This window comes from the organism of the source record quoted next, unplaced genomic scaffold (genome assembly GCF_019419815.1).
Source record: "Pyrus x bretschneideri cultivar Hongxiangsu unplaced genomic scaffold, Pyrus_bretschneideri_v1 Contig21, whole genome shotgun sequence".
In the NCBI taxonomy this organism is placed as follows: Eukaryota; Viridiplantae; Streptophyta; class Magnoliopsida; order Rosales; family Rosaceae; genus Pyrus; species Pyrus x bretschneideri.
In genome coordinates, this window is record NW_025999513.1 from 4,173,606 (window position 1) to 4,234,553 (window position 60,948).

Below are 60,948 nucleotides of genomic sequence, written 5' to 3' on the forward strand. Positions count from 1 at the left end.
TTATCAATTTTTATGTCATTTAGTTTACAAAATTTTATCTACAAATTTAGTTTCCCTAGCATTACCCTTTATTTTTATGGCTTGAGCACCAAGTTTTTGTAGTCTTGTATCTGTATTTGGGTATTAGCTAGGGTTGGTCTCGTTTGCTGTCGCTAGCAAGTGATATAAAAGCTTCTGTGTACAACTCAGAAACGCGTAGCCATGATTGAATGAGAGAGAGAGAGAGAGAGAGAGAGAGAGAGAGAGAGAGTTGATGCATTTTTAATATCAAGTTACTTATAATTGTCATTATTTATTGTTAGTGGGAAATTAAGATGATTGTCATTATTTGTTGTTATTGGAAAATTAAAATGTAATCTTTTAACCTTTCATTTTATGTATCTTTTGTAACTCTTTTATTGTTAATTTGTGTTTCTTACTCTATTCGCTAAGGTTGGTTTAAACCTATAATTAGTAGCATTTTTTTCATCAAATTTTTATTTATTATCCTACTACCTAATTTCTTCTACATCAATTATTCTCCTTTCTTCTGTCGTTTTGTTTTTACTTACTAGTCAAAGAAGAGTGTTCGTGTAGTGGAGCTTTGAACTCTTCCTTTTGTGCATAGTAGGTTTAAGTCACACAATGATTCAATTGTGTTGTTGTCTCTTGGAGGGGATGTCAAGTCAAATGATATACTCTTGCATCGATTCATGGATTTCTCAACTGCAGTGGGCCTGAATATCCTTCAAGAGAGCGAGATACATGCACCTCAACCTAATTGTCTATGTGCTTCTTAGAAGAATATCATAATTTCCTTGTAACTTTTTCTAACAGAGAGCAATAAAACACAGTTTTTGGCAAGGGTTGTCGGGATTTCTACTTGTGCTATAAATAAAAAATACTGAAAATATGAGTATACCCCTTGGAATTCAATTTTCATTAACTAAAACCCACAATTGTAAAAGTTTCTAATAAAAGCCCATTGACTAGGCACCAACTAAGCAATATCTATAATTAAGAATGACTTGGCAAAATGGGTATTTTTGTATGTCTAAATTACCCCTAATATCATTGACTTTGGGTCTATTACTTGTTATCTACATTTATTTTATATTATTTCATTCAATTAAACGTTTTGAAATGTTTATGCAGATTTGGAAAAGAAAAATTTTAGTGTCATGATTTCAACATATTAATAACAAAAGTTACATGATAATAGAGTTTTGATTCCTTATATAGTTGTTTCCACATTTATGTAAAAATGCGCATTTTTTTTCCTTTTCAAATAATTGTAACAGGTAAATTGGTATTTTTCACAAATATACAAATGTTATTTTATTCAAAATTACCAATATTTTACATATATAAAATAACAATATAAGTTTCAGGTAAAATAATACATGCAAAATAATTTACCTACAAAATAAAGGAATAAATAAATACTGTTTGATTCAAAAGTTAATTAAGCTTTTTGCATACGCATATATATTATAATATCAAAACGTGCCTAACATATGTAATAATACATGCAAAATAATTTACCTACATAATAAATGAATGTTGATTGATTGCAAAAAACACATAATAATAACAAATGTGCCTAGTATATGTAATAATACATGCAAAATTATTTACCTACAAAATAAAAGGACGTTTTAGCCAATTGATTCAAAGTTAACTAATTACCTATATTCTACTTAAAATATAGGTAATTTATTTCACATAGATATAATGATAATAACAAAATGTGTCTTATGTATACATGCAAAATAATTTACCTATAATGATTGTCAAACAAATATAAGAAATGGAACAGATGATGGTAAGACAAGTATAAAGTAGATACTTTTGTAATTTACCTACAAAGCATAAAGTATAAAGTATAAAGTAGACGATTACCCCCTACGACTGACCTATCTATTGATGCAGTCATAAAACACAATGTGTTATCTTTCATGGATGACATATGCTGGATATAATCAGATAAAAATGGCTAAAAAGGACATACAAATATTGCATTCAGGTGTCCTGGACACGTAGGGGCTTATGAATATGTAATATGTTGTGATGCCCTTTGGGTTGTAAAACGTGGGTGCTACATATCAAAGGGCAATGACTGCTATCTTTCATGACCTCATTTGGCATAACATGAATGTATACATTGATGACATTGTTGACACACCCCGACCGAGATCAGGGCATGCTGGCCGTCACGTGGAAGTGACGTAGCCATGTGCACAGTGCGGAAGCTAATAGAAGTAATATAAAAGTACGAATAATTTAAAAACTAGCATACATAATGTGATAAGACAAGTGCTAGCGTAAGTGAGACGCTGAATTCAGAGCATAAAGCCTATAGCAGTCCAAAAGAAATGATACAACCATAGTACACCCGAAGGTGACCCTACATCGGTGAGTGTCTGTCAGAAATGCCGGGACGTCCTCTGGGAAAACCACCGAACCAGCTAAGCTACTAGAACCTGGAGGGGCGCAAAACAAAAGCGTGAGTGGGCAAAAACAAAGCTCTTTGAAAACCATTTCATAAAATACATTCTAACCCCTCGCCGTAAAACCTGTATACTTCCCAGAAAATAAACGTATGTACGTATACATAGATATGCCAAGTCATGCTCAAGGGTATGTCAATCATGCTCACAGGTATGCCAATCATACTCACAGGTATGCCAATTATACTCACAGGTATGCCATGTCAAAGCCTCATAATGATATGCAAGTGTTCAGGTATAAACCGTATCAATAACATGTCACTGGCAGCCGGAGTCACCTAAAGTGACCTGTACGGCTGAATCTAGAGCTCAAATCTCAATCTCAATAACTAAACCTGCCCACAAGTCGGAACCACCTATAGTGGTCTGTACGACAGGCCTGGGTGTAATACATATAAACGCTCTAGTGCTACGATCACGTGAGGGCTGTGCGAATAATCGCGGGTCACCTACGAGTCGGAACCACGTAAAGTGGTCTGTACGACAAGACTGTGCACCTAACTTGGATCCAAGCTGAGCGTATGGTGCGGGAGGTGAACGACACGTGAGGGGCTGTGCCCTACTCTGGGCGGGAGCACTAACACCGGGGGTGCAGGTTATGAGCTCTCTAAGCATCTCTAATCACTATGTAAATGCATATATGAAATAACGCTACCTGGTACTTACCTGTGCTCCACAGCACCAATTATGCATACGTATATATATACGATTAATAAGCAACTAATGATGCATAAGGAACGATAATATAACACATGGCATATAACTAATAACATTTAATCAATTTCTGGGTAAATAATAGTATATAGGTATATACGGACAACCAAAGCCCACTCACTTTTTTGTGGAAGGGTCGTAGCCCCCTTGCCTCGAGTGGAGCACGCTCGTCCTCAGGATACATACACCTATATGCGAAACAACTATAAAAACGTAATTTTAAAGCACATACTTCCCTTCGAAATAACTTCTCATACATTGCTCAAAATGGACAAATGAATATACCAACGTGCTCTACACAACCTCAGGATCACAACCATATTTTTATAAATTTTTTTCTCTGCCGCACGCGCCGCCACGCGCCGGCCAAGGCACGGCCACACGCGTCGGCCACGCGCAGGCACGTGCGGTGCACACGGACGGCGTCAACTGACGCCGTTAGGAATATTCCGTCAGAATTCTGACGGAATATTCCGTCACCTTCTCTGGCGAGACTCCGGCGCCGTCGCCGGAAAACCTGTAATTCGCGTTTTCTCATTCGTTTTTCCACCATTTTTCATGATTCTTGCACCATTTTAACCCTTAGAACTAGTAGAACACGTCTATATAAGTTTTAAGGACTAAAACTCACGAAAACTCACCTGTCACCAATTACCAAAACCGGTCAAACTCGAACCAGGTTAATCCGACGTCCAATTCCGTCCAACGATGCACTCCCCAAGCTCCTTGGGACCTCACCAACACATCTACAAGCTTCAAAAGTCCAAAAACTAACTAGATTAATCTTGCATGAACAGTGACTAAAACGGACCTTGTGAAATCGACGTGAAAACGTCGAAGTTCTTACCTGATATTGGTATGATCTTGCTCCCCACGACCTCACGATCTCGATTGTGAGCTTAGATTGTTTGATCTGTGGTGAAATAGTGTAGGTGTGTGTGTGTCCGTACCAATTCAAAGGAAGAAGAAGAAGAAAGGGAAAGGGAAAGGAAACACGGGAGAGAGAGACAGGGAAAGGGACAGAGAGAGTGAGTGTGAGAGTGTGGGTGTGTGTGTGGCCCAACACATGCCCACACCACACGAAACAACCACTAAACGTAAACGAAACGTACTAGGGGCAAAGTTGTAATTTCACACGTACGTTAACATGAATTTTGGGACGGGATGTCACAACCTACCCTCCTTAATAGAATTTCGCCCCGAAATTCAAAACAACCAAAAACCACCCCTAGCAACCAAAGAACAATCTAGGATACAAATCCCCTCATCCGATCTTCTGTCTCCCACGTCGCTTCCTCGACCGAATGATTCCTCCACAAAACTTTCACTAAACTCACCGTCTTGTTCCTCAGAACCTTCTCCTTCCAATCGATGATCGTCACCGGTTCCTCCTCATACGTCAAATCTGGATTAATCTCCAAGGTTTGCGGAGGTATTACATGAGATGGGTCAGCAACATAATGTCGGAGCATAGACACGTGAAAAACGTTATGCACCCTGGCTAGCTCCGGAGGCAACTCCAACCTGTAAGCTACCTCACCAACTCGCTCTGTGACCATGTATGGTCCGATGTACCTGGGGCTCAACTTGCCTTTCTTCCCAAATCTCACTACCCCTCTCCACGGTGAAAGCTTCAGAAATACCCAATCTCCAACCTCGTACGTTCTATCCGTAGCATGCCGATCCGCTAAACTCTTCTTTCTGTCCTGGGCTGCTTTCAGGTTAGACTTGATTACCTGAACGTTCTGAGTAGTCTCCTCAACAATCTCCGGACCCACTAAGACTCTTTCTCCAACCTCTGACCAACACAACGGTGTGCGACAAGCTCTACCATACAATGCCTCAAATGGCGCCATGCCAATACTCGAGTGAAAACTATTATTATAGGCAAATTCCATTAAATCCAACCGCTGGTGCCAAGCATCACCAAATTGCAACACCGAAGTTCGCAACATATCCTCCAAAGTCTGAATAGTTCTCTCTGACTGTCCATCCGTCTGAGGATGATACGCCGTACTGTAAAGTAGTCTTGTACCCAAAGCTTCTTGAAAAGCCACCCAAAACTTAGATGTAAATCGTGGATCCCGATCCGAGACAATACTCACCGGAACACCATGATATTTCACAACCTTTGAGATGAACAACTCCGCTAAACGACTCAAAGAATACTTCTCTCTCACTGGAATAAAATGTGCGGACTTAGTGAGTCGATCAACGATCACCCAAATGCCATCAAAACCGTTATGTGTACGCGGAAGCTTGTACACGAAATCCATAGTGATATTTTCCCATTTCCACTCGGGAACGGGAAGCGGTTGCAACAACCCAAACGGCTTCTTCCTTTCTGCTTTAACCTGCTGACAAACAGCACATCTACTCACGTACTCAGCTATTTCCCTCTTTATGCCCGACCAATAATAGAATGGTCGAATGGTATGATACATTTTTGTAGCTCCTGGATGCATGGCGTAAGCCGAAATATGTGCTTCATCGAGAAATTTCCTTCTTTAAATCCACATTATTTGGCACGAACAATCTTCCCTCTTGCATCAACATGCCATTCGATTCACAGAAAATACTAAAACTGACAGAACTTCTGTCAGCATTTCTGTCGGATATAACCGACATAATTTATTAATAAGAATAAATAAAAGCCTTTTTGTCGGATAAAATCGACAGAAAATCTACTACTAATAAAAAAAATATAAACAACCACTTTTTGCATCATATCCCCTGCATTCATTGTATTTTCCATATTCACATCAAAATCAGACATAGCTTCATTAGGAAGCGACTTAGGACGCGTCATGCTAGCAATTGTTACAGCATCATTTGTTTCTACCTGCATACATTCACATTTCATTAGAATCACTCAATCACAGCAAGCATTGCTCATTCAAATGAATCTCTCCTCGAAATCGAAATACTTACAGTGTTGATGAGATCTATGATAACGGAGAGCTCTTGGTGCGCCAGCTGTAAGTTCTCCACTATGCTCTGCCATTGCCACTGTGTCACCGCGCTCTCTTTCAAGCTCTTCTTCTGCTTCTTGTTCTCGTCATTCTCCACAGCCCAAGCGAAATCGATTCTCCGAATCAAATTATGCCGCTTCTCGTCGTAGCCTACATCACTTTAATCGAAGAAATAAATAATTAGGAGAAAAGGGGGAAGGGAGGGGGGAGGGAGAAGGAAATGAGGAGAGAGCAGAAAAGAAGAGAAGAGATGTAAGATCCCACTCACCTTGATAATTCGAGCTTTGACAAGACAACCTATCTAAAAATCTCCATAACTTAAGCTTACATGCATACTAACTCATTTGCATGATAACAAACGAGAGCCTTTGCTCTTATTCATACTCTCGGCCTCTTTCCCTGCTTCTCTACGTTGCTTTCTATGCATGCAGATGAAATGAAAAAGTTTGAGGGAAAGAGAGATAAAATAAAGAAAGATTAAGTGGCTGAGAATGAGTAACGTGAGGGAGGGGAGAGTGCACAGGAAAGTGGGGTGTGTCAGAGAGAGAAAAAGATGTGAGGGAAGAGAACTGGCTGATGGGGAGAAAAAATAAAATAAAATTGGGAGGATGGGACATGAGAGAAGAAGTGATAGAGATTTAATAAAAAGTAATGATGGTGCTGTTGAAAAGACAAAAAGGTCATGATGATATTTGTAGAAAAGGAAAGAAGGTCGGCTGTTGGAAGTGGGGAAGGATCCCATTTTCTGATCTTAAAACTTCACAGAAACCTAACCAAAAATAGGTTTTCACAAGAGAAGTGAAGGAAATGCGAGGAGGAGAAAAGGGAGAAGGAAAGGAGAAGGGAGAAGGCATCGGCGCAAATGAAGAGATAAAGGGGTTTTAAGTTGGAAAATTTTTATTACTGTCGATTAAAACCGACATAAATATTTTTTAAAATATAAACCGATAGAAAATTTTCATTACTGTCGGTTATAACTGATAGAACAAAAAATGGCGGCAAAATCCCCCCAAAATTCTCTCCCAAAATTTTATTACGATTTTAAAAAATAAAATAATTACTGTTTGGTTTAATAAATAAATAAATAATATGTATTTGAATATAATGCATTTTTAAAAATTAAATAAATAATTGTTTGGTTTAACAGATAATAACCCATGTAAAATATGAAAGAAAGAAACAAAAAGATAATTGTACAATGAAAATGTCATCATACAAACTAAATATTATCTAATCAATACTTGAAAAACATAAATAAAATTTTAGCACAAATTACTTTTCTCACACTTCAAAATTTAGGCAAATTTAACGGAGATATGCATTTTACGAAACTAGTTTCAATGATCTGACCGTCAAACTTGTTTGTAGATACTACGAGATAGCATACGTAAAAAATTGCAAAAAAAAAAAAAAAAACATTAAGAGATTAGGTAACAGAACAAAAGTTTTCAACGGTTATAAACGAAAAATCACAATTTAACGGTTATTTTAGCTCCAATTTTGATTGATCACACTCCACGGCCCTATAAGAATGCAATGAACAAATTCGATCTTCAATTTAAAATATTTACACTAGTGGATACCACAAAATCTTATTTTATACTTAATGGAAGTATAATATTAATTGTAAGTGTTTGTTTAATTTACCGTTTTGACGTGATATGCATTCTACGAAACTTTTTTCAACGATCCAACTGTCAAACTTATTTGTACACACTCCGAGATTGCATACGTAAAAAATGGTAAAAAAGAAATATTCAGAGATTATGTAACGAAACAAAAGTTTTCGACGGTTATAAACGAAAAATCACAATTTAATGGTTATTTTAGCTCCGATTTTAATGATTTTTTACAGCTACACTCCTCGACCTTATAAGAATGCAATGAATAAATTTGATCTTCAATTTATTGCACTAGTGGATACCACAAAATCTTATTTTATATTTAATGGAAGTACGACATTAAATCTTAAATGTTTATTTAATCTATCGTTTTGACGAGATACACATTCTTCGAAACTTTTTTCAATGATCTAACCGTCAAACTTGATTGTACACACTCCAATATAACATATGTAAAAAATCACAAAAAACAAACTAGGTAACAAAACAAAAGTTTTTGATGGTTATAAACGAAAAATCATAATTTAACGGTTATTTTAGCTCCGATTTTGATGATTTTTACAGCTACACTCATCGACCCTATAAGAATGCATTGAATGAATTCAATCTTCAATTTAAAATATTTACACTAGTGGATACTACAAAATCTTATTTTATACTTGATGGGGAAGTGTAACACTAACTCTAAGTGTCGGTTTAATCTACCATTTTGATGCGATACGCATTCTACAAAACGTTTTTCAACGATCCAACCGTCAAACTTGTTTGTACACACTTTGAGATCGCATACGTAAAAAATCGCAAAAAGCAAACATTTAGAGATTAGGTAACAGAACAAAAGTTTTCAATAGTTATAAACGAAAAATCACAATTTAACAGTTATTTTAGCTCTGATTTTGATGATTTTTTGCAGCTACACTCCTCGATCCTATAAGAATGCAATGAATGAATTTGATCTTCAATTTAAAATATTTACACTAGTAGATAAATCTTATTTTATACTTAATGGAAGTATAACATTAACTCTTAAGTGTTTGTTAAATCTATCAATTTGATAGGATATGCATTCTACGAAACTAGTTTCAACGATCCAACAGTCAAATACATTTGTATAAACTCCGAGATAGGATGTGTTAAAAATCGCAAAAAAAAAAAAACATTCAAAGATTATTCTTGCGGTCATCCAAGATTTTGTTTTGTTCGTGTCGGTTATATCCTACCGGGCCATGAGTGAAAAAAAAAATATTTAAAACATGTGTTTATTTATTTATTTATTTTTAATCAATATAACATTTTAAAATAATAAAATCAAACATGATAGAGTACACTAGATGTTCATGTGTGTTTATGTACTAGACAATGTGCTTTGTGACGCATTGAAAAAAATTGTTTGAATTTCTTTGTATCTTGTTGCTTGCCTGTGAGGGAGCATAATCCTTATTACAAAAATGATAGCGCTTCAGATTGTAGTCTGTTGTTATTATTCTCTTAGAAAATTTATGGCTCGTGGGAATTGGGTTCATTAGACTTTAGGGTCATGAGTGAAAAAAAAAATATTTAAAATATGTGTTTATTTATTTATTTTTAATCAATATAACATTTTAAAATAATAAAATTTTCATTTTTGTCGGTTATAACCACCAGAATACTAAAATAATAACCACCAGAAAGTAAAATAATAAAAGAGTCAATTTCTGTAGGTTATAACCACCACCATTACCTTAAAAACCGCCAGAATCTGTCAAAAATATTTAAAAAAAAAAGATTAAAAAATATTGTCGGTTATAACCAACATTATTTTTTTGATATCTGCCACTAAATATCCGCCAGGATTTTATGTCGGATATAACCGACAGGATTTTGCTAATATCCACCACTAATTAAATGATGTGTCGGATATAATTTATCCGACATGATTTTTCTAATATCCACCACCTAAAGCTAATATTGTAGTAGTGAATGTTAAGTTCCTGAAGAAGTATCACCCAACTCTTTGGGATGTTAGAGACTGTTATATTGATGAAGTTGTCATAAAGTGGTTTTCCAGAGATTCCTTGCATATTTAAAAAAATAAAAAAAAAAAAATTTCTTTTGGGTAAAATGACAAGCAATTATAAATGAGCAAATAAAGTAGCAGAGCAATGGAAAGTCTTTTTATTTAATGATTGTGAAAATACAAAAGCTAAGATTTGTTTCACAAATTTACATCCTTGGCCAGAGCAGCTATTCTAGAATAATAAGTCTGCATTATGGTGAAGATGCAACTTGGCTCTTTTAGAGCTATGTTGCTGTTGGCTAATTAAGCTTCTAATTTTTCCATCTCCTGGTTCACTTTCTTCACCTCATTTATTTTCTTGTAAAGTTTGTTGAAGAGGGTTATTTGCTCATCCTTTAAAGCAAAAAGCTGTTCCTCCAATTTTTGAATTTCTTTTGCCACCACCATTATTCTATCATCCATAGCCGGGTGTCTTTTATAAGCTGCTGAAGGTTAGTGGAAGTCCGAGCATGCTTATCTTTGTAGTACCTCACTCGATTGCCCTGCCTCTCAGGCCTAAGATGATGATTCCTCAAAGCCCTCAGATTCTCAAAGAATTAGAGGAAGGACTCATATTGCACCTTGGTCATTTGCTTGGACTGATACAACTTAGTTAGAGCTTTCTCAGCATCTTGAAGTGTCCTAAGACTGAATGAGGCAGAAAATTCCATCTGCATCCATTTTCTGAAAATCTTGCACTGATCTTGAATGTTTTGAGACTTAGAATGGCGCATTGGGGATCTTAGCTTAGTCCTGATTTGCCCGAATTCTTTAACTAGTTTGGGCAATGAGGTTGTGGCTGGGAGAGAAGCCAATGGAGGGGCATGACGCCAGCACCACTTGAAGTAGCAGCAGCAGTAGTGGCAATATCATCAGCAGTAGTAGAGGAGAAAGAAGATTCGGTAGCAACCACCTTCCTAGGCCTAGGGATGGGAATCCCGGAAGCTCCAGTAGCCCGAGGAGGTCGAAGATGAACCACTTTGCTTATAGCGGGCTAAGAAAGCTTGCTCGAACCCTTGCCAGAGACATATTAGATGCAAAAGGAATACGTTAAAAGGCTAACCTTAAGCTGAAATAAAAAAAATAATGAGAGAAAGGGGACAAGTTGTCGAGTTAAGTATACCTTAGTAGAGCCTTGAGCCATGGTTGTAAGGTTTTCTAATGTAGTTGCTTTTAGATGAGATGGTTGATTTGATAGGGATAGGGCAGGGAAGGCACTAAGACTAGTCACCTCTGAGACGACTGGTATCTCAGGGACTATTGGTTCCTTAATAGTTGGTGTATGAGACTTGGTGGCTTCTGGAAAAGGTGAAGACTGACAAAGACAAAGTTTAAAGCACTAGGTCCAAAAAAAGAGATCTTAAAATGAAAAGCATCTAAAAGAAGAAAATTACAGAGGTGCTATCATCTTCTACAAAATGAAACAACTCTCTAGTTGTAGGGTTAAATTGAGAAGTGGGAGTCACTGCTATGGCTAAAGGAACTTGAGAGGGAGATGGAGTAGGTGTTTGCTGAGTTGTAGGTGTTGGAGTGCTTTTCCTTATCTAAAAATAGCAAAAGTTGGGTTAGAGATTGGATCTTAAGAATTTGAAAAGTAACAAGTTTTGAGAAAAAGAATGTACCTCTGAAGGCTTGACCTAAGGAGGAGAAACATGCACAGGTCGGGCTGGAGGTGAAGAGGGTTTTTCCTGGGAGATTCCTTTTGCCTTGGAAGCTTGCTTTTAATAAAATAAAATAAAAACAATTAGAGTTAGTATATGAGGGTTAAATATTGAAGAGGAAATAGATATTGAGTGTTCAAATAGTGATTACCTTCAGTTCCTCCAAAATCTTGGACAAAACTTCCTTGTCACTTTGCTGCCTTTCCTCACTGGCTTTCATTTTCTTAGGAGGAAAGTCAAGCTTCTTACTAACAGCAATCTTAATCATAAGGAAAAATGCAATGAGTTTGATATCTATGAGAAGTTAGCAGAGTGGGAAAATTTAAGGAATGAGTACTTATTGGTAGACTTTTGTTTCTTCCTGCCTACTTCAGCTGGAAGAGCAATAAGAGATTGAGCAGTTTGAGAAATCTGTGACCTTGTTCTTTTCCTGGTTGGAGTAGCTCTGGGGGCAGGAACATTATGCCTAGCCTTAGACCTCTTCTCGAGCTCTGAATCAGATGACTCAACCACTTTAGGATTGGCTCAACGAGATGTTCTAGTTTCTACCTCAGGTTCAGCCTTTATCTCAGATCCACTAAACATCTCATAGATGTTTTCAGCTTCTCCAAGAGTTTGGATCGGGCCTGCCCATTGCCTAGTAGCTTCAGCGGTGGCTTCTTATAAGATCAGGGCATCAGTAGCCTTTTCTTCCTCTTGCCCAAGATTGCTTCGTTAGGGTTGCCTTGAGCTACAAAATGAAGAAAACAAGATTAACATTGATAAAGATCATATAATCAAAGGAAGGGAGTAGAAAGATGAGTTACTTATCAACATAAGTTAGTTTTTTCTCGTTGATAGCCTCATTCCAACTATTAAATTCTTCATGTTTAGGGAAAGACTTGAAGAAAACTTGCCCGAATAACCTGTCATGGGCTTTTATGATGTCCCCATCATATTTGTTTTACCACTTGGCTTCCCACCAAGTGGTAAATAGAACAGTACACTCAAAGTTGATGGTGGTTCATCACTTCCAGGTTGCGCCTGCTTGCCCGAAACATGACCTCAGAAGAGGATCGAGGCAACAAGAAGTTCCACACTGAATCGAATCAAAGAAAGAAATTGAGATAAGCTACCTGAATCCCAGTTGTCTACCACAAAAGTTTAGGTGGTAGACCTCCACTCCTTACTCACCAGGCTAAATCTCTTTGTTGGATACAGCTCATGAACTTTTCCTTGCAGAATCTGCTGGCATCCGCCCCTAATGAATCTTGGAAAAAATTGTCTAAGAACCAATGATACCTCCTAAGCACAGAGGCACCCCATTCCAAGTCAGTTCTAGTTCTGCAGATCTTGAAGAAGTAGAGGCAAGAGAAAGTTGAGTGCCTGGTAGCTAGAGCTTCTGCCAGAATTCGAGCATGAGCTACTCCCTCAGGCAATTCCAGGTTTAAAGCTCGAAATTCGAGGAAGTACTGATAGATATTTTTACCACCTGCAAAAGTAGGATAAAAACACTTAAAAATACTTGCAAGAGAACAAGGTAGTTGTAGTACAAACAGCTCAATCAAGGTCGCTTTCTGCAAGGATTGAATGAATAATTTATGCAAAAACCAAATTCTTAGTTAATTAATTGAAAACAAAGATTGGAAAAGTTGATTTTGAAATTAAAAATAATAAAAACGAATTTAATTAAAATGATTAAAGAAATTAGCAAAATAAAGAAAACAAAATTGTAAAAACCTAGGGTTCCACCGTCCCCTTAACAATCCTATGTAGATTTATCAATTACTTATGAATTACCCATGCAACTTTGAAGGTTAGGTTTTCCTAATGCATATTCTACTCGTGGTATTCAAGCTAGAACGTATATCAAACATGCAATTCGTCTGTGGTATTCATATCAAATATAAATATGCATGACTCATTACGCTTCGTGAAAACCCTTTGAAAAACCATGCAACCCCTAAGACGTGGTATTCATCTTAGGTGAAATTATAACTATCAACCACAAGAAGCAATACTTAATCCCCTGGTGGTATTCCGATCGAATTGCATCCAATTACTTATCTAAACATCCTAATGGTAGCTAAGCATTAAGATATAGAGACAATTTAATGCACAGTGATTAATAATTCAAAGCATGCATGCATAATATCATAAGCAATTAAATAAAAACTATATATTCATGCTAAGGCTCAAGGCATTGCCCTAGGAAACGAAACTAGTTACGAACAACCATAAAACAAAATATTATTAAAATCATGGATTGAAAACACCTTGAATATAAACTTGAATCTTCAAAACCTAGCAAAGTATTGATGCGTGTGTTCTCCTTGCTCAATGTTGCGTAAAGAACCCTAATGGCTAACAAGCCTTCTTTATACTACTCTAATTAAAATCCTCCTAGTAAAAGGTCTTAGAATAAAACTAGGAAACCTAATTAAATGATAAAACAGAAAATAAAAGGTTTCCTATTTGAACTAGAATTCGGAGTTCTCAGAAAATCACACTTTTGACTGACCAAATCAACTCCGATTTGGTCCCAAAAGTTTCTTTTGAAATCTGAAGACGTCCCCTACAAATCCTCAGAAGGAATCTTCCTCAAAATATGCCATCTTGACCTCTAAAATACTCAAAACGTCCAGAAACATCAATCTAAGAAAGCTGCGCACTGGGCTTTAATTTCATTGCCATGGTCAAACGGCTTGGTAGAAAAATCTGGAATTTTGACACAGTCATTTTGAAAGGCAGATGAACATCCACCAATTAGAATCACTCCAAAATTCATTTGTTTGATCATGTTTTACTTCAGAGGAAGTCGAGTACCACTGGAGCCAAATTTGGACCATTCAGGTTGCTTCGTTGAGATTAGTCTTGAAGGGCTGTCTCTTGGTTATCTCATAGAGCAGATGATAGAGATGGATAAAGGGCTTTGTGGCCACATCATCAAAAGAGTGCAGGACTTCTACCAAAGGGATCCACTCCAACTTTACTCCCTTGGACTTGTTGGGGAACACATGTTTGTTCAACCAATAGATGAGGAAATGCATGTGTTCTTGGGCTTTGCCAGCAGAAGGGGATGGTGGGCATAAATTCTTCTTGGCAAAAGGGATTAAGCTTGGAAAGGAAAGTCTCATAACTTTTGAAGTTTATGGAATTATACTTCAAGCTCACAATGTCTTACGAGGCTTCAGAACTTCTAGTTGCTGGTTAAGAAGGGGAGGACCAATCAGGAGTAATGTCCACGCATCTGCCCGACGGCTTAAGCTCGAACACCTAAGCCATATCAAGAGCAGTTAGGGTCATTGGGCCCATTCTGAAGTCAAAAGTGTTCGTTTCATTGTTAAAGAAGATAATAGCAGTTGGTAGAAGCTCATGCTTGATGGGGATGATGATCTTGGACATCATGATTAGCTCATAAATACCATTTGCCATCCATTTCCCCTTCCAGATGGGTTTTATCTCGTTCACCCACTTTGACCAAGCTGCATCGGTCATGGAAGGAAAACCTCTTTTGAAATTCGACCATTTGGCAGCAGAAATGCCCTCCTTAGCTTCATAAGGACAACAGGTGAACCATTACTTGGAAGGTATGTTGCTTTCCACAGCAACAAGAACTCTAGTGGTTTAGGTCCTAGAGAGTGGGCCCTATCTTCAAGAAAGAAGATGGGGAGGTTAAGACTAGCCTGATGTCCGGTGAAGGTTGTTGAGATGACGATGAAAAATGACAATACCTTCTCTAGACTTGCATGCTGAGCGTGATTTGGGAGCCATTGTTGGATTCAAAGAAAAAAGATGAAGAAAGTCTCTAAAGATTGAGTTAGGGAAAGATTGAAAAATCAAGAGAATTTGGTAGTTTTGAGAATTAAGCTTGTTGAAGGTAATGGCCGAAAAGAGTAAAGTAGAAGTTATATAACAGGTATGTAGTTAACGTTGGAAGTCGTGGGTTAGTGCAAAGGTTTAGTTAAAACGATTAAGATAAAAGGCGCTAATACCCAATTGCGGTATGCATTTAATTTTAATCATTATCAAGGTCTTGATTAGCAGAATTAATAATGACTAAAGGGGGCACTTTTGGGTGGATATTTAATGTTGGGCTTAGTACAATTGAAAGCCCAGGAATGCGAAAAATAGAAAGGGGTTAGTCTCGGACAGTTGGTAGCCCAGGAGGAATTTAAAATCATTTTTTACAACGAATAGGCAACAAGCTTATGTGAGAAATGAAAAGTGACAGAGGATAGCTCACCCTCAACAAAAAACACTTTTCCGTGGCATGCGTAGGTAATTAACAAAAGTTGATAATGACTCATCGTGCTCTGGAAGCCATCACCAAAAGGGAAGGCTTGGACAATCGGCTAGAAAAGTCTACAAAAGCCATGAAGGGCACGAGAAAAAACGTTCTCTTAACCAATCAATCAAGCAACTCTCAATTCACTCAACAACAAAAACAAAAAAAGCTCTAGTTTGTTCATCCCTTGTCCCTTTCAAACCGCAAGGTCCACCGTATAAAGTTCTCTTTTGTCTACTATTAGAATCTATGCTACCATTCCCTTTGTTGTAGTATCGAATCCCTTTAGTAAACCTCATTTATATTTACTTTTCCAAGATTGCAATCACTGTCAAATACAATGAGAGGTGTCTGCAAGAAGACGAACCTTGGCCGACAAGGTTGTAATCTTGCTTGAATCTCCTTATTTGTATTTATGTAGAATAGATTTGTTATTTCTGTATCTTTAGTTTAAGCCTCATGTTATTTTTAACTAATTCCGTTCAAGTTTTAGTTACGATTAATCCTATTAAACTAATTACTCTTGTTTCCTTGCCATCCGCCTAAGCTAATAATTAAGGAATTAATGTAAATGACCTTGAACTTCTTTGTGAACGAACATCTGATGTTCTAAATGAAAGTCCTTGATCAAAAGGTAAGAAATCGATTAATTGAACAATCAAGTAAACAATCTGTTAGACAAAAGAACAATGGCATGCTTAGATCTATGTTAGTTTTGATTGTGAGCCTTAAGGCCTAATAAAGGCTCCACAAAGACACCATTCAAATAACAATAAATGTATATTGCAGAAGACTAAGCAACAAACCTTGCCCGACAGGCAAGACAATGGGAGTTATGTAAGGGACAGATCTAGCCCAAACAGTACCACGTACGTGTCTACATGAATTAAATTATGTTCGGTTTGTAAGAATCTCTCACAACTTCCCATGCGTGAGTGATGTACTCTCCTGTTAATTTTGAAATGTACCTTAGTGAAGCCTTTATTAGGCTCTTAGGCCATTTTACAAAGTTAATAAAATGTTAGGCGTGCCACTGTTGACCACAACATATTGTAGATGGAATTTAGATGTTTTATAGATCATTTGCTTGTGCCACAGGTTCATTGAGCCTCGTAATCAAAAGATTGTTAATGGAAGAGTTGAATCCATAATAAGTTCTTTTCTATGCCTTGAAGACACTGGACTTTAAATTTCTTTTATGTTAAATACCAAAAACACAATCACAAACTGATCATCAGTGATCCAAATCAGCTTACAATCATTTATGAAAAAGTAAGACAGAAAGTAAAACAAAGAAGATAATAAGCAAGAATTAAAGGTAAAAAGCTTGCAGATTCATAAGTGTTAATTAGAATGGCAATAAATTGGGTAGAAAGACAATAGCTTGAAAGTAAATGACAAATACAAATGATCGGAAAAAGTTTTAGCCTATTCAAGCAAACTTAGAGGCATGTCAGGCAAGCTGTTTGCAATTACAAGGTACAAACGTGGGAAAGGAAATTGAAAGCAAGAAAATCAATACTACAACAGGAAGGTAGCATAGCTAAAACTATAAAGGAAGTGTTTAAACTACTAAAGGAATGTATGAAAAGTTGCAAAGTTTTTAGAAGTCTTTTTGGTTGTTTCAGTTAAGCGTTCATTTTTCTAATTGTCCTGCAGCTTTTATTAGAGCTTTCTTCCTTATGAATTAAGCCTCTCGAGCTCGATACATTTCCTTTCATCCTATGATATGATTGTTGGCAAAGAATGAGTCCCCACTTGGGTACTTAAGCTTTGATCCGCTTGAATTTACGAGTTTTATCACTGAAAAGTGCTTTTTCCTGCTAAACGTCATTTCTAGTGTGAACAAAGGTGGTCTTGCTGCCCAAACTTGCCACTTCAAAAGTACTTTCAAATTTTAGATCGATTACTGTTTATTTATGTCAAAATTAAATTCCGACCAAAAAGTGAGGCTGTTTCAAAAGATTGGACTGTGACTGAGCCCTATGCCCAATTTCGGTCCAAACAAATTACATGCACAATTAAGAGAAAAATAAATACATGGGAAGTGCTTACTCCTTAGGATTTGCATATGTACATGGCTTAGGATCTGCTGTCCCGAATTTCATGTCTCTTATATGTCTCTTGTTTAGTTTTTTTGACACATATCTTTCAATTTAACTCCACAAAAACACTGTTAACTTTTTATAAAATTAATAAAAAATTAAAGAAATTAAAAACACTCCCGATACCCCACCCCAAGAAACTCTACCCGACAGCCACCCCTCCAACCACATCATCCCAAATTCTGTTTCAGCAATTTAGCATCTTCATTTCCAAATTCTGTTTTTTTTTTGTTTTCTTTAGGATGTCTTTTCATATTTCTTGAAAATTAAGTTGGATAGGATTGGATTGAATTACATGGAGGAAGATGGCTGTAAATTTTCAGTCGTGGATTCTGCGACGAGTTGGCTTCAGAAGTTCCAGCCAAGGGCGAAGAAGAAGGTGACGGCGGAGAATTCGAAGGACGATGATTCCGATGAGGCGTCGTCAGTAGTAGCCCAATTCACCTAGGGTCGACTCCTCCACTACCTTCTCAAGCAAACCCAAATCACTCTCTTTCAAATCCATTTCCCTAATCATTCCCAAACCCCTCCGCCGCCTCCCGCTCCTCCGCCTTCGCCCAATTCAATTTTCTCGTCCTCTCCCTAGTGTGCCCGACGATGAAATCCCACTCCCTCTCCTTCTCCCTCACGAAATCCTCCATCTCCGTCAACTTCTGCGCCCCGTCGATGAAATCACACTCCCTCTCCTGCGCCCCTCAATGAAATCACACGTCCTCTCTCAACCGTCGCTTCTGAACAGCAACCTCGTCACTGTGCTCTTGAATCAATGATTGGAGCGAGAGTAGAAGGGGAAAAGGGTCGAACTTTTGCTGCCGGCATTCTTTATCTTTTCTTTAATGTTTAATTTTTTTATTATTTAAATATATTGAAAGTTAACGGTGTTAGTTACTGGGTTAAGTAGTGGACACATGTCAATCAAATAAGAAGGGAGACATAAACGAGACATCAAAATCGGGACAGCAGATCTGCAGCCTGACATATGATGTTAATACTGGGTAATGTTTAATTTATTTTCCGCTGCTCATTGTATGTGAAAATAATATGAGATTAGAAGGGTCGGTAGTTTACGTGTTCGACGTGTCCTTGTTATAAACATTTAAGAAACTAACATGTACCATGTACGTGTCCAAATCTTTGTCATCACCTAACAATTGATAAACTTCAATTTTTGCGGTTTTGCTAACCATAAATTGTTAGGTGAATCCCAAATAGTTTAATCCCCCTTGAAGAGTACTCATTTTTCCAGTATTACTACTTTAATTTAAAGGTTAATTTCAGTTTACTATCCTAAAGTTTATGGGTTCGATCGGAGACCGAGAGGACAAAACTTGTGGGAAGGGAAAGCTTGCTTGTCTTGTTTTCTTTCTTTGTTTCTTTCCCATCGCAATTTCTTCAAATCGCCAAAACCCAGGAGGGAGAGAAAGCAAAAGAGGAGAGGAGACACAAAGCTCAATCACCGAAAGGTAAAATCATTTCCAATTTTTGGGTAAACAACCGGTTTTCTAGATCTGGGTCACCATGATTAATGCTCATTTCTTAAATTTTATCATTTTTTTCTTCTGGAATTTTCAATTCCATGGTTTTCTTCCCATTTTCTCTTTCTCCATTAATGCACAGCTAGCCCAATTTTTTATTTCTTCTATTCTTGGTGAATTTCAGGTGGGTTTTTGGTTTAGATTCAGAAATAATTTTTGTAATTTGAATTTGAATTCTCTTGAATCTTTGGCATGGTTAATTTCTCCATGGGCTTGGAATTTGCATGCCTTCACCATTGACTTTTAATCCATTTCCAAAATTCCCTCTTAACATCTGAATTTTCTTCCAAAGGTTAGTTTCTTCATTTTCCCTATCTTCCTCGTTTCTGTTTGGTTGCTGAGAAAATCACGGGCCAAAAAGAAAATAGGGGTTTTATTGTTTTGACGTTGCTCATAGAAAGTGGGGATCGGCGTGGGCTCTCATTTTTCTCTCTCGGCCTCTGATTGAGACCCATTTCCGGCGGTTCACGGGGTTGGGTTGGTGGGGAAGGGTTGGTGCTTGCTGAGTTCTCTCGGAAGAGGGAGATAGACAGAGACGAAGACAGACGAAGGAAAAAAAAATATTTTTTTAATTTTTTAAATCCAAGAAGGCTTATATTGAGCCGTGACATCTAATCATTATTTACGTGAACATCACGATTCACGTATCACTTAATCGAAGTTCTAACGGAAAAAATAATTATGTATCAAATAATATGTTAAGTGATCAAAAGATTTGATCAAATGATTATTAAAAACACAGAAATGTCACACTTATATTGAGACATAAGATTTGATCTCCTATTTTTACTCCACATACATTTTCAATTTTCTAATATTTATTTGTTTTTCTTCGAAAGCTCACTTGTATAAATAGGAGTTAAAAAGGTGAAAGCGTAAAAAGGTAGTAAATTAAAAAGAAGCTCAAAAAACCTTGTACTAAAAAGGTACAGAAAACCTGTTCTGTTCCCGATCATGGATTCTAGCAAATCAATATCCTCATATGATTCCACCACGTGTTCACTTCTATAAAGTACAAGAATTTTTTTCCAATGTAATCGTTCACATCATATATTAATATACAAATAATAAAATATGTACGTTAAAAAATTAATAACTTAAAAAATAAATTTTTCATAATCCCTGATAAAGTACGAACAGCCTCTCCCCTCGTCACACACTCACACTCAGATTCTATCGTTCTGAAAGACACACAGAGAGAGACACAAGAAGAAGAAGCAGCAGCAGCAGCGATGCATCCGATAAATGCGATCATGATGACTCGGATGCTGACTCGGAACTCGGGCCTCGCATCAGAGATTGGCGCCATCCCCTTCGGATCCGCCTGGTGGTTCATTTACGCTGGCCTCTCCTGTTTCTTTGTCATCTTCGCCGGTATCATGTCCGGCCTAACCCTCGGCCTCATGTCCCTCAGCCTCGTCGACCTCGAGATTCTGCAGCGCAGCGGCTCCCCGACCGAGAAGAAACAAGCAGGTTCGTCCACATCCATCTCGGTTCTCGCTGAGTCTTGTATTTCGGTTTCGTTTCGCTCGCAAATCGCCAATTTTTCGTATGTATCTGAAATTTTTTGTTTTTTGTTTCAGCTATTATATTGCCGGTGGTTCAGAAGCAGCACCAGCTGCTCGTCACTTTGCTTCTGTGTAATGCGGCTGCTATGGAGGTAAGTGGCACTCCATTATTATGATTTGGAGCGGTTTTCGTTCTCCATGCATTTGTTTTCGGATCGCATTTGGTTTTGCAAAAATTTAATTGAATCGAATCTTGTTCAAGAATGTCGATGTGATTCAATGCCGAATGTATTTAATTGAAAGCTAAAAGGTTGAATGTGTTATGATATCGTGTTTGTAGATTTGATATGAGCGTCTCATTAAGCATTTAAAGTTTGAACATGCTATGTCAGCTATTAACTTTGGTATTTGTTGCTCTGCAGGCTCTTCCCTTATATTTGGATAAACTTTTCAATCAATATGTTGCTATAATTCTCTCTGTGACTTTTGTCCTGTTTTTCGGGGAGGTATGTTGTATCCTAATTCTCCGATGATTTAGCACTTTAGTTTTAAAATTTATACTCACACGCGATTTCTTGAATTGGAATTGATTTGATCATTTATTTTGATCCTCCAGGTTATTCCACAAGCAATATGCACTAGATATGGACTTGCTGTTGGCTCGAACTTTGTGTGGCTTGTGAGAATTTTAATGGTTGTTTGCTATCCAGTTGCCTTTCCAATTGGCAAGGTATAGTCTCTGGCCGATAGTTCATATTTGCATAAAATTTGGTATCACACCTGCTTCAGATGTTACTTTTCTAATGCCATGGCTATTCATTTGATCGTACATAAGGAGTTTTTATCACTTAATGCTTCTGCTTGGCCTGGCATGTTCCTCACTTTAGATAGTTGTGAATCCCGACTCCTACAAGTCTACCATCTTTCCGTGTATCTTTGATTAATAAGGACAGGAAACTGACAGAGGAGTACTTGCCTTGCATGTTCATCCAATTTGATCTTCCTGTAGAAATTTTGTACTTATAATCAGTATTTCTCCTCGTAGGTTTATATATTTGAATGACAAGTTCTTAGGTAATTAAGCTTGAATTTATATTAGTTTTCTTTTCTTTCACGCATATGAAAAAGGCCTGGATAAAGGAAACAAATGAAAAATAGAATTGTAAATTAACTAGAAATTGAAAATTCTCTTTTATATCATTCTGCACCTTGTCATGTAAATAGCAAATTATTGGTGATGCTGTTTGATTTGGCATCTATGTGTTGACACTACGAAATTTACGTGTTGCAGATCTTGGACTGTGTTCTTGGGCATAATGAAGCATTATTTAGGCGAGCTCAGTTAAAAGCCCTTGTCTCCATCCACAGCCAGGAGGTAAAGTGAATAATTCAGAATATATATGACTTGGGTAAAACCATTTGATTGTGTAAGGAAACTAAAACGGTAATATATGGTAATACTACTCTTGATTTTCTATTTTTGAAAGTTGCCTTCTGTTAATGTCGGCATTAGGAGGGCAAGGGTGGTGAGCTTACACACGATGAGACAACGATAATTAGTGGAGCCCTCGATTTAACTGAGAAGGTACGCATCATAATGAAACTGCCTTTCTTTTGGATGCTCAACTGTTGTGGTTTTCTGGTTTTTGTGATTTCTAGAATATTAGCCCTTCAATGCATAAAAAATGAATAGGATTTGCCACTGAGATGTTTACTATTATCCGTTTCTAATTTAATCTGACAGTGTGAAGTTTACGCTTAAGTCGAGTAGAACAATTAGTAGCAACTTCATCGTGTAGCTAAAACTCATGATATTGGACTGTTGATAGTCTTCAGCATGAACATAATATTTTAGAAGCTCGCTTTGTATATTCTTTTGCTATTTCATTCTTTCTCTTAAGTGATATAAATCTTGAAAGATATCGTGCAATGGGAAATCAAATTTAACCTATTTATTTTGTTCTCATATATTAATAGACTGCTGAGGAGGCTATGACGCCTATTGAATCTACCTTCTCCTTGGATGTCAATTCAAAATTGGACTGGTAAGCTTTGTCCCTGAAAAATTAGTGTTTCGCCTTCTCAATTAACTGTGCCATTGGTTCCTGTAAGAATCACATGTATGTTATGCTGCCAACGTCCTTTGGAGGGAACATTTAACATCATCTTAAATAAGGAGTGTACTAAATGATTAGAATTAGAAGCCAACCTTCCTACTAAGAAACTTTTCACGATTTCAATTAACTTTCAGAAAGATAACCTGGCAACCATTGTTATTGTCAATCTGTCGTCTCTACTAGGACATTTATTCTTATTATCTTTCTATTATCTTGTTATTTTGTAAATTTATTTGCAGCAAAAGTTGTAGATTGTAAGTGTCTAGTATGTCTAATTATATTTTCATTCTTCTCCCTCAGGGAAGCAATGGGGAAAGTTCTTGCTCGTGGACATAGTCGCGTTCCTGTCTATTCGGGGAACTCAAAGAATATTATTGGACTTCTGCTAGGTGGGTGTTAGAACTTAAATCTTTGGAGTTTGATATTATGCATTCGTTCTCTGGATTTCAAACTCACCACATCTGTAATTGGTAATTCTCATGTTTTTATTTTAACCCCCTTCTTGATGTTCATTTGGGGATTAGGTGAAAAGTCTTCTCACCGTACGACCTGAAACAGAGACCCCAGTTAGTGCTGTTTCCATCCGTAGAATTCCAAGGTGTGCTTCAACTTCTTTAAATATGCTATTGTTTCTTCTCAATTCCACTACTGAGTATGGGATATCCAGTTTTCATGTGTGGGTCATATTCTCAGAGTTCCTGCAGATATGCCACTGTATGATATATTGAACGAGTTTCAAAAGGGCAGCAGTCATATGGCTGCTGTGGTGAAGCCTAAAGCGAAAAGTAAAATTCCTCGACGAACCATTGATGGAAAGAGAGATGAATGGAACGGAGACACCTGGCATGGACTCCCAACTGACTACTCCTTTGCTATCCAAGCAGGATGGAAAGCCGGACAGTGTTGTTGTTGATATACCCAGGATACCAAGGCCCCCTCATAGACACAAGGAAACTTTTTCACCCCATACTGATAAAGCAACAAATGGTTTGCTCCAGGTATCAGAGGATATCGAGGAGGGTGAAGTCATTGGGATTATCACTCTGGAAGATGTATTTGAAGAACTCCTGCAGGTAATGTACACGCAATTGATATTCTCATGATTTCAGTTAATGAAAATTGTTTATTTGGTTGTAGTGATGATTGTCATGAAAAATGCAGGAGGAGATTGTGGATGAAACAGATGAATATGTTGATGTACATAAAAGGTATCAGTAGAGTGACAAAAGCAAATAGTTGGTTGACATTATGTACGAAAGTTATAATTTGAAAGTGGATTAATCTTCATCTTCTTTGCAGAATACGTGTCGCTGCAGCTGCAGCTGCTTCATCAGTGGCACGGGCTCCATCGACTCGGAGGTTAAATGTGAACAAGGGACCTGCCACTGGACAAAATGTATTTCCCCTTTTCAATCTGTTATTTCCAAAGGGATCTGGGCAGTTGATTTGCCTCTCAACATTCACTCTTTTTTAATGTTCAATTTTTGTCCAGTGGTTGAAGCTGACTAATGTTTTCTTGTTCTTATTGTGATGATGCCCTAGGCAGGCCAAAAAGTAAGCAAGGACTAACCCTCAAGAAATCTGCTGATGATTGGTCCTCGGCAACATTGCAACAGGACTTCTGGCGAACCCCGTCTTGGAAATAAGAGATGATTCATCTTGCTTATTCGTCATTTCCTGATCCGATTGCTCCTCAGGGAATTGGCTTTGACTTGCATCTACGAAAGTTGTTTGCTTTTGTTTTCGATTTTTGTTCTCCGGGTGGCGGGTAGGTTTCGAGAGGTGGAGTTCTACATTAGATTGCATAGGAGGATATCATTGTAAGTTTAGTACCTTACTGATTATTTCCACTCGTTTTTTTGGTTCATATTAAATCGATAGGTCGAGCTGCCTCTTCGGCTGGCGCCTCTACTTTTTGTTTTGTGAATGACGGTATATGGAGAAAGTAGTTCAATAACAAGTGCAAGGTTTCTATGCACGATTCTTTCTGCTATGCAAGTTTACAGAAATATTCAGATCTGTACAATAAGAAGTAAATAAATGAAGACAGTTTGTTCCTCCAATTCTCGACTTTCAATTTCTGTTGTGTTCCTAGTTCGAGTTTAAACGAAGATATTACTTCAAGACCAAGAAAGAACATGCGTGATTCATGCTCGCTGAGGATTCCTTCAATATTTTTCTTGGATACAAGCGATATTGAGGGAAAGCGAAATCAAACCAGAGACATTAGGCGTAGTGATAATTCTCGCTCCCATCGTGAATTTACAAATTTGCAACTTGCATGCTTTGCAATAAATAGCCACGATACTATACAAGCTTTATTGGCATCAAATTTGTAATAAGCTTTTTTGGCACAACAATTAAGCTATTCTTTTATTTCTTTATTTCTTTTTTTAATATATCAATACATATTGATGACAAACTAATCTTTCATGCAACTCTAATACCACATGAGACTGCATCGTACCTTTGATCCCCAAGTTAAGAGGTAGGCTAAAGCATGGTCAAGAGAATGCATCAGTGCGGAATTCATAACAATTAACCTATTATGGAGGGTGATATTTGTAGATAAAGGAAATGTCACCTCTATTAAATATGTGGAGTCTAAATGAGCTAAGTAAATATAGTACATTACATATAGTACTTTCATTGAATTTTACATGTAGCATTATCGTTTAATTACATGGTTTTAGTATTTAAACTCATCCCAGACACAAGTAGCTTTACATTTTCTTGTAAACTATTTGGATCCAATTTCAATAGGAAATTCAAAATCACAAGAACACATCTTCAACCCTTTCATAGTAAAAGCAGTCACCTCTCCGTCACTCATCCCAGCTGAGAAGTACGACAATGCATCTCCACATGATATAAAATCTCGTCCGCTGCTCCCTCATCAACCTCGAGCATTTCTCCCACGACCAGAGCTTGGGCGTTCGAACGGAGGAGGACAACTCTCCCTTCATGTTAGACGGCAACTGTTGAGACTATTTCAGGCAAAGTGAGAGAGAGAGAGAGAGAGAGAGAGAGAGGAATACTTGTACGTTGGTATGAAAAATTTCAAGGTTGTAATATTGGTCATGGAAGAACTTGAGCTAGCTAGCTTTGCATTATACAGAGGCACATAGGAAGGATCTAATGAGGCAGTACATGGTAGGGTGACAAGTGTCGGCCGCTGAATGGGTTTACAAGGAGTGGGGGTCCCATTGAGAACAAAGATGTCAAAGCAGACACATGAGCTTTGTCTCCCTGTTCAAGCACCTGAAAAACTTGACAAGGATTGGAGTTTTTCATCCTAATCTCAAGGCCACCTCTGTCCGCTATTATTATAGGCTGTAATTTGTCCATTGAATGAACTAACTATAGTACATGTGTGTGTGTCTAGCTATATATATGTATATATGGATAGATATATATATATATATATATATATTTATATTATCTATGTATGTTAAGGATATAGATGGCTTAACAAATTAAACTATTTCTCTTCCAGAATTTCAGGGAGCTTTTGGATGGATTCCTTAGAACTTATTTACAAGATCTGTACAAGATTTATACATGTATATATATGAAGAATATATAAGACTGCACGCTTGAGTAGGTACATATATAAATACTGCACGCTTGGATTTCTCGTACTTTGTAATTTTATATAGTTACTGATCAACACCACAAAATCCACCTTGTTAGATCATGTTCCCATCTTGTGCTATATTATAGGAAACACAAAAAAAAATACTCAAACCAATATTTACAACTTAAAATTTGCACTTACACAAAAATATTATTATCGATAAATTGAGCTGATCACTATAAACATTTCATTCTTAACTAGGAGAAAACATTAATAGAGTGCATCAATGATACAACAAAACCCCTTCTTAATTAAGAAATTCACCATGCAACTGAAGACATATCCCTCATTTTCATTTTCTGTACTCTCATCAAATGATTATGTCACGTGATAAGAGATATAAGAATGGTGAAATACATCTCTCATTACTCTTGAGAATTTCTCACAATCTAACATACATGTTTCTTCACATATCAACACCTAACGATCGATGTCTAACGTACTAATTTTACGCATACATATTATGGGACTGCATGCAATGAATGGCCCGAACCATCAAGCGTACTTGTGCCAACCAAGAAGCATAGAAATGCAAAGCCTAATAATATAGAGCTTCCCTTTTTGTTGCCTCACCATTCTTTTCCACTTGGCAAGTCTCCTGCCCATGCTTCCCATGACCAATATCTATAGCTTTGCCACTTTCACGAACAAATTTTGACTCTTCCTTCAATTCTAAACCCTAATTTAGTGGCTTAAGATCTCAAGCACTTGTCTTGGAATATTTTAACATCCACTCCGTATAAACTAGCTTCAAGCCTTCCAAATGGTAAGTCGCAGGGTCCACTTGTACCTTCACATCACCTCCATGCCACCTGCACTAGCAGCGTGTATATCTCTCACCTTAAAAGTCCTCATCGGAAAAATTTTGCCTGCCATTAATGATTGTCCCTCTTGTTGAAACTAGTTCTAAGTGGAACAGTTGAGATTCCTGTTGCAGTTAGGTGCCCCATATGTGGTATGATTTTGCTTTAGAAAGTTTTTGGTGAGAATGTTTGTTATCACACTTACACAAAAATATCAACTTTAATAGTATAACTCATATTATAACACGTTTATTAATTAGTAATATCATGCAACGACTGAAAGTTTTTTTTAAATAATGAAATTTTTGAAATTTTGGTGACTCTAGTTGACCAAGTTGGCTTCTCCAAATGGAGAGACACCATTGTAGTGTTCCAAACCAGTAATATAATGTCTTGTGAGAAAAGTTATATTACATAATAATTGTATTATTGATTTCAACGCTACAATGACATTTCATAGTGTAGATAACTCCTTCCCTCCAAAGATACTGTGACATTGTGTTCTCATTGCCAAGTCCCCCAAGAACATCATAGTCACATTTCCCACTTCACGCGTCTAATCATGTCTCATTGCCATGTATACGATTAGTAATGGAAATGTTCTCAAACCTTATCTTATAAGTAGAAAGCATCAAGCGATAAGATTTTTTATTATACTTAAATCCATGTGGACCTATGAGACAATGATCTACTATTATCCAGCTGACATAGATCCAAATCAGATTGGCCCTATGAACAATATCTCAATGAGAGACGTACATACTTAGAGATGAGGCAGGTGTGTGTGTTAGCAACTTGGGGACACCATCAAAATGTCACCGAACTACTTTAGTTAGGAGATAATTAGAAAGATTTGAAAATTAAAGTTGGTGGGGAGTGCTTTCTTTTGTTGCCTTAATTTGTTGGGATGTTTAGGAAGTAAATTCTAAGGGAAGTGGGTTGATTTTTTGAGTTGAGACTGTGACTAACTGAGACACCACAATCACAACATTCCCTTTCAACAGACATAACGAGCAAATAGCTGCATCGTTGGACTGTCAAATAGAAAAAGATTCGTATACCAAAAGATGGTGACAACCTACAGCTGGTAGGGTTTAGCTCGTATTTGGGTGACTCTTTAATTACAGTTGAGACATGTCGTGGAGCATCTGTAGCCAGTAGCTTCTCTTTTGACAAATGGCAACCATCAACGGTTTCATATCATAAACTGATATGGCGTGTTTGTTTGACGGTAAACCATAAGATTAATTGGTTGTGTAATCATACGAGTGACTGTAACATGGTTAATCACATAACATGACAAAGGGCTTGTTGATCTAATGAAGTGTTGTTCATCCTTTGCATCTAAGCTCATGTATTCGCCTGTCCTCGTTGCTTGGGCCTGAATAAGAATTGTGTTGACAATAATAAATCTCACATTGATAGGAAAATGAACCTTCATGTGCTTATAAGTAGTTAGACTAGCTCCTCCTCATAGTGCCAATTGATTTATACTAGAACTCCAACTTTCTTTATGGTATTAAAGCAGGTTGTCTCACATGTGACGACCCACGGCCACATGCACTCCACATCACCCCCATTTGTGTTATTCACATACTAGGCTTGAAAATTCATCACATATAAGGGAGCGTGCTGAGAATGCAGTCCCACATTAATGGGATAAGGGACCACAAATGTGCTTATAACTTATAAGTAGTTGGGCTCCTCCTCATATTGTCAATTGGTTTTATGGCATAAGACAAGTGATTCATCAAAGTAGACATACCTAGAGATATAAACCCTATTGGTGAGGGGATCTAGACATTGATGGAAGAAGGGACCTCCCTTGTGTGTGCTTATAAGTAGTTAGATCGCTCCTTATATTATCAATTAATTTTATAATAAAACCCTAATGTTCTTCAAATTGGACCTAGGTACGGCACTCCATTTTCGAATTCAAACCTCGGAGCATTTGGGTTGCAAAAATATTAGTTTAAGACCTTGTAAATCCCTACTGAAGTGCTTTTTCATAATCAAGTTGCTATTCTAGTCCGAGGTAAAGTCAAGTGATTCCGGCCTCTTTGATTTTACTGCAACTTAATCATTTAGATTAAGATCAGTTTTTAGACTTAGGCTTCTAGATTTTAATTGAGTCATTCACTGAAGATTATCTCACTTGTCGTATTTGGCATTCACCAAATAAATTATGAAGTTTTATGTCTTTAAGGCATAAAAAGAATCGACACTGAGCCATACAAAAATGTATCCTCTCCTTGGCAAACTCTAGACTCCTTTTAAAATTTTTGTTTTTTTTTCTCACTTACAAGTGAAAAGGAATACCACTAAACCGTAGTACTAAGTAACGACTCATTTTATAAGATTAACGTTGTTGTATAAAGTCCGGTATAGGGTTTAGTGTACCATCTCAATCAACAATCATATGTATCATCTATCTAATATAAACTGATGAGGTAAGAGACTGGCCAAGCAATGATCGGCCATGTGAGACTCGACGTAACACAGAAGGAAGGGTGGAAAAGGAAGAGAAATTTTTTTAGTGTGACGAAACATATCAACATGAGGTGCCATAAATTCACATGTTACGTCATATTTATTATGAGTAATGCTATTATTGCTATCTAAATGTACCACTTTATACAATCTTATGTGGCAATTGAGGTGCGTAAGCCATAATAATTATAAAAAATTATTGTGAAAAATAAGGTGAATCACATCAAAATCTCAAATTTCAAACCCTAGTTTTGTATGTTTTCATGCCTCCCTCCCTGTAGCCTTCTCCTCCCTCTCATCTGTCCACATTCACATCACTTCTTCAACCTCCTGACAATCGGAACTCCAACCCATCCTTCTCCTGCGAATGAATTGATGGTGACTATTTCAGAGATTATACAGTTAGAAGTTCTCCAACTGTCAAGCATCGCATCGATTAACCGCTACTAATGAGCGCTTCCCATCAGATTGTCAATTTTTCAAGTTATAACCCAATTAGTTATCAACAAAGGATGTGGATAATTCATTAACATGGATGAATGGTACGTATAACCTGAACAAATTAATCATGAGTCAGAAGATATAATTCTATGGACATGCAGATCGACGACATTTGGGAGAAAAAACAAAATCGATCTTGAGAAGCAAGTTAATGACAAAAAGAGGTGAGGGAGGAAGATAAACTAAGGACACCTAAAATTTAGGGTTTGAATTATTTCTTAAACTTGTTGTTAATGAAAATTTGAGATTTATTTATGTGATTATCTACATCAAATTTTATTTATGTGATTATCTACCTCAACTCCCACAAGACTTTTGTGCATGAAAACGGAGCAGCGTGGTGATGGATATAGGGAGATGTGCAGTGGAGAGATGAAGGGATTGAGGGAGTTGTTTTAATTTGGAGGGATAGAGGGAGATATTTTCGACGTTTGATTTGTGGTTTTTCAGGAAAGAAGAAGATAGAGAGAGAACGGGCAACAGGGAAACCACATATCAAAATCTAAAAAGATGCCTAGTTTGGCGTGAAGATCACCAGCCTTATCACAAAATAAAGGGACAAACAATAATTACCCATTATCCCCTAATAAATAAATTATATAGATAATATTTTATTATTTGTTCTATTTAAAACAACACCATATTACACTCTTGCATTATATTATTTTATTATATTTCTTTTTATGATCAGAATAAGATCAGCTTATATTATACTCTTATGTTAGATATGTATATATATATATATATTTTTTAAATAACGATCTTCCTCAATATTTAATTATCTACTATAAAATAAATTTAACTAATTTATATCGTATATAATATATTTATTCCAAGATATACAAGAATAATTTTTTTGTAAGTGTCAATATGTACTTATTTACAAGATATACAAGAAATTTACCTAAATCGCCTAGGCGCCCGCCTACACCCCGCCTAGCCGCCTAGGCACTAGGTGCTGCTCAACTAGCGCCTAGCGTTTTTTAGAACCTTGCCCTTCATCGACAATTTTTGCAAAATCAGTTCAACCTGTCTTTGACCATTTTTACAGAATCAGTTCAACCCGTTCTTAACCATTTTCTAGAATCAGTTCAGCCCATCCTCGTTCAACCCGTCCTCCACCATTTTTGTAGAATCAGTTACATGTCTTCGATCATTGTTGCAGAATAAGTTTCAAATATGTACAACATGAACAAAATTACATACACGTCATTAGTCCAACCGGACCTCGATCATTTTTGCATAATTAGTCTTAAATACATGTAGAGTCAATTTTATATAATTTTTAGTAAAGCAAATTTGTATAGTTTTTAGCAAAATCAATTTTAACCTAGAAAAGATATTTGAGTCTTTCATTTTCTTTTTCTTTCAGCAACAGAACTGACCTTCTTTACCATAAACACTCCATCATATATTGTTTCGATAACGAGAGGGAAAATGCGGTTAGAAAACTCCCCAACTTAAAGTACCAACGGGCTAAAGTGATTTTCTTATCGGTAAATGGGTGCTTGAAATGCCTTTGAGTATGGAATGGGAAGCAACAAAAGTGAAAATGAAATATTTAAGCAGCTTCTCATAAAGTTGCTAACCCAAACTCCACAATATCTCTCCACTACTTTTCAATCACCATCCGCAACGTAATCAGAGTACACTTCGAATAAATTACCGGCAACGTACATAAAAAATCAACACAGCATTTCACATCGCACTGAGTACGCGAGTCAATGAACAACCAAATTAAAAACTAAAAAAATGAAACACTCGTCCACCTCTTCAAACATCAGAGTCTAACTTCTGCACCAAGCCTTATTATTGCCTGACAGTTTGTTGTATTCCCTTTTTTTTAGTAGGTGACCTTGCATGCCATCTAATTTCTGCACCAATATGAACAAGTCTTTCTTATTGCTTCACATTAGGTCGTTATTTTGGAGAAATTGGTGAGTCTGAACCCTGTGTAATCATAGGAGCACCATATCCATATGACACATGAGATGAGAACCACCATGTACTTCTAAAACTAAACTTGGAGACTTTAACGAAGCTGAAGGTAATCTAGTACACTAAAATGTTCTTGAAGAACTGAAACATGTAAATTGAAAGATGACCTTATAGTCCAAATTGACCATGCCATTAGACATGTGCGGCTCATTTGCAAACTGTAAATAAAAGTCAAAATAAATGGGTTACATCGCTACTTCCACATTTTTTTTCTACACAAGAAGAAAAGAAGGAACAATTTAAACCAAGGATGAATATTCACCTGAGCATTAGCCTTGAGAGTGAGCCGGCGTCAGTTGTTGATCTTCCCTCAAATTTTAATAAGATCTTAGAAAATTAACAAGACTAATTCTCTGATCAGTGTGATCAGCTGTTGAGCCCTATTGAAACCCAATCACCAATTCACACTTAGTAAACACGCATGCTTCCCCATTAACAACTCTCCGAGTACACAATCCACATATAGAAATGTCACCGGATGCGGTGACAACTCAACTTTGCGATCAAAGTCCTTCATCGGAAACGTTGTCGTCGTAAACAGAAGTCTGCTATAGCTTGGGTTTATGCAGCTGCTCCTGCTTCTGCTGAGTTTGGTAGTACGCCAAAGCACCACTGGTGCTGCTCCTCCTGTTGAGAGCAGCGGCGGCAGCAGCAGTCTGGTTTTTCCTGGAGCTTTGAGCCGATTGAAACATGGGAGGTATAATTGGGGGTGGTGATGACGGAGCAGAGGCGATGGTCGGGAGGGATGTAGATGGAGCCGTACGAGGAAGGAGGCCGGTCCTTCATCGCCATGAATGAAGGTTTGGAAGAGGAGACAAAGGGTTTTAAACGCTAGGCGATGGCGCGTGAGGGAATTCCAGAGAAAAAGAGAGAAGGTAGCAACGATAAAGGATGGACGTGATAGATGTGCGTGAAAGAATTTACCGCTATAAAGGGTAATTTTGTAATTTAAATTCTACCAAAAAAAATGGTTTGAGTGTTCGTTCCTATCTTAAAAAAAATTCCTCGACCAACCATTGATGGAAAGAGAGATGAATGGAACGGAGACACTGGCACGGACTCCCAACTGACTACTCCTTTGCTATCCAAGCAGGATGGAAAGCCGGACAGTGTTGTTGTTGACATTGTTGGATACCTAATTGGACTTGACTAACAATAAGTATATATATAAAACTATCTTTCACCCCATAGTGATAAAGCAACAAATGGTTTGCTCCAGGTATCACAGGCTATCGAGGAAGGTGAAGTCATTGGGATTATCACTCTGAAAGATGTATTTGAAGAACGCCTGCAGGTAATGTACACACAACTGATATTCTTGTGCTTTCAGTTAATGAAAATTGTTTATTTGGTTGTAGTGATGATTGTCTTGAAAAATGCAGGAGGAGATTGTGGATGAAACAGATGAATATGTTGAAGTACATAAAAGGTCTCATAGAGTGACAAAAGCAAATAGTTGGTTGACATTATGTACGAAAGTTATAATTTGAAAGTGGATTAATCTTCTAGTTCTTTGCAGAATACGTGTCGCTGCAGCTGCAGCTGCTTCATCAGTGGCGCGGGCTCCATCGACTAGGAGGTTAAATGTGAACAAGGGACCTGCCAATGGACAAAATGTACTTCCCCCTTTCAATCTGTTATTTCCAAAGGGATCTGGGCAGTTGATTTGCCTACTCTTTTTTTAATGTTCAATTTTTGTCCAGTGATCGAAGCTGACTAATGTTTTCTTGTTCTTATTGTGATGATGCCCTAGGCAGGCCAAAAAGTAAGCGAGGACTAACCCTCAAGAAATCTGCTGATGATTGGTCCTCGGCAACATTGCAACGGACTTCTAGCGAACCCCGTCTTGGAAATAAGAGATGATTCATCTTGCTCATTCGTCATTTCCTGATCCGGTTGCTCTTCAGGGAAATGGCTTTGACTTGCATCTACGAAAGTTGTTTGCTTTTGTTTTTTATTTTTGTTCTCCGGCTGGCGGGTAGGTTTCGAGAGGTGGAGTTCTACATTAGATTGCATAGGAGGATATCATTGTAAGTTTAGTACCTTACTAATTATTTCCACTCGTTGTTTTGGTTCATATTAAATCGATAGGTCGAGCTGCCTCTTCGGCTGGCTCTACTTTTTGTTTTGTAAACGACGGTATATGGAGAAAGTAGTTCAATAACAAGTGCAAGGTTTCTATGCACGATTCTTTCTGCTATGCAAGTTTACAGAAATATTCAGATCTGTACAATAAGAAGTAAATAAATGAAGACTTCCCTCAATTCTCGACTTTCAATTTCTGTTGTGTTCCTAGTTCGAGTTTAAACAAAGATATTACTTCAAGACCAAGAAGGAACATGCGTGATGTATGCTCGCTGGGATTCCTTCAATATTTTTCTTGGATACAAGCAAAATCGAGGGAAAACGAAATCAAACAAGAGACCTTAGGCGTAGTGATAAATTCTCGCTCCCATCGTGAATTTACAAATTTACAACTTGCATGCTCTGCAATAAATGGCCACGATACTAAACAAGCTTTATTGGCATCAAATTTGTAATAAGCTTTTCTGGCACAACAATTAAGCTATTCTTTTTTTTCTTTTTTTCTTTTTTTTAACATATCAACACAAATTGATGACAAACTAATCTTTCATGCAACTCTAATACCACATGAGACTGCATCGTACCTTTGATCCCCAAGTTAAAAGGTCGGCTAAAGAATGGTCAAGAGAATGTATCAGTGTGGAATTCATAACAATTAACCTATTATGGAGGGTGATATTTGCAGATAAAGGAAATGTCACCTCTATTAAATATGTGGAGTCTAAATGAGCTCAGTAAATATAATACATTACATGTAGTACTATCATTGAATTTTACATGTAGATTATCGTTTAATTACTTGGTATTTGTATTTAAAACTCATCCCAGACACAAGTACCTTTACATTCTTGTAAACTATTTGGAACACCAGTACCTTTACCAATTTCAATAGGAAATTGAAAATCACAAGAACACAACTTCAACCCTTTCATAGTAAAAACAGTCACCTCTCCGTCACTCATCCCAGCAGAGAAGAATGACAGTGCACCTCCACATGATATAAAATCTCGTCCGCTGCTCCCTCATCAACCTCGAGCATTTCTCCCACGACCGGAGCTTGGGCGTTCGAACGGAGGAGGACAACTCTCCCTTCATGTTAGACGGCAACTGGTGAGACTATTTCAGGCAGAGAGAGAGAGAGAGAGAAGAGAGAGAGAGAGAGAGAGAGAGATACTTGTACGTTGGTATGAAAAATTTCAAGGTTGCAATATTGGTCATGGAAGAACTTGAGCTAGCTAGAGCCTTGCCTTATAGAGAGGCACATAGGAAGATATGTTGAGGCAGTACATGGTAGGGTGACAAGTGTCGGCCGTAAATGGGTTTACAAGGAGTGGGACTCCCATTGAGAACAAAGATGACAAAACAGAAACATGAGCTTTGTCTCCCTGTTCAATCACCTGAAAAACTTGACAAGGATTGGAGGTTTTCATCCCAATCTCAAGGCCATCTCTGTTCAGAGTAGGATTCACTTCCCTCTTTTTTTCTCCCCGTGTTCCTCCCCTCTATTTGAACGGTCACGGTTTAATCACATCAACATCTTATATTAATTTTTTTATAACAAGATTAGACAAAATAAGAGAATGTGAGAGGAAAGAATGGAAGAGGATGGAAAAAAAAGGGGAGAGAATCCTAATCCCCTCTGTCCGCCATTATTATAGGCTGTAATTTGTCCACTGAATTAACTAACTATACTATATATGTGTGTGTCTAGCTATGTATATTTATATATTTATATTATCTATGTATGTTAAGGATATAGATGGCTTAACAAATTAAACTATTCTCTTCCAGAATTTCAGGAGCTTTTGGATGGATTCCTTAAAACTTATTTACAAGATATGTACAAGATTTATACATGTATATATATAAAGAATATATAAGACTGTATGCTTGAGTAGGTACATATATAAATACTTCATGCTTGGATTTCTCGTACTTTGTAATTTTATGTAGTTGCTGATCAACACCACAAAATCCACCTTGTTAGATCATGTTCCCATCTTGTGCTATATTATAGGAAACACAAAAAAAAAAACATACTCAAAACAATATTTACAACTTAAAATTTGCACTTACACAAAAATATTATTCTCGATAAATTAAGCTGATCACTATAAACATCTCACTCTTAACTAAGAGAAAACATTAATAGAGTGCGTCAATGATATAGTAGAACCTCTTCTTAATTAAGAAATTCATCAAGCAACCAAAAACATATACCTCATTTTCTTTTTCTATACTCTCATTGAATAATCATGTCACGTGATAATAGATAAAAGTAGTGGAATACATCTCTGATTACATTGGATAATTTCTCACAATCTAAGATACATGCTTCTTCACATATCAACACCTAAGGATCGATATAGAACGTACTAATTTTACGCATACATATTATGGGACTGCATGCAATGCATGGCCCGAACCATCAAGCGTACTTGTGCCAACCAAGAAGCATAGAAATGCAAACCCTAGTAATATAGAGCTTCCCTTTTTGTTGCCTCACCATTCTTTTCCACTTGGCAAGTCTCCTGCCCAAGCTTCCCATGACCAATATCTATGGCTTTGCTACTTTCACGAACAAATTATGACTCTTCCTTCAATTCCAAACCCTAATTTAGTGGCTTAAGATCTCAAGCACTTGTCTTGGAATATTTTAACATCCACTCCTTATAAACTAGCTTCAAGCCTTCCAAATGGTAAGTCGCAGGGTCCACTTGTACCTTCACATCACCTCCATGCCACCTGCACTAGCAGCGTGTATCTCTCTCACCTTAAAAGTCCTCATCGGATAAATTTTGCCTGCCATTAATGATTATCCCTCTTGTTGAAACTAGTTCTAAGTAGAACAGTTGAGATTCCTGTTGCAGTTAGATGCCCCATATGTGCTATGATTTTGCTTTAGAAAGTTTTTGGTGTGAACGTTTGTTATCCCACTCATATGAAAATATCAACTTTGATGGTATAACTCATATTATAACACATTCATTAATTAGTAATATCATACGACGACTGAAAGCTTTTCTTAAATAATGAAACTTTTGAAATTTTGGTCACTCCAGTTGACCAAGTTGGCTTCTCCAAATGGAGAAATACCATTGTAGTGTCCCAAACCAGTAATATAATGTCTTGTGAGAAAAGTTATAATACACAATAATTGTATTATTGATTTCAACACTACAATGACATTTCATAGTGTAGATAACTCCTTCACTCCAAAGATACTGTGGCATTGTGTTCTCATTGCCAAGTCCCCCAAGAACATCACAATCACATTTCACACTTCATGCGTCTAATCATGTCTCATTACCATGTACACGATTAGCAATTGAAATGTTCTCAAACCTTATCTTATAAGTAGAAAGCATGAAACGACAAGATTTTTTATTATACTTAAATCCATGTGGACCTATGGGAAAATGATCTACTATTATCCAGCTGACATAGATCCAAATCAGATTGGCCCTATGAACAATATCTCAATGAGAGTCGTACATACTTAGAGATGAGGCAGGTGTGTGTGTTAGCAACTTGGGGACACCATCAAAATGTCACTGAACTACTTTAGTTAGGAGATAATTAGAAAGATTGGAAAATTCCAAGTTGGTGGGGAGTGCTTTCTTTTGTTGCATTAATTTGTTGGGATGTTTAGGAAGTGAAGTTAAGGGGAAGTGGGTTGATCTTTTGAGTTGAGACTGTGACTAACTGAGACACCATAATCACAACAGTCCCTTTCAACAGACATAACGAGCAAATAGCTGCATCGTTGGACTGTCAAAGAGAAAAATATTCATATACCAAAACATGGTGACAACCTACACCTGGTAGGGTTTAGCTCATATATTGGGTGACTCCAAGTAAAACAGAAGGAAGGGTGGAAAAGGAAGAGAAATTTTTTTTGTGTGATAGACGTATCAACATGAGGTGCCATAAATTCACATGTTACGCCATATTTAATATAAGTAATGCTATTCTTGCTATCTAAATATACCACACTTTTACTATCTTATGTGACAATTGAGGTGTGTAAGCCATATCAATTATAAAAAATATTGTGAAAAATAAGGTGGATAATCACATCAAAATCTCAAATTTAAAACCCTAGTTTTGTACGTTTTCATGCCTCCCTCCATGTAGCCTCCTCCTCTCTCTCCTCTGTCCACATTCACATCGCTTCTTCAACCTCCTGACTATCAGAGCTCCAACCCATCCTTCTTCGACGAATGAACTGATGGTAACTATTTCAGAGATTATATGGTTAGAAGTTCTCAAACTGTCAAGCATCGCATCGATTAACCGCCGCTAATGAGCACTTCCCATCAGATTGTCAAATTTTTCAAGTTCTGACCCAATTAGTTATCAACAAAGGATATGGATAATTCATCAACATCGACGAATGATATAACCTGAACAAATTAATCATGAGTTAGAAGATTTAATTCTATGGACATGTAGATCAACAACATTTGGGAGAATAAACAAAACCAATCTTGAGAAGCAGGTTGTACAAAAGAAAGAGGTGAGGGAGGAAGATAAACTAACGACACCTAAAATTTAGGGTTTGAATTATTTCTTAAATTTTTTATTAATGAAAATTTGAAATTTTTTATTAATATGATTATCTACCTCAAATTTTATTTATGTGATTATCTACCTCAATTGCCACAAAATTCTTTTTAATTGACTTAGTTGTCCACCTCATCTGTCACATCAGTGATATAAAATTGTGATAAATTTAAATGGTAAGAATAATATTGTTAATTTAATACATCAGTGTCTAATAAAATAGTAGAAATAAATAAATATGCATGTTATAACACAAATGAGTAATATCAAGGGAGCTTTATATATAGAGATAAAAACTTTCACTATATTTCAATGAACTCCATGCTTTAGGGCTGTTAAGAGAATCCAGCCCTTACAAATCTAACAAAATTAATATGTGTCATAAGCTTATCCTCAACTATTTATGCATAATCAGTTTTTAAAATTTATGCAGAATCAGTTTGTATCCTTTATTACTAGAATCAGTTCAACCCGTCACCGACTATTTATGCAAAATCAGTTCAACTCGTCTTCAACCATTTTTGTAGAACCAGTCCAACCTGTCCTCGACCACTTTTGAAAAATCAGTCTAACCCGTCCTCGACCATTTTTGCAGAATCAATTCAACACGTTCTCGATAATTTTTGCAAAATCAGTTCAACCCATCTTTGACCATTCTTACCGAATTAGTTTATCCGTTTTTGACCATTTTTGCAGAATCAATTCAACCCATTCTCAACCATTTTTGCATAATCAGTTCAACCCGTCTTTATCAAATTTGTAGAATCAATTAGTTCAACCCATCTTCGATTATTTTTGCAGAATCAATTTAACCCCTTTTTGACCAATTTAGCATAATTAGTTCAACCAGTCTTTGACCATTTTTCTAGAATCAGTCCAACTCATCTTTAACCATTTTTACAGAATCAGTCAATCCCGTTATCGACCATTTTGGCAAAATCAGTTCAACCCGTCTATGACCATTTTTGTAGAATCAGTTCAACCCGTTGTCGACCATTTTTCTAGAATCAATTCAGCCTGTCCTCATTCAACCCGTCCTCGACCATTTTTGCAGAATCAGTTCAACCCATCTTTGACCATTGTTGCAGAATCAGTTTCAAATATGTACAACATGAACAAAATTACATACATGTCATTAGTCCAACCTGACCTTGATCATTTTTGTATAATTAGTTATAAATACATGTAGAGTCAATTTTATATAATTTTTAGTAAAGCAAATTTGTGTAGTTTTTAGCAAAATCAATTTTAACCTAGAAAAGATATTTGAGTCTTTCATTTTCTTTTTCTTTCAGCAACAGAACTGACCTTCTTTACCATAAACACTCCATCATATATTGTTTCGATAATGAGAGGGAAAATGCGGTTAGAAAACTCCCCAACTTAAAGTACCAACGGGCTAAAGTGATTTTCTTATCGGTAAATGGGTGCTTGAAATGCCTTTTGAGTATGGAATGGGAAGCAACAAAAATGAAAATGAAATATTTAAGCAGCTTCTCATTAAGTTGCTAACCCAAACTCAACAAAATCTCTCCACTACTTTTCAATCACCATCAGCAACGTAATCAGATTACACTTCGAATAAATTACCGACAACGTAAATAAAAAATCAACACAACATTTCACATCGCACTGAGTACGCGAGTCAATGAACAACCAAATTAAAAACTAAAAAAATGAAACACTCGTCCACCTCTTCAAACATCAGAGTCTAACTTCTGCACCAAGCCTTTCTTATTGCCTGACAGTTTGTTGTATTCCCATTTTTTTTAGTAGGTGACCTTGCATGCCATCTAATTTCTGCACCCATATGAACAAGTCTATCTTATTGCTTCACATTAGGTCGTTATTTTGGAGAAATTGGTGAGTCTGAACCCTGTGTAATCATAGGAGCACCATATCCATATGACACATGAGATGAGAACCACCATGTACTTCTAAAACTAAACTTGGAGACTTTAACGAAGCTGAAGGCAATCTAGTACACTAAAATGTTCCTGAAGAACTGAAACTTGTAAATTGAAAGATGACCTTGTAGTCCAAATTGACCATGCCAATAGCCATGTGCGGCTCATTTGCAAACTATAAATAAAAGTCAAAATAAATGGGTTACATCGCTACTTCCACATTTTTTCTACACCAGAAGAAAAGAAGGAACAATTTAAACCAAAGATGAATATTCACCTGAGCATTAGCCTTGAGAGTGAGCCGGTCAGTTGTTGATCTTCCCTCAAATTTTCATAAGATCTTATAAAACAAGACTAATTCTCTGATCAATGTGATCAGCTGTTGAGCCCTAATTGAAACGCAATCACCAATTCACACTTAGTAAACACGCATGCTTCCCAATTAACAACTCCACGAGTACACAATCCACATATAGAAACAACTCAACTTTGCAATCAAAGCCTTCATCTGAAACGTTGGCGTCGTAAACAGAAGTCTGCTATAGCTTGGGTTTATGCAACTACTCCTGCTGCTGCTGAGTTTGGTAGTACACCAGAGCACCACTGGTGCTGCTCCTCCTGTTGAGAGCAGCAGCGGCAGCAGCAGTCTGGTTTTTCCTGGAGCTTGGAGCCGATTGAAACATGGGAGGTATACTTGGGGGTAGTGAAGACGGAGTAGAGGCGATGGTCGGGAGGGATGTAAATGGAGCCGTACGAGGAAGGAGGCCGGTCCTTCATCGCCAGGAGTGAGGGTTTGGTAGAGGAGACAAAGGGTTTTGAAGGTGAGGCGATGGCACGTGAGGTAGATGTCTGTGAAAGAATTTACCACTATAAAGGATAATTTTGTAACATACTGTTTGGGCCCAAAATAATATTGTTGGGCCGAGCAGCAGGATGTGCTCGGGCCCAAGGCTATGCCAAATACTATGGGCCGAATGATAAATCCTGGGCCAATTGGCAGGGTCGGTCAAGTCTTATCCTAAGTTGTCCGGATAAATAGAAAAGGTCGAGGAAGTCCTGGTGCGACCAGGATTCCCGACCGGCAAAGAATAAAGCCTCGAAAAGAGGGAAAGTTCAGAATCCCAGCAGGAGTAGGTTTGTTCGAGTTAGAGTTGAAACGGGACAAGGACTCCCAATCCAGATCAGGATGCAAATCGGTCTCAAGGAATGGGGTGCTATAAATACAAGAAATCATGCAACAGAAAAGGACATTCAATTCAGCATACAATTGCCCTGCGCAAAACCTCTCAAACACCTTGAGATTTTTCCTTTTTCTTTTTTGCCGACGCACCTTCAATTTGGATAAACAGCACTGTGGAGGCACCCGGCGAGCACCTTCAGTTTGGATAAACAGCACTGCTGCCGCAGAATCAGCCGATCGAGAAGCACCTTCAGTTTGGATAAGCAGCACTGCGTCAAGGCCGACCGGTTACCTATCTAAGTCTCGGCCGAGAAGGGTTTTTCTAGCCCTTGTTGGTAGAGGTCACCTTACTAGCCTCCCCGGCGTAGTTAGGTGTTACGAATTGTGTTACTCGGCGTACTGGACGCCGAGTGATTTTATGATTGGATACTCGCAAGTAAGTTTCAGGGTTCGACATTCCGACGGCCGAACTACATTTACCATCAAGACATACATCACATTTGAGTATCTGTGCCCATATAGTTTGGTCTCGATTCGACGTGCTTATACTCTTATGAATATAATCACAGTGACCGAATCGAGCTCCAAACGATTTGTGAACTCTGTAGAATTAGTAGCCTTGTCTTCAGGCTATAGAACCCAGAGACCGAGAGTGTTCCTTCCTCGGCCGCAATCGCAAGATAGAGAAGTCATCGACGCGCTCGACGCGACGTCAACAAATTTTACTCCTCGGCCAAGCTCGGCCGACGAGTTGGCACGCCCCGCATTCAACCGAATGACGTAGTTAGCTTATTAGTTACTCGGCCTGCGCGCCACATAGGTTCTGTAATTTTTAGGGTCAACACATACAATATAAAAATAAAAAATAAAAACAAGGTTAGAGTGCTAATATCCCCACACCTCTGTGTCTTATTTTCTCACCCAAATCTTAATAAAAATTGCTCGACCAACCATTGATGGAAAGAGATGAATGGAACGGAGACACTGGCACGGACTCCCAACTGACTACTCCTTTGTTATCCAAGCAGGATGGAAAGCCGGACAGTGTTGTTGTTGATATACCCAAGATACCAAGGCCCCCCTCATAGACACAAGGAAACTTTTTCACCCCATAGTGATAAAGCAACAAATGGTTTGCTCCAGGTATCAGAGGATATCGAGGAGGGTGAAGTCATTGGGATTATCACTCTGGAAGATGTATTTAAAGAACTCCTGCAGGTAAGGTACACGCAACTGATACTCTTGTACTTTCAGCTAATGAAAATTGTTTATTTGCGTGTAGTGATGATTGTCTTGAAAAATGCAGGAGGAGATTGTGGATGAAACAGATGAATAAGTTGATGTACATAAAAGGTATCATAGAGTGACAAAAGCAAATAGTTGGTTGACATTATGTACGAAAGTTATAATTTGAAAGTGGATTAATCTTCTTCTTCTTTGCAGAATACGTGTCGCTGCAGCTGCAGCTGCTTCATCAGTGGCACGGGCTCCATCGACTTGGAGGTTAAATGTGAACAAGGGACCTGCCACTGGACAAAATGTTATTTTCAAAGGGGTCTGGGCAGTTGATTTGCCTCTCAACTTCACTCTTTCTTTTAATGTTCAATTTTTGTCCGGTGGTCGAAGTTGACTAATGTTTTCTTGTTCTTATTGTGATGATGACCTAGGCAGGCCAAAAAGTAAGAAAGGACTAACCCTCAAGAAATCTGCTGATGATTGGTCCTCGGCAACATTGTAACGGACTTCTGGCGAACCCCATCTTGGAAATAAGAGATGATTCATCTTGCTCATTCGTCATTTCCTGATCCGATTGCTCCTCAGGGAATTGGCTTTGACTTGCATCTACGAAAGTAGTTTGCTTTTGTTTTCGATTTTTGTTCTCCGGGTGGCGGGTAGGTTTCGAGAGGTGGAGTTCTACATTAGATTGCATAGGAGGATATCATTGTAAGTTTAGTACCTTACCAATTATTTCCACTCGTTTTTTTGGTTCATATTAAATCGATTGGTCGAGCTGCCTCTTCGGCTGGCTCTACTTTTTGTTTTGTAAACGATGGTATATGGAGAAAGTAGTTCAATAACAAGTGCAAGGTTTCTATGCACGATTCTTTCTGCTATGCAAGTTTTCAGAAATATTCAGATCTGTACAATAAGAAGTAAATAAATGAAGACAGTTTGTTCCTTCAATTCTCGACTTTCAATTTCTGTTGTGTTCCTAGTTCGAGTTTAAACGAAGATATTACTTCAAGACCAAGAAAGAACTTGCGTGATGCATGCTCGCTGAGGATTCCTTCAATATTTTTCTTGGATTCAAGCGATATTGAGGAAAAACGGAATCAAACGAGAGACCTCGGGTGTAGTGATAAATTTTCACTCCCATTGTGAATTTACAAATTTGGAACTTTCATGCTTTGCAATAAATGGCCACAATACTAAACAAGCTTTATTGGCATCAAATTTGTAATAAGCTTTTCTGGCACAACAATTAAGCTATTCTTTTATTTCTATATTTCTTTTTTTAATATCCCAACATGATGATAGACTAATCTCTTATGCAACTCTAATACCACATGAGACGGCATTATATCTTTGATCTCTGAGTTAAGAGGTAGGCTAAAGCATGGTTCAAAAGAATGCATAAGTGCAAAATTCACAACAATTAACCTATTTTGGAGGGTGATAGTTGCAGATAAAGAAAATGTCACATCTATTACATATGTGGAGTCTAAATGAGCTCAGTAAATATAGTACATGGTATTAGTATTTGAACTCATCCCAGACACAGGTAGCATTACATTCTTGAAAACTATTTGGATCCAATTTCAATAGGAAATTCAAAATCACAAGAACACAACTTCAACCCTTTCATAGTAAAAACAGTCACCTCTCCATCACTCATCCCAGTAGAGAAGTATGACAGTACACCTCCACATGATATAAAATCGCGTCCACTACTCCCTCATCAACCTCAAGCATTTCTCCCACGACCAGAGCTTGGGCGTTCAAACGGAGGACAACTCTCCCTTCATGTTAGACGGCAACTGTCGAGACTATTTCAGGCACAGAGAGAGAGAGAGAGAGAGAGAGAAATACTTGTACGTTGGTATGAAAAATTTCAAGGTTGCAATATTGGTCATGGAAGAACTTGAGCTAGCTATAGCTTTGCCTTATAGAGAGGCACATAGGAAGGATCTGATGAGGCAGTACTTGGTAGGGTGACAAGTGTCGGCCGTAAATGGGTTTACAAGGAGTGGGGCTCCCATTGAGAACAAAGATGGCAAAGCAGACACATGAGCTTTGTCTCCCCGTTCAATCACCTGAAAAACTCGACAAGGATTGGAGTTTTTCATCCCAATCTCAAGGCCACCTCTGTCCGCCATTATTATAGGCTGTAATTTGTCCACTGAATGAACTAACTATACTATATATGTGTGTGTCTAGCTATGTATATTTATATATTTATATTATCTGTGTATGTTAAGGATATAGATGGCTTAACAAATTAAACTATTTCTCTTCCAGAATTTCAGGGAGCTTTTGGATGGATTCCTTAAAACTTATTTACAATATCTGTACAAGATTTATACATGTGTGTGTGTGTAAAGAATATATAAGACTGCATGCTTGAGTAGGTACATATATAAATACTTCACGATTGGATTTGTCACATCCCGGCCCAGGGCGGACCCCTTCCCGGGTCCGCTCCACCACTGTAACACGATATTGTCTGCTTTTGGCCCCGACCACGCCCTCACGGTTTTGTTTCTGGGAACTCACACGAGAACTTCCCGATGGGTCACCCATCCTGGGAGTGCTTTCGTGCGCTACTCGCTTAACTTCGGAGTTCCCATGGAACCCGAAGCCGGTGAACTCCCAAAAGACCTCGTGCTAGGTAGGGATGGGAATATACATTTAAGGATCACTCCCCTGGGCGATGTGGGATGTTACAGGATTTCTCGTACTTTGTAATTTTATATAGTTGCTAATCAACACCACAAAGTCCACCTTGTTAGATCATGTTCCCATCTTGTGCTATATTATTGTAGGAAACACACAAAAAAAACATACTCAAAACAATATTTACAACTTAAAATTTGCACTTACACAAAAATATTATTCTCGATAAATTAAACTGATCACTATAGACATCTCACACTCTTAACTAGGAAAAAACATTAATAGAGTGCGTCAATGATACAATAAAACCTCTTCTTAATTAAGAAATTCACCATGCAACCGAAGACATGTCCCTCATTTTCTTTTTCTATACTCTCATTGAATGATCATGTCACGTGATAAGAGATATAAGAATAATGGAATACATCTTTGATTACACTTGAGAATTTCTCACAATCTAACATCCATGCTTCTTCACATATCAACACCTAACGATCGATATAGAACGTACTAATTTTACGCATACATATTATGGGACTGCATGCAATGCATGGCCCGAACGATCAAGCGCAAACCAGGAGGCATAGAAATGCAAACCCTAGTAATATAGAGCTTCCCTTTTTGTTGCCTAACCATTCTTTTCAACGTGGCAAGTCTCCTGCCCAAGCTTCCCACGACCAATATCTATAGCTTTTCTACTTTCACGAATAAATTATGACTCTTCCTTCAATTCTAAACCCTAATTTAGTGGCTTAAGATTAGACCTGGCATTCGTGTCGTGTTTCTCATGTTCGTGTCGTTTTCGTGTCATACCCGATAGCTTAACGGGTCGTGTCGTGTAATACCTGTTAAAGTAAACGGGTAATATGACCCGACCCGAAATCAACCCGTTAATATTATCAGGTAATATGACCCGACCCGTTACCCGTTAAGAAAATTATATTTTAAATCAATAAAAATGAAAAGAAAAACATAATTTGACCCATAAAAATGTAAACCATAATATTAAATTAGTATATACATACTAAATTTCGGAGTTGACCCCTTAATGAAAGTTGTAAAGCTTTTCATTACGAGTGATTACATTTTTCACACTTATTATTATTAATTTTTCACTCAAATAAATAACATTGTTCATGAGATTTGGAGGGTTTTAAAAATCTACACTTATTTATACTTTCATCAAGTATAACATAAGATTTTATGGTATCCACTAGTGTAAATATTTTAAATTGAAGATCGAATTAATTCATTGTATTCATATAGGGTCAATGAGTGTAGCTGTAAAAAATCATCAAAATCGGAGTTATAATAACCGTTAAATCGTGATTTTTCGTTTATAACCATCGAAAAGTTTTGTCTCATTACTTGATCTCTGAATGTTTGTTTTTTGCAATTTTTGGCGTATGCGATCTCGAAGCATATATAAACAAATTTGACGGTTGGATCGTTGAAATTAGTTTCATAGGATGCGTATCACATCAAAACGATAAATTCACTAATACTTACGAGTTTATTTATACTTTCATCAAGTATAACATAAGATTTTGTGATATCCACTAGTGTAAATATTTTAAATTGAAGATCGAATTCATTCATTGTATTTGTTTAGGGTCAAGGAGTGTATCTGTAAAAAAAAACATCAAAATCAAAGTTAAAATAACCGTTAAATCGTGATTTTTCACGTATAACCGTCGAAAAGTTTTGTCTTATTACTTGATCTCTGAATGTTTTTTTTTTGCAATTTTTGGTGTATGCGATCTTGAAGCATATATAAAGAAGTTTGATGGTTGGATCGTTGAAATTAGTTTCGTAGGATGCGTATCCCATCAAAACGATAGAATCACTAACACTTAAGAGTTTATTTATACTTTCATCAAGTATAACATAAGATTTTGTGGTATCCACTAGTGTAAATATTTTAAATTGAAGATCGAATTCATTCATTGTATTCATTTAGGGTCAAGGAGTGTAGCTGTAAAAAATCATCAAAATCGGAGTTATAATAACCGTTAAATCGTGATTTTTCGTTTATAACCGTCGAAAAGTTGTCTCATTACTTGATCTTTGAATGTTTGTTTTTTGCAATTTTTGGCGTATGCGATCTCGAAGCATATATAAACAAGTTTGACGGTTGGATCGTTGAAATTAGTTTCGTAGGATGCGTATCACATCAAAACGATAGATTCACTAACACTTAAGAGTTTATTTATACTTTCATCAAGTATAACATAAGATTTTGTGGTATCCACTAGTGTAAATATTTTAAATAGAAGATCGAATTCATTCATTGTATTTGTTTAGGGTCAAGGAGTGTAGCTGTAAAAAATCATCAAAATCGGAGTTAAAATAACCGTTAAATCGTGATTTTTCATTTATAACCGTCGAAAAGTTTTGTCTTATTACTTGATCTCTGAATGTTTGTTTTTTGCAATTTTTGGCGTATGCGATCTTGAAGCATATATAAACAAGTTTGACGGTTGGATCGTTGAAATTAGTTTCTAAGATGCATATCCCATCAAAACGATAGATTCACTAACACTTGAGAGTTTATTTATACTTTCATCAACTATAACATAAGATTTTGTGGTATCCACTAGTGTAAATATTTTAAATTGAAGATCGAATTTATTCATTGTATTTATATAAGATCAAGGAGTGTAGCTGTAAAAAATCATCAAAATCAAAGTTAAAATAACCGTTAAATCGTGATTTTTCATTTATAACCGTCGAAAAGTTTTGTCTCGTTACTTGATCTCTAAATGTTTGTTTTTTGCAATTTTTGGTGTATGCGATCTCGAAACATGTATAAACAAGTTTGACGGTTGGATCATTGAAATTAGTTTCATAGGATGCGTATCCTATCAAAACGATACATTAACTAATACTTAAGAGCTTATTTATACTTTCATTAAGTATAACATAAGATTTGTGGTATCCACTAGTGTAAATATTTTAAATTGAAGATCGAATTCATTCATTGTATTCATATAAGGTCAAGGAGTGTAGCTGTACAAAATCATCAAAATCAGAGTTAAAATAACCGTTAAATCGTGATTTTTCGTTTATAACCGTTGAAAAGTTTTGTCTCATTACTTCATCTCTGAATGTTTGTTTTTTGCAATTTTTGGAGTATGCGATCTCGAAGCATGTATAAACAAGTTTGACGGTTGGATTGTTGAAATTAGTTTTGTAGGATACGTATCCTGTCAAAACGATAAATTCACTAACACTTAAGAGTTTATTCATACTTTCATCATTTTGATGGGATATGCATTGATGTTATACTTAATGAAAGTATAAATAAACTTTAAGTGTTAGTGAATCTTATCGTTTTGATGACTTGGAATAAATATATTAATTATTTATATATTTTAAGTGTTAATTAGACTATGTTTCAATTAGTATGTGATGATATTTAATAATAAAATTACATTTATGTTTTTTATTACGTATTTTATTTTTATTCAAGTTAAAATGTTATAAGAGATAAAAAAAAAGAAAAAAAAAAGCTGGTTATTTTTTTTCTTTGGGTTAAACATTAGGCGGGAAATGGATGGATATAGGTTGCAAAATTTCCCAAACATTAGGTGGGAAATGGATGAAACTCTTGAAATATTAGGCGGGAAATTAATTATTATAATTTTTTTTATGTTTTTGGTATTTTTAAATTACTTGATATTTTTATTTTTAATGTGTTTTATGATTTTTAATCTCAATCCTTGCCTATAATATACTATAAAAATAAATAAATAAAACTTAAATTTTAAAATTTATATAGAATAATAATAGAATAATAATTAATAAACAATATATACATATTCATTATATCTATTGCATTTTATAGTAAGTTTTTTTTAGTAGTTTAAAAAATTAAAATCATCAAAATAGAATTTTTCTTATCGTGTCGAAACAGGTTACCCGCGTGTCACTTTCGTGTAAACCTGTTAAGGACCCGTTATTAACGGGTTATTATCGTGTGACCCGATAATGACCCGATTAGTTATCGTGTTGACCCGAAATCCATTATTTTCGTGTCGTTTACGTGTCGTGTTAACGGGTCGTGTAATAAATTGCCAGGTCTACTTAAGATCTCAAGCACTTGTCTTGTTATCCCACTCATATGAAAATATCAACTTTGATGGTATAACTCATATTATAACACATTCATTAATTAGTAATATCATACGACGACTGAAAGTTTTTCTTAAATAATGAAATTTTTGAAATTTTGGTGACTCCAGTTGACCAAGTTGGCTTCTCCAAATGGAGAAACACCATTGTAGTGTCCCAAATCAGTAATATAATGTCTTGTGAGAAAAGTTATAATACACAATAATTGTATCATTGATTTCAACGCTACGATGACATTTCATAGTGTAGATAACTCCACTCCAAAGATACTGTGACATTGTGTTCTCATTGCCAAGTCCCCCAAGAACATCACAGTCACATTTCCCACTTCACGCGTCTAATCATGTCTCGTTGCCATGTTTACGATTAGCAATTGAAATGTTCTCAAACCTTATCTTATAAGTAGAAAGCATCAGGCGATAAGATTTTTTGTTATACTTAAATCCATGTGGACCTATGAGAAAATGGTCTACTATTATCCAGCTGACATAGATCCAAATCAGATTGGCCCTATGAACAATATCCCAATGAGAGTCGTACATACTTAGAGATGAGGCACGTGTGTGTGTGTTAGCAACTTGGGGACACCATCAAAATGTCACTGAACTACTTTAGTTAGGAGATAATTAGAAAGATTGGAAAATTCCAAGTTGGTGGGGAGTGCTTTCTTTTGTTGCATTAATTTGTTGGGATGTTTAGAAAGTGAAGTTAAAGGGAAGTGGGTTGATCTTTTGAGTTGAGACTGTGACTAACTGAGACACCACAATCACAACATTCCCTTTCAACAGACATAACGAGCAAATAGCTGCATCGTTGGACTGTCAAAGAGAAAAAGATTCATATACCAAAACATGGTGACAACCTACACCTGGTAGGGTTTAGCTCATATTTGGGTGACTCTTTAATTACAGTTGAGAGATGTCGTGGAGCATATGTAGCCAGTAGCTTCTCTTTTGGCAAATGGCAACCATCAACGGTTTCACATCATAAACTGATATGGTGAGCGTGTGTTTAACGGTAAACCATAAGATTAATTGGTTGTGTAATCATACGAGTGATTGTAACATGGTTATTCTCATAACATGACAAAGGGCTTGTTGCTCTAATGAAGTGTTGTTCATCCTTTGCATCTAAGCTCATGTATTCGCCTGTCCTCGTTGCTTGAGCCTGAATGAGAATTGTGTTGACAATAATAAATCTCACATTGATAGGAAAATGAACCTTCATGTGCGTATAAGTAGTTGGGCTAGCTCATCCTCATAGTGCCAATTGGTTTATGCTAGAACTGTAACTTTCTTTATGGTATTAGAGTAGGTTGTCTCACATGTGACACCCCACGGCCACATGCATTCCACGTCACCCTCATTCATGTTGTCCACATATTAGGCTTAAAAATTCATCACATGTAAAAGGGTGTGTTGAGAATGCAGTCCCACATTAATGGGATAAGATACCACACATGTGCTTATAACTTATAAGCAGTTGGGCTCCTCCTCGTATTGTCAATTGGTTTTATTGTATAAAACAAATGATTCACCAAAGTAGACATATACCTAGAGATATAAACCCTATTGGTGAGGGGATCTAGACATTGATTGGAGAAGGCACCCCTCTAGTATGTGCTTATAAGTAATTAGACTGCTCCTTATATTGTCATTTAATTTTATGATGAAACCCTAACTTTCTTCAAATTGGACCTACGTACATCAATCCATTTTCGAATTCAAACCTCGGAGCATTTGGGTTGCGAAAATGTTAGTTTAAGACCTTGTAAATCCCAATTGAAGGGCTTTTTCAGTATCAAGTTGCTACTCTAGTCCGAGGTAAAGTCAAGTGATTCCGGCGGATCCTTGATTTTACTGCAACTTAATCATTTAGATTAAGATTAGTTCTAGATTTTAGTTGAGTCATTCACTAAAGATTATCTCAATTGTCGTTTTGGCATTCACCAAATAAATTATAAAGTTTTATGTCTTTAAGGCATAAAAAGAATCGAGACTGAGCCATACAAAAATGTATCCTCTCCTTGGCAAAACTCTACACTCCTTTTATAATTTTTTTTTTCTTTTATTTACAAGTGAAAAAGAATACCACTAGACTGTAATACTAAGTGGCGACTCCTTTTATAAGATTAATGTTTTTGTATAGAGTCAGGGTATAGGGTATAGTGTACCTTCTCAATCAACAATCACATGTATCATCTATCTAATATAAACTGACGAGGTAAGAGACTGGCCAACCAATGATCGACCATGTGAAACTCCAAGTAACACAGAAGGAAGGGTGGAAAAGGAAGAGAAATTTTTTTTGTGTGATAGACGTATCAACATGAGGTGCCATAAATTCACATGTTACATCATATTTAATATGAGTAATGCTATTCTTGCTATCTAAATATACCACACTTTTATACCATTTTATGTGGCAATTGAGGTGTGTAAGCCATATCAATTATAAAAAATATTGTGAAAAATAAGGTGGATAATCACATCAAAATCTCAAATTTAAAACCCTAGTTTTGTACGTTTTCATGCCTTCCTCCATGTAGCCTCCTCCTCCCTCTCCTCTGTCCACATTCACATCGCTTCTTCAACCTCCTGACTATCAGAGCTCCAACCCATCCTTCTCCGACGAATGAACTGATGGTAACTATTTCAGAGATTATATGGTTAGAAGTTCTCAAACTATCAAGCATCTCATCGATTAACCGCCACTAATGAGCACTTCCCATCAGATTGTCAATTTTTTTCAAGTTCTAACCCAATTAGTTATCAACAAAGGATGTGGATAATTCATCAACATCGACGAATGGTATAACCTAAACAAATTAATCATGAGTTAGAAGATATAATTCTATGGACATGTAGATCGACGACATTTGGGAGAAAAAACAAAATCGATCTTGAGAAGCAAGTTGACGACAGAAAGAGGTGAGGGAGGAAGATAAACTAAGAACAACTAAAATTTAGGGTTTGAATTATTGCTTAAACTTTTTATTAATGAAAAATTGAGTTATTTATGTGATTATCTACCTCAACTGCCACAAAATTCTTTTTAATTGACTTGGTTGTCCACCTCATCTGTCACATCAGATGATATAAAATTGTGATAAAGTTAAATGGTAAGAATAATATTATTAATTTAATACATCAGCGTCTAATAAAATAGTAGAAATAAATAAATATGCATGTTATAACACAAATGAGTAATATCAAGTGAGCTTTATATATGGAGACAAAAACTTTTATTATATTTCAAAGAACTCTACTAGTTTTTAAACATGTCAATGAAAGACAAAAACATAAAAACAACTAAAGCCTAGCCCAAAAACATTAAAAACATGAAGCAATAAAAATGAAAATGAAATATTTAAGCAGCTTCTCATTAAGTTGCTAACCCAAACTCCACAAAATCTCTCCACTACTTTTCAATCACCATCAGCAATGTAATCAGATTACACTTCGAATAAATTACCGGCAACGTAAATAAAAAATCAACACAGCATTTCACATCGCACTGAGTACGCGAGTCAATGAACAACCAAATTGAAAACTAAAAAAGGGTATGTGGGATCCACAAATCTAATAAAATGGCGACAAGTGAATTACACAAAAGATGGGTTTTTTACTGCAAATGGTTCCTCACATTGATCAAACTCCTCATTTTGGTCCCTGAGTTTCAAAAATCAATAAATTTGGTCTCTGACCTTCACCACCACACATCAGTTTAGTCATTCCATTTAAATTTCGGCAATATTTTTTGTTAGTGTGCTGATATGGTCCCACTAATCCAATCATATGGCACCACGTGGATTAACTATAAGAAATCTTTTTCTTTTTTTTTTAAGATTTAAAACTAAAATTAAAATAAGAAATTAAAAAACTAAAACTAAAAAAAAAAGGGAAAAAAGACGTCATCATAAGGTACCATGACACCACTAAAGCTCTTGGCCTTCATGAACTCACTCCTCATTTTCTCTAGTTGGTTATAATCCTATCAAATTTGAATTAAATTTAGATTGAATTTTTTTTTTCAATTGGGATTGTGGGATGCAAGAGAAATGTCAGTGCGGAATACTCGTTAGTTGATTCATTCTAAAAAAAATAGTTTCTTATAGTTAATCCATTTGATGCCATATGGTCAATCTCAATGACCATTTGTGATAAAAAAAAATTGTCGAAAGATAGACTTTATTATAATCTAATTGCAATGTTTACATCTTCTGCAAGATTAGCAAATAGAAATTTCAAGCCAATCTCGTCCCAAAGGAATGCACCACCATGCAGGGCGATAAACGAGGCAATCACATGGGCATCAAGATTACCACCCCGGGAAACGAACTCAAACTTCGCATCTCCAATTTTCATAGATAATGATTCAATATCGAAAAGAAAACCTTCAAGAGTAGCATCGGCTCTCGCAAAGGAGGGCTATTTGGAGAGGAGTTTTTCTTCAGAAAATGATAACGATAACACCATATTAATTAGCTTTTCAAATACCTCAGTTTAATCTTATAGGTTAAGTTTTTATTTATACGATTCAATAATAAAAAATAAAGAGAATGTATGGGAAGCTAAAAATAGTGTCCGACAAATAAAATCACCTTCCCTTCTTGTCAGACCAACCCGATGTGGTTTAGTGAGTTCTTTGGGCCTGAACCAAACCAAGTTTGGGCTAACAAAAGAAGAATCAGGCTTGTCCACCAAATTTACCTTTCTTCCACCTTGGTAAACGGTAAATTCCATCTCAATCATGCAAATTCACCTTTCAAATTACGTACGTAAAATACGCGATTCAAATTCAACAAAGTAGAAAACATATACCTGTTCCAGAAAACACACGAGAGCTCTCAGCTACCAGTCACTCCCTCTCACAACAACACTTCAAACCTTACTTCCCTCCTTCCCTGTGATTGCCAGTTGCCCAGAATTCTCAACAACGCCGGTACAGACAGATGTCGTGGTGCTTGTCCTGCTGCACCGCTTCCACCTGCGGCCTCTGCGGCTCCGTCGCCTCTGGGATTTCCAACAAGTCGGCCAGGCTTGCTTACTGCGGTCTCTTCGGGCTCTCCCTCATAGTTTCTTGGATTCTCAGAGAAGTTGGAGCTCCTCTCTTGAAGAAAATCCCATGTGAGTTTTTCGTTTTTCCAACAACCTTCTTCGTTTTTGGAGCTGATTTTTTTTGGGTACGTGAGGAATCGTCAGATTTTGTAGTTTTAGTGACAGAATTGAATTCTTCTCTGAAATAATGAACAGGTTTTGTTTTGTTTTTTTATTATCATGGGATGCATATTGTAGTTACTGTCAAGTTTTTGGATTTTGCAGTTGATTTTAGAAGATGAATGGAATACCAAATATCTGAATCATCTAATTTTCTTGATGTTATTCGTTGATTTAAATTAAGAAATCGAAATTCAGTGGCGTGATTGCATTTTTAACAGCTCTATCACGAGCATGCAAAACTGAAGTGCAATATTGGAATTCAGCCTAATTTGTTTTCGGATAGTCTTCAATCAAGAATTTAAAGGATTTCAAATTAGGAGTTTAATATTGGAAATGCTAGTGAGTGTATAACCGAGATTATGTTTCACTTCCCAAAATGTGTTGCGAGTTGCGACTGTTGTGGATTTGATTTTTGATATCCTTTTGGGGTTTGGTCTTTATAGGGATAAGCTCTTCTGAGACACACACCAAGGTGTGGTATCAAACACAAGCGGTTCTTCGTGTGAGCATGGGGAATCTCTTGTTTTTCGCAGCATTTGCGCTTATAATGATTGGAGTTAAAGATCAAAATGACAGACGAGATTCCTGGCATCATGGTGGATGGATTGCCAAGATGGTGATCTGGCTTTTGCTTGTCATTCTCATGTTTTTCATGCCAGACATTGTCATTACAATCTATGGTTAGTTTTTTCTCGATATATATATATTTCAGTTTGAGCTATTAGTATTTTCTGCTTTCAGTTCTTTAACCTTGTGCAATAAAGAATGTTTTGAGTCTGACGTAGTTTGTTTGTGGGGTCAGTCATGAATCTGTGGCCATTTCTCGGCTTTACTTGATACTCACAAGTTTTTAGTTCTGAGACTAATAATGCTTTGTTTTTCCCATGTTGTTATTGATACTATAAAAATGAAATTATGCACTTTTCTTTGTACAAATTTTCCATTATGTTTTTATAAATTTGGTGTGCATGATGGTAGGGGCGGAGCCACTAAAAGACCAGAGTGGTCACGGGCCCATCCTGCAATTGTAGAACCGTGAGACATGAGGGAGAAGATGAATTGTCCACGTAAAGATGAGTCAAACGACGTAGTGTCTTATGTTTTTCTAACAATTTTGTTTGTTTTGTCTTAGTCTTTGTGGTTTAGTGAAACGATGAGTGTAGGGATGGGGTTCTAAAATCAATTTTAATGATATTTCTAAAGCAACCTAATCAATTATTATTTGCAGCTGTCTTCTTTGCCCTTCTTTTTTTGTCAAACGATTCAAATTGGATTTCTTTGTATTTTCTTTCTGTAATTTCAATTTTTTACTGGTTACCCTACTCTAGTTCCCACTTAGTTGTATGCTGGGTTTGCAGGTATCTTATCAAAATTTGGGGCAGGCTTATTTTTACTGGTTCAAGTGATTATCTTATTAGACTTTACTCACTCGTGGAATGATGCATGGGTGGAGAAAGATGAGCAAAAATGGTTAGTTTAAGTACAAATAGATAAATTTCACCTTCACTGGTTGAATTTCAGTTCTCACTCAAGGAATATGTATGTTTCAGGTATATTGCTTTGCTTGTTGTATCAATTGTATGCTACCTTGCAGCATTTGCGTTCTCAGGCGTTCTGTTCATTTGGTTCAACCCCTCCGGCGAAGACTGTGGCCTTAATATCTTCTTCATTGTCATGACAATGATTCTCGCATTTGGATTTGCAGTTATTGCATTACACCCGAAGGTAAGGATAAAAGGGTAAACTTCATTCGTTTGTATGAACTTTGGGACTTAGTAGGTCCGTGGATGATTTTGCCTGGAAATCTCAAACAGGTGAATGGCAGCCTCCTCCCTGCTTCGGTGATATCTGTTTATAGTGCTTATGTGTGCTTCACGGCTCTTTCCAGTGAACCTCGTGACTATGCTTGCAATGGTCTTCACCATTCCAAAGCAGTCTCTGTGAGTACCCTTCTTCTTGGGATGGCAACGACTGTTCTTTCAGTTTTGTATTCTGCCCTTCGTGCTGGATCATCAACAACTTTTTTATCACCGCCAACTTCACCTAAGGGAGGTACTCAATCGCTTTTTGTAATCCTTTATGTTCAGCCAAAAGTAATAAGTTCTTCCAAACTTGTTGAATGTTGCAATTTATGAAACCTATCCTCGTGCTTCTTGTTCATAACGTATTTAAGTTCTTCCGAACTTGTTGATTGTTGTGGCACTGGTGCAGCTGCAAAGACACCTCTTCTTGACGGCCAAAAATTGGAAGAAGGGAAAGAGAAGGATGACAAAGAAGCAAAACCCGTCAGTTATTCCTATACGTTTTTCCATCTGATATTTGCCTTGGCTAGCATGTATTCAGCCATGCTGCTTTCGGGTTGGACCGACTCATCAGAGAGCTCAGATCTCATTGACGTTGGCTGGACATCGGTTTGGGTCCGAATCTGCACAGAATGGGTTACTGCTGCACTATACGTTTGGTCCCTCGTCGCTCCTTTACTTTTCCCCGATCGCGAGTTCTAGGTACCTCCTGCACTTTGTTTCTGAGGTTCCAAGAACTGTAACTATTTTTGTTGTTTATCTGTGGAGTATAAATTTAGTCATGTAATTATCTAATTAGCTTTTAGAAATAGTCATGGTTGGGAGTCTGTAATAAACTTGAGCTCAGCACAATTTCCATCGATATGTGATATAAATTTCAGGATTAAACATGTTTTTGCACATATGGAGCAAAAATTGCAATAAATTTTAAATTTGTTTAGACTTCTATCTCCCCAACATCATTCCAACCTTTGTGCTAAAATGGGGTTAAGTGTTAGAACTAAAAAAAAATGTCAAATTCCGGCCAAGATTTAGGTTCAAATTAGCGGTTGAGCTCACATGTGAGACTGGAACAAGGGAAGTGAACTGGACTCGTCTAACCCAAACGAGCACATGCCCCGCACACGTTGACCCACCTCAGCACTGCTAGCCCACGCATGTGGGGCTGTCAGCCTTCTGTCACCCCGTGACACGAGCCCAACGGCTCATTTTCTGATCCAACGGCCACAATTCAAATGGATATTGAATATCTAACGGTTCATTTTAATTTATTTAATTGTTAGTTTTATATTTATATATTTATTGCATCCAACGGTTGATAACGAAATTATTTAGGTAAACTAATCTAATTCAAAATTATTACATTATGTTGAGTTATGTGTTGACAATCAAGTGAAAAAGAAAAGAACTTGGATTATTTAGATATGATCCATATGGAGAAGGAGATTGCGACTGGGAAGGAGATTGCGGGGCGAGGGCGCCGACGCAGCCGAGGAAGCACCAACTGCTGCTGCTGTTGTTTTACTGGATCACAACGGCTCCATCTTGCGGCCTAATCACGTGAAGAAACAGCGAGGGCAGGCCTCACGCGTCAGGAGTATCAGAGCAGACAGATTTCTACAAGCGAGCACAAGACAAGCGTCCCTTCTACGGACCGATTATAGCGTCGTCGGCATCCAATCGTCGGTGCGCATCATGGATTTTGATCCAGTACGCCTTGCCCAGCTACATCCCTTATTAAATTTGACGACTTAAATTTAATTTAATCAATTTTAACGATAATTAAAAAGATTTAACGATTTAAATTTAAATTCAACAGTAAAAATATTATTACTAATTGATCCAAATTAGTTGCAATGCCAAAACTCGTTCAAAACTCTATAAATACCATCCATTTGATGATTAGTCCATAAAAACTCAATTTTCCTATATTTCACTACCATTTTTTTTTCTTTCTGGAATTTGAATTTTTACATCAAAATGTTAGTAAAAATAAAATAAGGTAGTTTATAGAAAAACTAATTCTAAAATTGTTAGCAAAAAAATTCAAAGAAAATATAAAAGTTAAAAAAATTATAAAGTTGGGAATGAGAATTAAATATCTCTTATTGAGAGAAAAAAAAATTAATTAACCCTCTCAGACGTATAAATAAACAATTAAAAATATAAGGCTAAATTTTGAAACTTATCACTGTTGAATTGGAGATAGCCTAATCAAGTAGTTTTGCTTCATGTCCTTGGAAGAGAAGGAAATATCTTTAACATACAACTAAATATTCTGATTCGACCAAAAAACCAATTAAATATTTCTTTTTCGTTTTTATTGGCGTGGAAAGATTTCGTTTTCGTATGTTGATGATTTGATGCAAAATACGTGGGCCGGATTGATGCGACATGAATTTGTCTCTTCTATCCAATTTTAATTTTTCTTGTTTTTAATTTTTATTTTTTACAAGGGCGGCGAGTCAAAGAAGAAACATATCCAAACCATTCCAAACGCACTTCATTCGTTTAATTTTTTTATTTATAAATATACGTTATCCAAAATTTGAACTGGTTGTACTTGTGAGAATGAAGTTATACCTATAAAGTTGGTTTAATATAAAGGGGATTAACTATATTTTGTTGTTGTCAGCCAAACACGTAGCCTACTATAAAAATATCTGAACATATGTTTTAATCAGTTGTTCATGTGTGTGTAAGTGACTTTTGATGGTTAAATACATACAAGACCATGTAGATAAATAGCAGAATGATCAACCACCTCTTTCATTGGTTGCAAAAACTGAGGTAAGAATCGTTGGTCCATTTGTTTGTTCTTGGCAGTGAACTAGCTAGGGTCATCACAACATTTGCTCTATCACAACATTCACGTTGTTAAGACTTTACTTGTGCTTGTGGCTATTAATACTGAAGTATTTTGTAACTCAATTGATTGTGACTATTAATACCGAAGTATTTTGTAACTCAATTGATTAAGAACATTCATTCTTACACACGAGATTGCAAAATCAAATCCTATCCTTTCAACGTCATGTTGTATTAAATAAAGTAAAATAAAGTGGATGTTAGCTGGAATCACCAAATTTAGTTTTCACTTGAATTTGGTTTGGTTGTAGTATTGAAAAGTAACAAATGGTCAATAGGAATTAAGCAAAAATAGCAAAAAGGTTTGCCTTATTACGGTGTTCAATTAAGTTCATTTAATTCTGCCAATTTTTAGTATGAAAATTTTGTATCCTTCATCAAAATAAAATATATTATAGGTAGACTGCATTCACATGACATAATCCGTAATACAACATTTGAAAATCAGTAATTAAATTGAGTATTGTTTCTTATATGAATTTTATGTGTTCCTTGAAATGAGGGTTTTGGGTTTAGGTTTCCAGCTAGGGTTAGGGTTTGCCGCAAGGGTTCTATGATGGGAGACTTAGGGTTGGTTTAGGATAAGGATTATCGTAGGAGAGTGTGATCTGAAAGGAGGGTGGGGCTGGAACAATTTTGTGCGGGTTTGGGGTATACGATACAAGTTTGTTGGTTTAGGAAGTTGCTACTGTCATGGCGGCAAATCATGAGACGATGGATAGAGAGGAATTGGGGAACAAGTTTGGAGCCAATCTTCGACTGTTTGACAAGGAACGGAATGGAATCACAATTGATCGAAAGGCTGTGGAAGGTGTTCTGCTAGGGTTCCAGTATAC

At 36.7% G+C, this 60,948-nt stretch overlaps 2 protein-coding genes and 5 long non-coding RNA genes across 8 annotated transcripts; 4 read left to right on the plus strand and 3 right to left on the minus strand.

The window, feature by feature from the left end:
• Nucleotides 1-6,255: 6,255 nt before the first annotated feature.
• Nucleotides 6,256-6,994, minus strand: LOC125477321. Its single transcript, XR_007258456.1, has 2 exons — nt 6,444-6,994; nt 6,256-6,333 (listed from the first exon to the last, which is right to left on the minus strand). It is a non-coding gene; the product is annotated as an uncharacterized LOC125477321 (long non-coding RNA).
• Nucleotides 6,995-20,487: 13,493 nt separating this feature from the next.
• Nucleotides 20,488-25,088, plus strand: LOC125477419 (DUF21 domain-containing protein At4g14240-like). The gene is given in 14 exon segments (XM_048584503.1): nt 20,488-20,873; nt 20,984-21,060; nt 21,331-21,414; nt 21,525-21,638; nt 22,200-22,283; nt 22,422-22,493; nt 22,886-22,953; nt 23,326-23,412; nt 23,549-23,623; nt 23,719-23,866; nt 23,868-24,098; nt 24,187-24,233; nt 24,325-24,421; nt 24,568-25,088. Coding segments are annotated over 14 exon segments (1,452 nt in total). The 5' UTR covers nt 20,488-20,632; the 3' UTR covers nt 24,595-25,088.
• Nucleotides 25,089-31,987: 6,899 nt separating this feature from the next.
• Nucleotides 31,988-33,429, minus strand: LOC125477420. The gene is made up of 2 exons (XR_007258500.1): nt 32,717-33,429; nt 31,988-32,612 (listed from the first exon to the last, which is right to left on the minus strand). It is a non-coding gene; the product is annotated as an uncharacterized LOC125477420 (long non-coding RNA).
• A 195-nt stretch (nt 33,430-33,624) lies between these two features.
• On the plus strand, nt 33,625-34,654 carry LOC125477421. The gene is made up of 4 exons (XR_007258501.1): nt 33,625-33,748; nt 33,837-33,883; nt 33,974-34,070; nt 34,208-34,654. It is a non-coding gene; the product is annotated as an uncharacterized LOC125477421 (long non-coding RNA).
• Nucleotides 34,655-40,709: 6,055 nt separating this feature from the next.
• On the minus strand, nt 40,710-41,899 carry LOC125477471. Its single transcript, XR_007258527.1, has 2 exons — nt 41,290-41,899; nt 40,710-41,187 (listed from the first exon to the last, which is right to left on the minus strand). It is a non-coding gene; the product is annotated as an uncharacterized LOC125477471 (long non-coding RNA).
• A 1,149-nt stretch (nt 41,900-43,048) lies between these two features.
• Nucleotides 43,049-44,376, plus strand: LOC125477460. 2 transcript variants are annotated; one of them, XR_007258522.1, is made up of 4 exons: nt 43,051-43,410; nt 43,499-43,545; nt 43,636-43,732; nt 43,860-44,376. It is a non-coding gene; the product is annotated as an uncharacterized LOC125477460 (long non-coding RNA). The 2 variants fall into 2 exon arrangements; XR_007258521.1 differs by having other exon boundaries at nt 43,049-43,410; nt 43,499-43,732.
• Nucleotides 44,377-55,039: 10,663 nt separating this feature from the next.
• Nucleotides 55,040-58,144, plus strand: LOC125477271 (serine incorporator 3-like). Its single transcript, XM_048584217.1, has 6 exons — nt 55,040-55,349; nt 55,886-56,122; nt 56,801-56,912; nt 56,993-57,167; nt 57,257-57,494; nt 57,654-58,144. The coding sequence occupies exons 1-6, from the start codon at nt 55,175-55,177 to the stop codon at nt 57,944-57,946; spliced, it is 1,230 nt and encodes a 409-aa protein (XP_048440174.1). The 5' UTR covers nt 55,040-55,174; the 3' UTR covers nt 57,947-58,144.
• The last annotated feature ends 2,804 nt before the right edge of the window (nt 58,145-60,948 follow it).

Bases quoted from the DNA above. Each gene is read 5' to 3' on its own strand.
- LOC125477271 (XM_048584217.1), top strand. From the start codon at position 55,175: ATGTCGTGGTGCTTGTCCTGCTGCACCGCTTCCACCTGCGGCCTCTGC. The intron at 55,350-55,885 runs GTGAGTTTTTCG...TGGTCTTTATAG, and splicing joins TCTCTTGAAGAAAATCCCAT to GGATAAGCTCTTCTGAGACA. The intron at 56,913-56,992 runs GTTAGTTTAAGT...TGTATGTTTCAG, and splicing joins GAGAAAGATGAGCAAAAATG to GTATATTGCTTTGCTTGTTG.